This window comes from Alternaria incomplexa (assembly GCF_024043165.1).
Source record: "Alternaria incomplexa strain BMP 0042 chromosome Unknown scaffold_3, whole genome shotgun sequence".
NCBI lineage: Eukaryota > Fungi > Ascomycota > Dothideomycetes > Pleosporales > Pleosporaceae > Alternaria > Alternaria incomplexa.
Genome location: NW_026249852.1, coordinates 2,167,172 through 2,227,248, shown reverse-complemented (window position 1 = coordinate 2,227,248; position 60,077 = coordinate 2,167,172). Strand labels below are relative to the sequence as shown.

Sequence of the window (60,077 nt, the reverse complement as noted above, 5' to 3'; positions counted from 1 at the left end):
TCTACTTCTAGAAGTCTCTATAGATTCTTAGTAGTTAGCTAGAAATATCTTACTCTCTTTAGCTTTTAGATAAAGTCTTTAAAAGTATTCTAGTCTAATAGTTTAATTACTATAGTATAGAGTTAATTATAAAGATTTTTTCACGCTTCTCTTAGATTATATAGCTTAATCTTATATAAAAATTTGAGAATAGTTTTTAGTGCCTTTATTAAGTACTTTAAGTAAACTTTAGCTTTACTTGTATAAAAACGCTTCTTATTTAAGTACTAATCTTCTATTATAACTACTTAATAAAGCTTTATATCTTAATCTATTATTATTAGATACTTTATATTTTGCTAAGTAACTATTAGAGTTAGAGAGTAGTTATAATTATCTTATTATAGATATCTAATTACTTAGCTTTTAAGTATACAGCTAGAATCTTTTTTTAACTTTATTTTTTAGTAAATAATTAAGATATACTTAATTATCTCTTTAGCTTTAATAGTTATATGCCTAGTACTTTAGTTATAAAACTAATTTCTACTTTATCTTAAAGCTTACTAGAAGATGCATTAATTCTAAATATCTTTTACTTAGACTTCTCTAACATTGTTTAGTTAAAACTTATATATAATTATAAACTTATAAGTTACTTTTTTATTATTTTCTTTATATCTATATTTATCTTATATCTTAATTGTTATAATTATAACACTAAATCTGTTAATCTAAGCTGAAGTAACATAGCTATTATAGCTATAAGTATACTTTTTTCCAAGAAATTAGATTAATCTACTAAGTTTACTCTTTCTTTCTAAGTAGTACTATAGTAAGTAAGAAATTAGATTAATCTACTAAGTTTACTCTTTCTTTCTAAGTAGTACTATAGTAAGTAAGAAATTTAAAGGAAAACTAATCTTAATCTTTTATATATTATAAGAATTGATTCTTGTAAGTTTATAGTTTAGAAGACTCTTAGTTTAGAGTCTAAGAAGTTAACTAATTACACTAAATATATAAGTAATAAATATAAAAGAAGTTCTTCTTAAGATATTTATAAGTATTAAGCTTTTATATAAAATTATACGTATAAGGTTAATAGTATTACTATTTTAATAGCGTAAGAGAACTATAAAACTAAATAGTAAGTTAGATTAGTTATTAAGATTAATAACTCTAAGAACTAAATAATATATACTATAACGCCTAAAGTACTTATTAGTTACAATAGTAAGTAATAAAAAGAGATAAGTTTAGTTTTTATTAAGACGTTGAAGATACACTTATATCTACTAATAGAACTATATAGTATATAGTTATATAAAGAGTTATACTTAGTTTGAATATATATATAGATAATTTACTAGAAAGTAGTTTGATAACTAATTAATAGTATACTTAGAAGTAAACATGATTTCGCTTTTATAAGTAAAAAAGCTACTTAGAAATACTAACTCTTTTATAGAAGTTGAAAAGTTTAATTTACGTTAGCTTACTAGTAGTAATATAACTGATTATTTACTTTCGCTCTAAGAAACAGTAAATATAGCTTTACTAGTTTTAGTTAAAGTTTAAGTATTACTATTACAAAGATAATTATTACTTCTTAACAAAGGATAAGTAATATAGTTTTAAATACTATTCAAAGTAAAACTTATACTTGTACTAAATTAAGTAATAAGTAGTTAAGCTTATGTTAAAAATGTTAGTTTTGTAAACTTAGTACTAATTTTAAAGAAAACTTAATTATTTACTACTAATTATAAACTATAATTACTAGATCTAAATAGCAAAGTATTTTATTTATAAACCTTTCTACTTAAAATAAGTAAATAATCTAGAAATACTATTAGAAACTAAAGTAGAGTAGCTTACATAAAAGAGTTAAGTAATCAGACTAAAAAGTAAGTATACTAGCTAAGTATACAAGTAATATAGTTTTAATAGTAAGTTACTCTAAAGATCAAATCACTAAGTGAAACTACGTATCTTTAGTACTAGCTTTAAGCTTTATAAACTTTAAGCTAGTGTAATTCTTAATAATAAAGCTATAGCCTATTTATCTTATAATAATACTTTTATTTAGCTTAAATTTCCGATTAAAACTAATAAAAAAACAATAATAATAACTAGTAGCTAAATGTATCTAGTAATCGATATTAGTAATTATAAAGTTTATATCTTTTAAAGTACTTTTTAAGAACTTAAACAAGTTAATCTTAAGCTTACTAGTATAAACATTGTCTCTTAATTTATTATAACAATAATTTTAATAGAAATTATAGAAAATAGTAGTATCTAGTATAAAAATTATTCTAATTAGAGTTTTATTAATCCCTCTAGTTGCAAATAATAAGTAGAAGGTATTTAGATAATATGTTTAACTTAGAACTACTATACAGAGTTACTAACTACGTTTTATAACTCTACTTTGTGTGAACACTTTACTATAAAAAATAATTTCTGTTTTATTAGAATAAGTATACTAAAGGTCTTTATTACTCTTATAGCTTTTAAGTATAGGATTTACGTTATGTTTATTTAATATAGTACTTTTATTAATCTTCTTAATTTAATCATTCTAAGTACTATTATATACTTATGAGTTTTATAGTTACGTATAAGTAGCGCTAGTTCTTTAGTATTTTAGTATTTAAGAATATACTAATAAGATAAGTAAGCTTCTATAAATTTTTTTTAAGCTAATTAAATTTAAAGATTACTAGTATAGACTATAGTAAGTATAATAACAATACTACTACTTAAGATATATTAGGTAATCTTTTATTAAGTTTAGTAGCTGTTACTATAACTATTCTTTAAGATGTTGTAAAATAAATTCTACTTGTCTATAAGATATGTAGTTACTAATATACTAGAATTATTTAAGAAGCTTATCTTAATAAGCTATATAATTATTACTTAAAGAATAAGTTACTAGATACTATACTAAAGTTAATTGTAAGCTTTATAGTAGTAGCTAAGTACTTCTATTAGTAGAAGATTCAAAAGTTTATAAAAAAAGTAATACTGTAATACTACTTTACAAAAAAGAACTTAAGAGAGATAAAATAGACTAGAAACAACATATTTATAATTATAATATTTCTACTTTATACTTATAAGCTTAATAGTTTAGTAGAAAGAGGTAGCAAAAGGCTTATTTCTAACTTAAGTTAAATATATATAAGAACTAATCTACTAGCTTAAGCTTAGCTAGTAATGAAAATTATAGTAGCTTAACTTTATATATTAGGTTTATTATAGCCTAAAAGCTATTAGTCTTCTAACAATTTCTTATATAAGTAGTCTAGAAAGTATGCTTAATATTATTAGCTATCTAAAATTAAGTACTAAGCTTTTTATTCGTATCTAATCTATAGTAAGATTTAAACTTATAGCTATTATATATATCTACTTATTAGTAATTATGTAGCTAGAATGTACTATTACAATAATTAACTAAAGTCTTAAGCTATATTGAATGTTTTGTAAGCTATTAAGCTTCTAATATATCTTATATGTTAGTACTAGTAGTTAGCTTAGTAATAGTAACTTATAATATATTCAATAGAAGAAAAAATTCTTATAAAAATAAGTATTATATAAAGCTAACTAGATAGTAAGTGATTAAATAGATTAGAAACTAAATAATAATAAGCTTAGTAGTTTTATAGAAAAGATAAATATTGTACTTATTATTTAACTAGTAAGTATAGTAAAGCTTTTAACTACTAAGTAGAGTTTCGAAAGTATTATAAGCTGTAATCTAATGAATCTATTATTCTATCTACTAAAAATAAGTAAGACTCTATTAAGATAATGAAGTAAAAGTATAAAGCTAGTATTAAATTAGAAACATCTAATAACTAGCTACTTCTTTCTAAGCTTACTACTTCAAAACTTACGCTAAAGCAATAAACTTAAAAAATAAGTTATTTAAGTAATTTTAAAGCTACTAGTAGTTACAAAGTAGTATATATTCTGTAGAAAGCTATTTAAGTAGAGTTTAGAAGTAATAAGCTTTTTATATATAGACTAAATAATCTAACTTTCTCTTTTAAGTTTACTATAATAAACTTTAGTTTTATAAGAATAGATAAAAGACCTAGTAAGCCAAAGTAAGCACTAAAGAGAATAGAAAGCCTATTCAAAGCTATTTTTTTAAATAAGCAAAATAGCTTTAATATTAGCTAATAGCTGGATTTCTTAGTATACATTATAGTAGAAATGTTATAGAAGAAGTATGTTTCTATTAATTCTCTATAATATACTATTAAGTATTAAGATTGTATAAAAGTAAAAGTAAAAAGCTTATATAGTTTAAGAATTAACTAAGAAAAGATTATATAAAAAGCATAAGTTATAAATAAGCCTAAATAAACATTAATAAGATATATCTTCTTAGGTTTTAAGAAAATTAAAATAGATAGGCTAGCTTTAAAACTAATAGTTTAATTATCATAGCTACTATACTTGCTAAGTATAAGCTAAAAGCTACTTAATAATACTATATTGCTTTTTTAAAGCTTTATGGGTTACAAAGGTAACTACTTTAGTATATAATATATATACTCCTTAAAATTATTCTTAAAAGAAAGATTAGTTAGCTAAGCAAGAAAAAAATTTCTATTAAGACTAATAAGTTAGAAGTGTAAGATTAGCTAATTTAATTAAAACTGATTTAGACTAAAAAGTATAATTAGAATAGTTATATTTCTAGATACAAAGCTTTAGTAATAGTTTATAGTAATCTTTACAAATAGCACTTGTTTAAATTTACTTATATAGTAATACTTACTATAAAGTCTAACTCTACTAGAATACTAATTACTATTAAAAATAGTTTTAAGATTAACAAGTATTTCTTAATATAAAGATTGTAGTAAAAAATCTAGTAATTAATAACATACTAAATAGCTTTATAAAGCTAGATATATATCTATAGCTAAAGTCTCTACTATATAGGTTAAGAGACTTACTACTAATTTAGTATTAAGAGTTCTTAAAATTACTAAAAGGTATTAGTATAATAGCTTTTCCTCTCTCTTAATAAAGTATAAAAAATAATCTTTTACTTTTTATATTAATAATATCTGATTCCTTAATTCTAAAAATCGAAAGTGGAAAGTATTAGCTATAGAAAGAACAGTTTCCTAGAAGTATAAGATCTAAGATTAAGAATTTATAAAGTAGTTTCCTTGTATTAATATTATTAAAATCTAATAGCTACAAGTAGTTCTACTTGTTTTTAATATATAAAAATAAATTTAATTCTAATAAAGTTTAAGCTTTTAAATAAAGTTCTTTCTTTACACTTTTACTAATAAATGAGCTAATTTAGAGTACTTAAAAAGTGACTTAACATTTAATTAATAAATCTAGAAAACGATTAGCTTTCTATATTATTGAGTTATAATACCTTAAATATATACAGTATATATTATTCTAAAGCTTTTATACTCTCTTATAAGTACAAGTAAATAATATAAACAAACTATAAAGCGAGTAAATATATATTTTTATTATACTTACTTTGATACAAATTAGTATAGTACCTGCAATAAGCTTGTTATAATAGTTACTAGTAACACTATTTTAATCAGTAAATTAAAGACTTACTACTTAATTTATATGTATATTACTATACTATATTAAAGTGTATTTTTTAAAACGGTATAAAGTTAAGTATAGTAACTATATTTACTATAAAAGTAAAGTTACTTACTTTTAAGTATACTAGTAAAAAGGCTTTAGTACTTATATAATTTTTTAGGAAGCTAGCACTTAATTTTTGAAAACTTTAGATAATTTAGTATAATAGTTAGTAAACTATTAGGCTACTTATTAAAAAGATTAATTAAATAAATCTCTAGCTTAAGTATATTAATATCTAAGATGCTAGCATAAAGTAGAAATATACTAAAAACTTATTTAAAGTTAAGTATTTAAAACCTATAACTATATCTATAGAAAGATTAACTAAATTATTTATCTAGTAATTAATTAGAAAGTCTAATAAGCTACTTAACTTATAAAACTTATAATACTTAATATATCTTAAAAGTTAATAGAGAGAACAGATTTTCTTTAAACTACTAATCTAAGAGCTAATTCTTTCTAAGCTAGATTCTAGTTACTTATAATAGTAGATGCTTATAAGAAAGTAATTATTTAATTAATCTTAGTATAAGTAGACAGATTACTAAGCTTTTTACTTTATTAAATTTATAAAACTTTAAACTTACTACCTATACTTACTACTATAATTATTACTACTTTTAAAACTATCTTCGAAACTCTTAAGCTAAGGATATAAAGAAGGTTTTTAATAGTATAACCTAATATATAAGCTATTAAACATAAGGTAATTATACTTAATTTTAAGTCTCTAATACTACTATTAAGTTTTAGTAATTTGATGCTATATATTATAATAAGATTTGCTGCTTTTAATACTAGATACTAAGCTATTAGACTAATACTAGTTTTACTAAGATAATTAAAACAAAAAATAACGCTACTAAAACTTATAGTTATACTATTAAAAGTAATAGTTATACTACTAAAATTAAGAGTTATACTACTATAACTAGCACTTATTTTGTAAAATATAAAGATAATACTAAAGTATCTAAAACTTAAGTTAAGGTAGTAGCTACTATAAAAGCTAAGCTAGAAGCTAGTTTATATTTTACTATTAAGAATAATAAGCTAAGCGTTTACTATACTAAGTAGAGAAATATCTTAGTAGTATAAACTTATAATTATATATATTAATGTCTATTTTACTTTGAATTTGTAATTAAGTATAAGAGCTAGATAAATTAGACTTACTTAGAGTTATACGTAAATTAATTTATAAGCTTTTCTTAGTTAAAGACTTAGACGTCTTTCTTAGTATCTTATCTATTTTTTTAATAAAGCTTAATATTCTTTTTTGAATTATAGTTTAGAGTCTTTTAATAAAGCTCTTATTATAAATTATAGTACTTTTTTGTACGTGAATTTGAATATTAAAGTAGTAGAGAATTGAATTTTTTTTTGAAAAGATTATGAAATTAACTTAAGTACTAAACTATAATACTAAACTTCAGAACCACTAATATAGGCTTTGATAAGGTATATTATAGTTCTAAAATTTACTAAATATATAATACTAAACTCTATAAAACTAACTGTAGTACTCTTCTTTAAGAATAGTATTCTTAAGCTAGTTATTAATATACTAATTAGAAATAAGCTTATATAAGCTATTATTATTAGGTATAGCTCTAACTTACTTATACTAATAACTCTAAAGCTTTAAAGCTCTACATTAAAGCTTTCTATATATATAATCTTAACTTTAACTTTAATTTACACTAAAAAACATTTAGATTTATTACTTTTAGACTTCTTACCTCGAGACTTACTAAGATTACTAGAGATATAATTTTATATACTTTAGATTATTGTTAGATATAATAATACTACTTATTTCACTTCTTGTTAGTCAGTAAATACTATAACTATTATTAAGAACTAAATCTTTATACTAAGAACGTTTATAGCCTAAATAAGAGCTATAGTAGTCTAATCTTACTTATTTATAATACTAATTTAATAACTAATCTAAGTTACTACTATACTTAAGTACTAAGCTAAGTATATTTAATAGTCTACTAGAAGTAAGTAAGTTATAGCTAAAAATATTTAGTAAAGATACTATATAAGTTAAGAGTTACTTATATCTATTAGCTACTACTTTATGCTAATTATATAAAAAAAAGCTAAGTACGCTTACTACTATTATGAATGTTACTACTATTGTTATTAAAAATATAAGAAGCGCTACTATAGTAAAAGCTAAATAATTAATATTTATAATTATTAGTAGAGTTAGAAGTTAGACTTTGTAACTATATTAAGATAGTTAGATATTAACTTAGGTATATCAGTAAAAACTTACTATTGTAATAAAAGAAATAAAAAGATTAGTAGAGTAAAGTTATAAGTAAAGTAAATATTTAAGTATTAAAATCTGAAAGTCTAGAAAATTTAAAAGTAGTCATATTTAAAGTAGATAAAAGATCTAATAAGTAGATTTAAAGCTATTAAAGTAGCTTATTAGCTTAAAAGCTATAAGTGTCTTAATTGTATCAATAGAAATTATTATAGCAAAAAAGCGAAGAATTAAAACCTTATATCTATTAGAATAGTTTTACTTCTAGTCTAAGCGCGTACTTACGTAAGTAGCTAGTATAGCCTATTAAGCTATTACTAATACTATAAACTTTACCTTAGAAAAGTAAATAGTTTAGATTTTACTTATAGAATCATCTCTTACTAGTTAAGTACCTAGATTCTTATAGCTATTAGCTATATTTTTATTTATTATTAATGTATTTCTGATCTAATTAAATGAATTTGCAGCTACTAGACTATACTTAAATATTATTTAGCTTATTAGTATTAGTACAAAGTATAATTAAGTACTTATTATAAGCTATAATCTACTACTATACTCTAAATTCTTAAACTAAGACTTTAGTAAAGTATACTCATTATAGTAGACTTAAGAATTCTTTTTTAGTAAAGTAGATTAATACCTTTACTAATTTAAAAAGTATATTAAAGTTAGAAAGTAGTTATTAATATCTAATTATTAATTTATAATTACTTGGCTCTTAGGTTTATAGCTAGAGATTTTATTTTAACTTTCTTAAGTAGTAATTTATTACAATATACTTGATAATCTCTAATTTTTAATTATCTCTCTAGCTATAGTAGGTTTTGAGTTTATTAGTAGTTTTTATTATACTAGTGCATAAGGTGTTCTCGTATAAATTGGATCTATAATAACCTAAGAATAATCTACAAGAAGAACATCTTTGAATAAAAGCTGTCTAGAATTATATTATTATTTACTATCTTATCTTTTACTTATACTTTTTAATATTATATTCTTATATAGTACTTTAGATAATAGAATCTTTTTATAATAAAACTTTTTTCTACTAAACTAATAGCTGTATACCTTTTTATCTATACTAACTACTCTACGTTTTTTATAGTAATATATCTTTAAACTCTCTTATATCTATATTAATAGTAAAGTTTTTATAGATATATTCTACTATATAGTATAAGAAATTGTATATAGTAATAATAACTATTAAAAATAATATAAGTATAGACTTAGATTTTTTCTTTAAATAAGCTAGAACTATAATAGTACTTATATTTAGGCTAACTATATTCTTACTACTAAGTAATATTAGATGAGATAATTACGTAGATAATGTAACTATTTAGAAATACTAAAAAATAATAATTTAACTAATAATTAGAATAGTAATATAAGAGGTATAATAAAATGCTAGGCTAACTAGAGTAGTATAATACTATAATAGTATATTTAGAGCGTATACTGGTGCAGAACTATAGTTTAATAGAACTAATAACTTAATAAAGTACTATAGTATGTAAAGCGCTAAGCTATACTTACTATAAGAGTATTTAGAAAATATTTTCTACTATTAGATAAAGAATATTAAACACTATTAAGTATTAGGTTTTATTACTATTTTAATTCTATAATCTATATAGTATAATACCTATTTAGTATTTAGTATATTAAGTAAAGAAGTATTCGCTTCTTTATAAGTTATTTAGAACTATATTAAATACTAAAAGAATTAAAGCAGAAGTATAAAACGTTAAGAGATTTATTAATTCTTTTACTTAAGTATTAATCTACTACTTTTTCTACTACTTTAATACTAAAGATACTAACTCTACAAACTATCTATAAAACAAAAAGTATATCATTACTTATCATAATTACTAATAGTATAGTTTTTATAGTTTACCTAAAGTACGCTATTCTAGTCTTTACTAGTAAGAACGTTCTAAATTTTTTCAAAGACTTTAACTAATAAGCTAATAACAGAGGTCTCTTTTATAGAATAAAAGTTTTTATTCTTCTAGATTATATTAGTAATAAGGATTACTCTATTACTTATATTATTAAGCTTTTTGCTAGTTCTAAGAAGAAGAACTAAACTAAGCTTAAAGTAAATATAAAGAAATACTACGCTAATAAAGATACTATATTTAAGACAGATAAATGCTTATACTTATAGTCCTTTGTTTATAAGTATATTAATAATTTATTTAGTCCTACTAAGTATTATATCTATTTCTACGTAATAGCTAGGGCTTATATTGCTAATAAGTAGATTTCCTAAAAGAAACTTAGCTTTCTCTTCTACTAAAAACTTCTAAAGTACAATAAGTAGATAGTTTCTTTTATAATACTTAATGCTTCTAAAAAGAATAACTAGACTAAGTATAATATAGGTAAGATTTATACCTTTCTTAAGAAATACTATAAGAAGGTAGATACTATTAATAATATCAATACTATAAAAAGAAATATTATACTTACTAATAAGTATACTATCTTTAATCTAGAGAAAGTATGTACAGAATAGAGAGGTAACAGAAACTATTCTCTAATAATAGAATATAGCTTTGTTAAAACAAAATAGTTAATAATATATAATAAATATATTATAACTAATTAAGATTGCAGAGTAACTGCAAGATAATAGGTAAAAGATAATAATATTATTGCTTAGTAAAGAATAACTATAAAGAATTGCTATTTCTTTTATAGAAAATAGCTACTAGAATAACTACGTAGATATCTAACTATTTCCGCCTAAAGATAAAGATTAATAATTAAATCTACTTAATTCTTAGATTTAAAAATCTAAGTCCGCTAAATCCTTCTTATATCCTAGATTTATAATCTAGACTAGTACTAATTATATTAGTGTATGCGTTATATTACATAGACTAATAATTAGTTTATTACAAGATCTTTCGGCAATTGCAGAAAGAGAGATATAAAAGATAAGAGTTGTTATCTTACGTAATAACTCTAATAATAGCTAAGCTAAGACAGATAGAGGTGTTTTAGAATCTTCTAGTGTAGTAGACTAAAACTAGGTACTAAAAGTTTTATTACGTAAGCAATAAGACTTAATAGAGATTTTTCTAATTTGTTTAGAAACAATAATAAGTGCAATCTTAACAAAGCTTAATAATACAAAAATAATAATAACTAAGTTATTATAATCTTTACAAAAACTCCTTAAGAATTATCAGCTATATACTATAGTAATTATAAATAATCTTACTTATAGAAGTTCTAAGATAGACTATAGTAGTAAAATAGCTATATCTAGTATTTTTTACTAGATTTATAAATATATTCTCTAACTTAACTATATCTTTATAAAAATTAAGTATATAGAAGATATAGTCTTTAGTAAGAAGTTCTACTTTCTTATAAAGCGCCTAGAGATTATTAATTATAAGATTAGCTCTAAGAAGCGTTATTTTAATAGTAAGAAAGTTTAGAAGCTTCTAGACTAGCTATCTTACTACAATATATATAATATTTACTTAATTTATAGACTATATATCTACTACTATATTTAAATAAAAGAATTTACTATAATTATAAGACTACTCTTCTGTCTTCTTTATAAATATATAAAGTATAAGTAAAGTCTAGAGTAGATTTAAGTAATATATATACTTAAATATATAATATACTTAGCGCTAGTATTAGTAAGTCTTAACTACTCTAATATATAAAAGTATAATGTCTTCTTTATAACTAGTACTAATTAAAATAAAGAAAAGACTTATATTATGTAAATATAAGTAGATAGTAGACGCTACTCTATTTAATTTAATAGTATACTCTAATTAGTAAGAAAATACTTCTAGTATTCTAATAAGTTATAATATAAGGTAGTACCTTAGACTTTAAAGAAGTTTCATATTTATTCATATAGTATTTTACTTACTATTAGAACTAATACTATAATACTTATTACTTAGCTTAACTACTCTTCTACTAATAATCTAGAGTTAATTATTAAATTAGTAGATCTCTACTAATCTACTTTAGAACTTTAATATTATCTATATCTCTAAAATAAATAATATCATTCTAAATACTCTTTTTTACTATTCTAAGCTAAAGAATTAGATACTACTAGAAGAATGTAAAAATAATCTTAAAAAGTTTATTAACTATATTACTAGAAGTATAAGAGAAGAGCTACTACTTATTAGATTATTCTAAGTACTTAAGTATAAGTACTCTAATTAGTCTAAGTAGATTATTTAGTTTCTTATTAATCTTAAGATTCTTAAGAATATAATACTAAAAGAGCTTTATATATAGAAGAAAAGAGCTTTAAACTTCTTTCTACGTATTTATACGCTCTTCTATAAGATTTAAAGAAATATTACTATACACTATATTATTAATAATACTAATATCTACTTATAAACTATATAGTTAATATATAAGATAATAAGCTATTAAGAAACTAATACTATATACTCTATACTTATATAACGTTAGTAGTAGTCTAGTATATATAAAGAGATTTAAAAAAAGCTTTAGCGTTATTTTAAGTGCTAACTTTACTCTTCTAAAAGAAGACTTAATATATCAACTAATATATATAGCTTTATAATCTAGAAATTAGTTATAATTAGTATAGTTTATATATCTTACTACTAAGGTAGAAAGTATTTTAATATTACTAGAGAATACTAAAGTAGATAGCTAGAGGCTAGAGCGCTTTCTAATATTAAGTCTAGTACTATAACTAAGTTTATTCAAAAAGATATTATCTAAGTAATAAAGTATAATATATAAGCCCTTAGTTAATAGTAGACTAGATTTTACTAAAGTAGTAAAGTATCTAATAGCTAATTATAAGATGGACTATGTTTAGTTATTCTTATATAACCTATAAGCTATAGGTAAGATTAAGAGTAGATAAAAACTTATTATTAATACTCTTACTTAGCTATTAGGCCTATAGATAAATAACTTATCTACTATTCTTTTAGTACACTATATTTCTATATAGTTGTAAATAGACTATTTACTATACTATTTAATTACTATTAAAAACCTAGTTCTACTATTAAAATTAGAACTTTTAATATAGTAGACTCTTTTATTTAGGAAGTAAAACATTATATATAACTTCTAGTAATATACGTAATATAACTAGATCTTTAGAACTAGTTTACTAAGAATACTATTACTTATACTAATTAACTACGTTAAGCTAAGAGAAAATATCAAAAAAATACTAAGAAAATACGCTATAAGAAGCTTTATTTTAGTAATCTAGTTCTTCTTTGAAACTCTTTTTAAGAGATTAATATATCTAGAGATAGAAAGCTTAATAATAGATAGATAGACTTCTATTAAATTTAAGGCCTATAGCTAGAGTAGAATACTTATTAGATTAAGAATCTTAATATAATACTACTTCTGTACACTATCTTTAGCAAGAGACTAAAGCTATTCTACTAGTAAATATTTAAAGATATTACTAAGTAGAATTTTAGCTAAATAAAACTTTAGAACCTAAATAACTAAAAGAATACTAATACTTCTACTGATATACTAGCTAGCTCTATTAATAATAATAAAGACAATAACTAAGATACCTCTTTCTAACTATAACTTAAGAAAGAATAAGTAAGTAATACTTTAAGGCTTATTAGTTAGCTAAATGTAATTTTTACTAAGCGCTATACTAAAGAAGAATAAAGAGTATCTAGACTAGACTTTATTTCTTTCTCTAAATCTAATTTATTATTAGCGTTAGATAGAGAAAGAGCTTAGACTATAAAATAGCTTTTACTTAAGAAAAAGTAAAAAAAGATTATAGTAGACTATTTTATCTAAAAGCTTCTTTGATAATATTTACTCTACTACTACTAAGTATCTAAAGTATACTTCTTTATTCTTTTTTTCTTTTTTTCTTTTTTTCTTTCTTATTATTTAAATAGTCTTATAAAGAAGTATTGTATAAGTTATAATAAAACTAAAGAGATAGTATTCTCTATACTTTTAACTCTAATCTGTCTTAGCTTCTTTTCTACTATACTTATATCTTTATAGTAATAATAGGTTTTTACTTATTATACCCTCTTTCTAGCTTCTATTAACTCTAGCTATTATTATTATTAAGATATTTTTACCTTTTACATATTTTACACGCTTAAAGAAAGTAATATTTAATAGTATAATATACTGCTCTATTCTAAGATAACTATAGTTAGATATATAAACTTTAGGATAAAAGCCAGAACTATCGTCTAGATATTATAGCCTTTAATAATAAAGAAAATAGTCTAATACTATTACTTCTCTTTTTAAAGCTAAGAGCAATAGCACTAAGCGTATTACTTTTATATTATTAGAAAAATAGTATTAAAGTAAAATTTCTTACTAGTATAGTAAAGAGTCTAAAAAACTAAGCTTAACTAGTACTCTTATTAGAAGTCTAAAAAAGTGATATATTTCTAAATAACTGAAGTAAAAATCTAACTACATATAGTATTCTTTTCTAATTTAAATACTTTTTTTTAAAAAAATATCTTAGATAAATACAAATCTAGAATATATAATACTTATAATATTTAATATATAATTAACTTATATAAAACTAATTACCTCTTTTTTCCTCTTTCTCTTACTAGAAAACTTTCTTCTTTACTTGTTTTACTACTACTAGTAAGAAAAGTTTCTAACTTCTTTATAGTTATAAACTATACTAGATAAATATATTAAAAACGATAAAATAAGTACTAATAAAGATAGTGTAGCGCTTATAGTAGTGTTTAGCTAGAAGCTACTACTAAAGTTCAAAGTAAACGCTACTCTAAGTACTTTTTACTACTTTTAACTTCTTTACTACTATATTAATATAAAATAATATAGATAAAGAATTTACTAAATATATTAATACTCTATCTACTAGTAGTAAGTAGTATATATTTAGATACTCTTAGTAGAGTATAAGTACTATAAACTCTAAGATAAAGTAGAGAAGATAGCTACTACTCTTACTACTTTTCTATATTCTATCTTAGATTAAAGTTTTTTACTATTAGTTAACTAGACTATAGAGTTACGTAAGTACTAAGATATTACTACTATTTAGTAATCATTACTTAGCTATAGTTAGTTATATAGCTAGTCTCTAGTATCTATACTATTTTTAGCTACTTAAATTAAAGCTTAAAATAGTAATTTCTAGTTATATTAATCTACTTAAAGTTAGGTCTTTAGAAGATAACTACTACTAGATAAGTAAAAATATGTCTATTCTACTACTATCTTAACACTTAGAATATTCAAGAAATATAGTAGCTATAATTCTATATATAATAACTAGCTATAACTTTATAAGTAACTATCTAGAAACTACTACTATAACTATAACTACTTTACCTTTAGTAACTATCTATCTATTATCTCTATACGCCTATAAAGGTAATAAAAGAAAAAGTTATAAGTATTATCTTTACTAGTAAGCTAGACAGAAGAGTAAAGAGACTAATATATATATAGATATAACTTTAATATTAGAAATACTAGTACTAATTATAATACATAATATCTATTTAACTATTCTATTTAGCTTTAAACTTTCTTTAAACTAGTTTTTATACTTATTATAGTTATAGATTGTAAGAATTCTAATATATAGATTTTAAGTAATTAAAATTTGTATCTAAAATCTAGTTATAACTACTATAATAATATAATACTATGTATTTACTAATACTATTATATATATAAGAATACTACTATGTAAAATAGTTAATTATGTAATTAATTATCTTACTTTTACTATAATTTTACTTTCTAACTTTACTTATTAGTATTATAATATTATAATATTTTAATAAATAGATGTCTCTCTTAGTAGGGTATATTTATACTTTCTCTTATTTTTACTATTTCTTTTCTTATATAACTTTCTTAATCTTTTCTCTTTACTTCTATATACTATAGTTACTTCTTAGAAGTAGACTATATTTTCTTTTTCTCTTTAGTTAGCTAATCTTCTATACTTTCTATTTTAATAATTATAGCTATAACTACAATTACTATACTTAGTGTAGAGTAATATAATAAGTATATAAGCTATCTAAACGTTCTCTATAAGTTTTAGTTACTACTAACTCTATATATAAAAGCGCGCGCTTAGTCTACTATCTTTATAACTAATTCTATAAATAAGTATATAAGCGTAACTATATATATATATATAAGCTTAATACTATTAGTTCTATACTATAAGCTAGTTTAGTAAGAGTTTCTCTATAAAAGCTAGTCTAGAATTACTAAAAAAGATACCTACGCTGCTAGAGGCTTAGTAGAAGATAGTAGATAATAAAAGCAAAAGTATAGTTAAGGATATAGAGATTAGATAGTTAACTTTCTTTTATAGCTAGAGTTTCTTTTTATTAAATACTTCTTTTTAAAAAAGCTTTCTACTTTAGCTTTATACTTTTAGACTATCTAAGAATTTTACTACTTTAGATATCTAAGGTTAAACCTCTAGAAGAAATACTAGCTTCTTTACTACTACTTCTTTTAGTTTATATCTAAAGAAAAAAACTTTATAAATCTTTAGGCTCTATATATAGTAGCTAAAACGCTTATTCTTTTTTTAGCTTAAAACTAAAAGTTTTAAAATCTAAATACTAATAGCTAAGTATTAAAATTTATTACTAGTTTTAAACGTAAAACTTTAAAGTAATAATAGATTATCTTTAATAGTTCTATAACTAACGCAAGTAAGCTATTTAATTAGATTACTAACTTTATTCTTAAAGAATTTAATATAGTAAGAGCGCTACTAGAGCTTATAAAAAATTATATTAGTATTAAAGTATTTAATAACTACTAATTTATCTTAAGCTAAGTTAAGAATACTAAGGATAAGCATATAATAGAGCTAGCTAGAGCTACTAAATATATTAATAAATTAGAGCCTAGTCTTCTAGACTATATCTTCTACTTTTTAAGTAAGATTCTATATAACTACTAGACTATAACTAATATATAGTTCTATCTTAGACGCCTAAATATTAATAATATAGCTCTATTCTTAGTTTAAGTAGTAGCTTTTTATATTACTACTTTATATAAAAGCGCTAAGACTAATATTATTATATAGAACTAGGCTTCTTTAAATACGGTTATTAGAAAAATTATCAAGTTTACTACTAAAAACATAAGTTCTAAGACTTTATGTCTTTGTAAGTAAACTATTAGAGTATTAAAAAAGAACTATAAGAAGTATAGTATTATACTAGTAATATTTAACCTTAGCTTTAATAATATTATAGTTTTGTTTACTTATAAGTATTAGATTAATTAAGTTACTCTTAATAAAAAATATAAGTTTTAGTAATATATCTCTTTATATCTAGCTAATATTTATCTTAATAAAGACTTATTTATTATCTATACTCTTTATAGTAGTAATAAAATAGTAATTACTAGTATAGTTAGAGATTATAAGATAAAGCTTTACTCTAACTACTAATTAGCTATCTCTATTATAATAGAACTTAGGTTATTACCTATTAAGTTAAAAGCTATTAATAATAGTAGTAATAATATTAAAGCTAACTTGAAGAAACTTAGAGTAATATAACTTAGTAGAGCTAGATTAGTTACTTTTTTAGTATCTTTAAAAGTATAAGAAAACTAAAAGTATTAAGCTAGTTTTAAAGTTATTAAAAAGAGAATAAAAGTAGCTAAAATATAGTTGAAGAGGCTTTATAGTTTTTAATATACGTAAAAATAAGTTAAACTTTTTTAACTACTACTACTCTCTAGCGCTAGTACTTTAAATTCTACCTTAGTTTATAAATTCTTATTTAAGAAGATATACACTATACTTAATAAAAAGAACTTAGAAGATACAGACTAAGATACTAATAAGCTTAGAGTTTACTATAGCTAAGAGCTATTATAATCTAGACTAAACTTTAATTTTTTTTAATCTAATACTTAAAGGCTATTCTAAGTATACTAAGCTTAATAATTATAAGCGTATTAAAGTTATCTAAGTATAGTATAAAGAAGTCTATATTAGTTACTACAATAATAATACTATAATTAATAGTGCTTATATTTATTAGACTTATATATAAGTAATAGCTACTTATATAGATTTTTCTAAGTAAGCTATAAATTCTTAGACTATAAATAATTTATTTTTTCTTTTATATCTTTTTTTAATACTAGTAGTATAAACTCTAAACCTATCTTATTAGATATATCGTTTATATTTAGTAGATAAAGCTTAGTAAATAAAACTCGAACTTTCTTAGCTACTACTTTTACTTTTAGCTAGCCTAAGATCTATACTTAATTTCTTCTTAAAAAGTAAATAGTGAGAAAATAGACTAGAATAAGTAAGTAGAAGACTTAAATAATACTAGTAATATTACTAAAGAGAACTTTAAGTAGTTATTTCTTAAAGATAATAAACTTAAATAGATTATAAATAAATTCTTTAAGATATACTACTACTACCTCTAATATATTAATAGTAATAAAAACCTTAGCTAGCTTTATATTATGTACTATTCTCTTATTCAGTAAGCTATTTACACTAATCTTTATTACTAGTTACTCTATATAGTACTTTATAAGAAGTATACTATAGTTTTCTATCTCTACTATACTAAGTAAATAGTAGCTAGAAATGAAAATATCTTTTACTATATTAATTCTAATTTATTAGTTACTTATATAACAGAGTCAAGTACTTATATAATCTAAGAATTAGTTTTAGTTAATAAAGAGAACTCTAAGAACTATATAGAAATACTAGAAGGCTTTTATTATTATACAGAACTATACTTAAGATAGCGTAAAACTACTAAGTATAATTCTAATAGTCTTATTAAAGAATAAAAAATATTATTAGTTAAAATAAAAAAGTATAAGTAATAGCGCTAAGTATAAAGTAGATCAAGTCTATTTATATAGAAAGAGATATTTAGATTACTTATTTAATAATCCTCTATAGGTTTGTAGAACTAGTAACTAAGACTTTTTAAATCATTTCTTAATAGTATATTATAGTACGTAATAGTGTTATAAAGAATTCAGCTATAGAAATATATATTAAGATTTTAAAAGCTTATTATAACTTTATAGCTTCTTTTATACTACAATCTAACTATTAAAATAAGTATAGTAGTATTAAGTAGAAATTGTTAGTAGATATATATATTAACTTTAACTTCTAGATCTAGAGAGCTATTCCTACGCAAGTCTTCTAGAATAATTCTCGTGTATATAAAAGAATTTATAACTTACTTAGTAAGAATATAGATAGTATTATACACTAGATTAGAGAACAATATAAATATATTATTAAATAAATTAAGAAGCTATAGCTAGTATTTAAGAAAATAAAAAAAGCTACCTTTACTACTAGTTTTAATAGTAAATACCTAGATATTTTCTTCTTTACTAATAATAGCGTATCTTCTACTTATAAAGAAAACTAGTAGATTTAGCATTATACTAATAGTATAGAAAACGCTATAAAGTATTTTATTAATAAGATTAATATAGAACTAGATATCAATTAGTACTTCTATAATATTACTAACGTTACTACTATACCTACTTCTTTCTCTGTATTTAAAACCCTCTATACTTATTTTAGTAGTCTAATATTAAGTCTAATATTAATAAGTAGCTTAGTACACTTACTAGTAATATTACTACTACTAGTTCTACTAGTTTCTTTTAAGCTTAATATACTAGCATAAGCTCTAATGTTTTCTTTAGCTAGTCTATTAGAACTTTATTATAGTAAATAGAATGTAAAGTAGACTAGATATATTAGTAATATTATTAGTATTTAGATTTTAAGTAAGCTTTTTATTTTACCTTAAATCTAACTATTATCTATACTATAGTAGCATACTACTAACATCTTTACTTAATTATGTATTTTACTTCTTATCTTCTTATTTATATTATTTCTTTATCTTTTCTTTATATATTACGATCTAACCTAAGAGGCACCTAGAGGTTAGCGTTATTACTATAAAGAATTGTGCAGCATAGTTATAGAAGTATAGTATAGAGACTACGCTGTAGTTACGTAACCGCTTATCTATAAGTAGAATAGCGCTAGTTCTATATAAGCGCTTGTCTATAAGCATAAGTAGTTAGACTAATAACTAGTAAGATACATTACTACTTATCTATAATTACTTACACGCTTGTCTATAAGCGCAATACTTATTAAGTATATAGCTAAGATACTAGACCTCTATAGTTTAGTGTGTTTAACTTTATATAAGACTCTAGTATTTAATCTAAGAATTATACTTCTTTCTGAACCTCTTATAATATTATATTATTCTAGTAAACGTGCTATTACACTTTTATACTATTACATTAATTTACTAATTATGCTAGTACACTAACCTGTTCTCTTCTACTTACTTACTCTATAAGAACTAACTCTTAGGTTATCTTAGAACAACCTTGACATTATATTATAAGTAAGTAATATATTCTAGATAGTATAATAAAACTATACTACTAGAAAGAGAAAGTTTATACTAGTATAAACTGTATTTTTATATAAATTAGATTTCTAATAACCTAAGAATTATTAAGAAAAAAAACGTCTTTTAATAAAAGCTCTTTAGAATTATTCTATTATGTACTATTTTATTTTTTACTAACACTTTTTAATATTATATACTTATATAGTACTTTAGATAATAGAATTTCATTATAATAGAACTCTTTTCTACTAAACTGTCGTTTATATACCTTCTTATCTATACTAACTACTTTATATTCTTTAAGTAATATATCTTTATACTCTCTAATATCTATATATTATTAGCTTTATTATATATTTTTTTTAGCGCAAAATTAAATTTCTATAAATATACTTACTTAAATTACTGTAAAAAGCTTAGATATCTATTAAAGCTTATATAATATAGTAGTAATTTTAGATGTATAAAATATCTTAAGTATATATTTATTAAAAATAATAATAGAATAACTATTTCTTTATAGCTTAAGACTAGATAGATATAATATTACTTTATACTACTACTATCTTATAAAAGGTCTTACACTATATTAGATATACTATAAATATAATACCTTCTCATAATTTCTACTTAAACTAATTTTGTAGAATATTATAAATAAAGTACTTCTTTACTTTACTATAGTAACTATAGAAGCTAGAAAATATAAATAAACTTAATATCTATTTTACTATATGTAATAAGCTAAATAAAATTATAGCTTAAGAAAGTAAATATATTCTAGATAGAATATAAGTAAGATAGTTCTTTTATTACTCTATTAGTAAATGATATTTACTATATAATATATATCTCTTACTTCTAAGCTTTCAAAGCATAAAGCTAGAAATCAAATATTAGAAGTCTTTTACTAGTTTTAATAATAATAAAATTCTTAAATATAGTCTATAGATAATAGGTATAATAATAGATTTAGTAAATAGCTTTAGACTAGTAAAGTCGCTTTTTAAAGTGCTTAGATTAGCTTTAAACATAGTATAGATATAATAATTTATAGAAGTTTTTTTAAAAGCTTCTAAAAATAAATTTTCGAACACCTTTATAGAATATTTTTAATTTAAAGAAGTGATAATTAAAAAATAGTTTAAATTTCTTTAGCTTTACATATTAGAGTAAAGAAAGAATTATAGAAATAAATTTAAACTTTCTTATAGCAAAAGAATATATAAAACTTATATAATAGATAATTTCTAGTTTTACATAATTTTTAGTTAAATTTAAGATACTCTTTACTCGATTTAAATACTAAGTGTTAAATTTGTTTATATCAAGGTAGAGTATTAATATAGAGTACAGGAATAAAATATAGTTAGTAACTCTATATAGGAGATTTACTATAGATATATTTTTTAAATTTTTTTTACTTACTATATATAGCTATAAGTATTATTAAAACCTTCTTTATAATATTTACTATAGATATAGTACTTTAATAATAATAATAATAAAAATAATATACTTATAAAGAGTAATAGTGATATAGCTTCTTTAGTAGACTTAAAGATAAACTTAGAAATAGTAATACATAGACTAAAGAGCTTTAAAAATAATAAACTGTTTTTAAAAGTTAATATAAAAGCTTTTTAAGAAAAAGCTCTTAGTACCTAAGTAGAAATCTTAGTAAAAAGAGTAGAAGTTAGAGTAGAAGTTAAAGTATAGTATAATATAGTCTTTCTCTTAGCTATTAAACTAGATTAATATAAGCCTAGATAAGTATAAGTAAACTCTATATCTAGAGTAATACTAGCTTATAATACTTTACTACTATAGAATATAAGTATTATTTACGCAAGTAAACTATAGTATAAAGAATACTAGTTTAAAGAGAATTATGAAATACTTTATATAAAAAGAATACTTTTCTTTTCCTTCTTTTTTCTGTATCTATCTTAAAAAACTTAATACTAACTAATATCTTTAAAGATATCTAACTCTAACTATATTACTAATACAAAGACTACTATTATAGCTACTACTAAAATAGCTACTTTTAGTATACTTTTTAAGAATTATCTAATAATCTAGAATATTAAATTTACTATATTAAACAAACTAAGAAATACCTATTACTATAACTAGAGCGTAATACTAAATAATATAGTAATATATTATATAAAATAAGTATTATATACTACTAAGTATATAGATTTATTACTAAGTAGAATTTTAATATTTAAAAGTAAACTAATATTAAATAAGATATCTTTTAAGACATTGTTAGTAATTACAATTTTTATAATAATAGACTATTTATAGTTATAAGTTTAAACTTATTCACTACTAAAAAGACTATTATAATATAGTAGTATAAGTAGATAAAAGCTTTAAAAGTTTAAATTACTAAAAGTTTAATACTAATAATAAAAGAATAGAACTTTATTAATCTTACTCTAGAGTAGTAGTATAATATGTAAAAATTAAAAGTTTTTTATATTTTCTAGAAAGTATATAACTATAAAACTACTAAAAAACAAATAGTAAAGTATAAAAAAATACTAGTAAGAGCAAGAAACTTATTAGTATAGATAAAAACGAAGTAGATAAATAATAGTAAATATAAATAGTAAGTATAGTATAATAAAATACAGCTTATATAGCTAAGCTTATAGATAATTATATATTTAATATTAATTACTAGTATTTATATAAGTATTAGATAAGCGTTATATAAATATTTTAGATTAAGTTAGACTTTATACTAGTGGTAGACTTACTAAATTATCTTCTTAAGTTACGTAATTATATAGAGTAAATATTAGTACTACTAGTTAGTAGTCTAGATAGCTACTAGTAATATATAATAAATATAAAGTAGTTAGTCTATTATAATTATAAACGTATTAATTATTATATTAGTAGTAAAAATAGTATAAGTATAAGTATTATAAGTTTTAAATCTAAACTTATATTAGAGATTTCAAAAAGTTAACTTCTAGAGTCTAATATAGTAATATATTATTATCTTATTACATAACTATGTAATTACGAAATAACTTAGTTCAAAAAAAGTATACTATAGATCTTATCTCTTAGATCTAGAGAGAGAGTAGTATACCTATAAAAGTAAATAGAAAATATTTTAAAGCTTATTTAAGCTTTATATTTTAGAAAGATCTAAAATAATTATAATTAGTATAGCTAAAAAGTAAAGTAGCTGTCTTTATCTATTATTACTATAAATTTAGTCTTCTTATTACTCTACTTATAGAGGTCTTAAGATTATTATAGATATAATAAAAGTATATATATTAATTAGTCTAACTAGAAAGATTAGTAATTAGCTATATCTACTTACTATAATTATAGAGGTTAGTATTTAGAGAAGGTCTAGCGAGCTACTATAGTAAGTTAACATAAGATCTATATTAAGTTATAACTCTAAGTTCTAGTAAGAAATATTAAAACTTTATATAAAAGTAATATATATATATATATATATATAGTGTAATACTTAAGATAGAAATAGATATAATATTATAGAAGCTTTACGCACTCGCTAGTATAGAATTCTAGAGTCTACGTAGCTTTATACTTAAAACTATATAGTTACTATCTTTAGTATTAGCTAGAAGTAAAGTAGATTAACTTTATATAAGCTACTTTAGATTTTTAGTAGATTAGAAGTAACGTTTTTATTAGCTATATTTATAATTACTATAAGTAAGTTAAAGGTATAGTAGTAAGTTAATATAATTTCTTTACTTATAGAGCTTTTAAGATAATTTATAATAAAATAAAAGTATTAGTAGTAATAAGTCTAACTAGAAGTAGCTATAATTAGCTATATATAGTAATTATAGTAATTATAAAAATTAGTATTTCAGAGCTATAGTAGTAAGTTAATATAGTATATTATATCTACTTAATACTATAAGTAAGTAAGTCTTAGTAAGAGATATTAAAACTTTAAATAGAATATCTATCTATATAGTAGTAAGTAATTATAATATATTATATTAACTTACTATATAGTACTCTACTAGGTTACTTCTAGTAACTATCTACTTGTTAAGCTAATAAGTAAAGAAGCTTAGCTTTATCTAAAGCTATATTAGATTTTTTATAGTATAAAGTATAATATAATATATTATTTTAGTACTCTAACTAGAGGTAAGATAATTAGGTAAAACTAAAGTAAAGTAGCTACTATAGACTCTAATGTCTATATAGCTTAATACTTTAAAAAATTTAGTTAGTACTTTTTAGTAAAGTCTAGAAAATAAATTCTCTTATTATCTATCTAAAATTACTTTAGATTTTATACTTATAATAGACTTTACTTTTTTACACGAGTGTTTTCTATTACAGAATTATTAATTTGCTAGTAAATAGATATTCTTTCTAGCTACCTATGCACACTGTGTACTACGCGCAGCGCGCTACGGATGTGTTTTCCTTAAGTTTTTATCTTCTCCGTGAACCAACTAGCAAGATGGCAAACAGTTGGATGACTCCAGAACAGGGTGGGCGGCACCTTGACTTTCAAGGCACTTTGTAATCGATGACGCAGCGTCGCTGTTATGACGCTATCGACGCCCAAGTCCGCCATGGCAGCGCGCGGGTCCACGTCGTTAGCACCTTCCAACATCAGTACCCCAGCGACGATGTCTCTGATCTTCTGTTCTAACCATGGCTTCAGGTCAAGGCCGTTCGTAGGCATCTCGCCTCCGGCTGCGGTGTCGCTATCGATGTCTCCCTCTGCAGCACCTGACGAAGGCGTCTTTGTTCTTATTGCGATGTCGTCCAAAATGTGCGCGGGCAACGGCTCGCCTTCAGCCACGGGTAAGGTCCGCAGCACAGCACCCTGAGCTAGGTTGTATTTGCCAAAATGCTCCCAAGCTCGGAAAGCCTCCTCAGGCGTGATGTCGGTAATTCCCTTGCTGTGCAACTCGGCGTTGATAGACTCGGTACTCGCTGCCATGCCCAGGCCACGCCAACTAGTCCACTGAAAGGCCACAGTATTGTCTCCCTGCGCGCGTCTATGTGTAGCTAATGCGTCAAGGAACGCATTCCCGCTGGCATAACTGCCTTGGCCTGGGAAGCCGAAGAGCTGGCCGCACGAACTGAACAGAACAAGCCAGTCGAGCGTTTGCGGAGGAAAAGCAGTGTGCAATGCCAGCGCCCCAGCAACCTTGGGCTGTAGCACGCGCGAGAAAGCCCTGGGTGACGCATTCAAAATGAGCTGGTCTTCGAGAGTGCCCGCCGCGTGGACTACACCCAGCACCGGTGGTAGCCCTAGCCCGTCTAATTCGGTCTGCAGCCTTGCCGCTGCGTCTGCTGCACTCATGTCGACCGCGAGTGTGTATACCGTTGCCCCGCAAGCCTCGACTTCCAGAATCTTGTCGACAGCAGGCTTGAGGCCGCTGGATGTGGATGCTTCGAGCTTGTCCCAATCACACCTCGCAGGCAGTGTTCGTCGAGATACCAGCACCAACCGCCGCGCGCCCTTCTCCACGAGCCAGCCCGCCACCTCAAGCCCGAGCGAACCCAGTCCGCCCGTCACTAGATATGTGCCTGCTGGCTTAGGCAACAAGGAGGGAGTTGAAGGGGAAGAAGAAGAGGCAGAGGTATCATACAATCTCTCATGCGGCAGCGGCTGGAGACGAGCAACGCGGGGGAGACCGTCCTCCATACAAATAACATCCTGATCATGAACGTACGCCATTGCGAGCATGGGAAAGGTCTCATCGTCGCTAAGATCCTCGACATCTATTAATGCCCCCCATTGGTCAGGGTGCTCAGATGCAATGATACGTGCGAGGCCGTGGAGCGGAGCATGAGACAGCGCCGTGGGTGTGTCCGCAGTTGACACTGCCGTGGTAATGGCGAAGACTTTGCTTCCACTTCCGCTTCCGCTTGCGGAGATAGAGGTGCTGCCAACGGCGTACTTGGTCAAGAGCAGCAGCTCCGAGAGAAACGTCTCGGCTTTGGATGGTACATCAGCGAGAACCGATACCGGCCCTGGACAGTATACGATGGCCGTATTGGGGGCCAGTGATCTAGCAACCACTTCTGCTGCCGACTGTACGCGGGTGACAGTCACGTTTCTGGCTTTACGCTCTTTTTGCAGCTGTTTCCAGCGCCAGTCAAGCGTAGCTGGGTTCTCTGATACTAGGATGAAGCTTTCCCAAGAAGCTGCCTTGCGCGAGAATGGTGCGGGCACCCAAGCGACGGTATGGACGAGGCTCTCGACACTACCGCTGACGCCCGGGGTGCCCTCGATTTCGGAGAAGCGCATCGACTTAAACCTCACCAACACTCTACCCTCTTCGTTACATACATTGACATGAACTGCGGGAGCTCGACGTTCGCCAGCCGCCTCGACGTAGAGATAGCAGGTCTTGGGCGGCGACACCCCATACTCTGTGAAGAACTGTACCGTCTCAATTTGTGCCGGCATCCGTAATTCTGGGCTGTCAAAGAAGATCGTAGACCCCACAGATGTTGCAGCGTCGAGAACAGGGGCCCATGAAGAGCCATGCCAGGGCAGCTTGGCGCCGTCCGCGACATCTGGCGCAACGTCGACGCGAGCGAGAATTTCCTTAAGGTCGCCAAAGTGCTCTGTGACAGCCCAAGGGAATCCCATAGCTGAAACGCCGACCTTGTCCAAGTAGTCGATGGAGAAGTTGGAGGGCAGGACAGTACCAATTCGCCGCTTGATAGCTTCAACATCGATGTAAGGCATCACGCTGGTATCCAATTGAGATGCGCCCCAACGACCGACAGTATGGGTAACCCAAGATTGGTCATTAGAGGCACTGCTTTGGCGCAGCCGTGAGGTTATCTTGATGCTGTCATCCACCAATACTACCTGGACGTCTCTTACATCGCTAATGACTATTGGGACGCGCAGATCAATGTTGGACAAAGTGGAAGCCCCTGTCGCGTGATAGAAAGTGTTGATAAGCACGGCAGCGGGCATAATCTCAGTCCCATGGAGTGGGTGATTGCCTGGGAATGGCTTGGTGTCATTATCCAATCTGGTGGTGTACAAGGTCGTCTTGGTTGCAGTCCCGGAAACGGGGATCAGCTGGCCTAGCAGAGTGTGCTTGTCAACATCATGCGTGGGGCTGTCAACACCTAGCGAGCTGTCACTATGCACCTTTCTCCAGATTGGCTTGTGCACCCACTGCGTACCAGGCACTCCCGGTGCCCATCGACGGCCAAGAGACCTGTTGAAGTCGATGGTTGCGTCTTTGGTGTATAACGTGCCGATAGCTTGCGCCACACACATCTCCGGAGACTTGCGACGGCGAACCGTTGGGATGACTACGAACTCTTCGTCCTCAATTCCATCATCTATGATGGTTTCGTTGATTGAATGGGACACGATTGGATGACTGGACACCTCGAGAAACAGTCGAAACCCGTCTGAAGTAGATGCCTTGACGGCGGACGTGAGTAGAACAGGGCTGATCATGTTTTGAACCCAATATTCGGCGTCTCTTGGGCTGTCTGAGCGTGGGTCAGGGTCGGAGGTCGAGTAGAGAGGGATCGTTGCTGGCCGAGGCTGAATGTCCTTCGCTAATATATCCCTCACTGGTTGCGCCAGCGGACTCAGCATTCCTGCAGAATGGAACGCAATGTCGGTCGCCACCCTCATTGCCTCGATGCCTCGTTCTTTGAGTTTTTCAACATACATCTCAACGGCTTTGACCCTTCCGCTAATGACGCAAGCTGAGGGCGACGAATGAATTGCTGCCACAACACCTTGCTCATTGTAGAGCTCCATTTTGACTTGGTCAAAAGGAAGATGCACAAGGAACATAGCTCCAAGACCTTTAGCTTTGGCGTACTGTCCAGCTCTTCTGGCGACAACCAAGGCACCTTCTTCTGGGGTAAGGCAGCCTGCTGTCACCGAGGCGGCAATTTCTCCCACTGAATGCCCAATGACGGCACCAGGACTGACTCCTTCTGACCTAAGCAAAGCAACGAGTCCGATTTGAAAGACATATGTCAAGATTTGCACCCGATCGGACTCGTCGTAGTCGCTGCCACTCTTCCCGAACGCCTCGATAGGGGAGAACCCAGCCTCTGCTTGCACGATGCGGTCTAAGGGCTCAACAGCGCCGTGGAAGACGGGATTGGCAACCAGCTGCCTCGCCATTTCGTTCCACTGTGCGCCATGACCTGAGAAAACCCAAACAACATCTTTCTTTGTGTTCGTCGCGAGCGCGTTGCCCTGAGAACTCCACTCGCCGTTGTTACCACCTTCGGCAAATACTTTGAGCATTTCCGCTGCCTGCTCTACACTGGTAACAGCAAATGCTGCTCGGTACTCATCATGAGCGCGGCGGAGAGCAAGGGTGTTTGCAATTGACCTCAAATCTTCTCTCTTCCCTGGACCCATCAACCACCTCGCCAGCGAGTCCGCCTGTCCAGCAAGTCGTTTTCGTTGTGGGGCCGAGATCGCAAGCGTGACTGGGGCGTGAGCGCATCCGCTGTTCTGTTGGTTCATCGTAGCAAGGCGAAACGAAGACTGCTCGATGATAGCGTGAGCAACGGTGCCCCCATATCCATATGAACATATAGCCGCCCGACGTGGATGCGCCTCCACGTCCAGCCAGTCGGAAACCTCTTGCACTACTTCTGTACCCGAATTCTTCCAGTCGACCTTAGAGTTGAGCTTGGTGAGGTTGGCCTGCGGCGGAAATTGCGCCTTGTTCAGGGCCAGAACAGCCTTGATAAACCCTATTGCTCCCGCACCTGCTTCGAGGTGGCCGACATTTGGCTTCACTGATCCTACGTTCACCGGCTTCGATCTGGATACACCGTAAACCGCCGATATTGCGCTGACCTCGGTCGGATCCCCCAAAGGCGTCGATGTCGCATGAGCCTCAACGTACTCTACAGTCGCAGGGTTGACGTTTGCTCGTTTAAGGGCTTGTCGGGCAACAAGTTCCTGTGCTTTCGCGTTCGGGGCCATAATACCGTTCGTCTTGCCGTCCTGAGCGACTGCAGAACCCTTGAGGATAGCAATGACGTTATCTCCATCTCTTATCGCATCCCGAAAGCGCTTCAACACTACGATTGCGGCACCTTCCCCCCTTCCATAACCATGTGCATTGTCATCGAATGACAGACACGAGCCATCGGGCGATATAGCACCAGCTTTATCTAACACCCGCGTCAACCCAGGCCCACAAATTGCATTTACGCCACCAGTAATAGCCATTTTCGACTCGCCCAACAGGATTGCCTGGCGTCCATGGTGAATCGCAACTAGTGAACTTGCGCATGCCGCATCAACCGCCGTGCTCGGGCCCATGAGGTCTAGGTGGTAGGATATCCGATTCGGTATACCGCAATATGCGGTCCCGATACCTGTCCGGGGGGTTAGAACGGGAACATGCAGATCGCACAAAGCGTCAGTAGACTAATAGTCGTAAAAGATCTTACCTAACCAAGGCTCGATGTTGGGAAGATCTTCTAAAAGCAACTTTCCGTAGTCATCAGAGTTTACTCCCATAAACACGGCAGTGTCAGTTCCGGAGAGCTTCTTGGGATCTATGCCTGCAGATTCCAGCGCCTCCCACGCTACTTCGAGAGAGATTCGCTGCTGCGGGTCCATCTGCTCAGCCTCTTTAGGCGAAATTCCAAAGAAGCTGGGGTCGAAGTCCTCCAGGGCGTCCAGATAGTATCCACGCGACGTCGCTTCATCGAGCGCTTTGATGTTGCGGACGTCACGGTGGCGGTAGGGCTCCCATCGCATAGCTGGGATCTCGGACGAAGCGTCTCGTTTCGCCAGGATAGATTCCCATAGCTGTTCCGGGCTGTGGTTTCCACCGGCCACACGGCAGGCCATGCCAATGACGGCTACGTCGTTACATTCTCCCTTAGATCTGTCAACTTGCGATTCTTCATTTGTAAGTTTTGACACCTACAAGTTCTCCAAGCTCTGCTTCTGTTACTGAGCTATGCACCGGCACTGGGCTAAAGGAACTAGATGAGTATTGATCTGAGTCGGGAGTTTCCATCGTGGCGTTAGTCCTCATGTCCGATAAGAGTTACCGACGAAGGATAGCAGACTTGTCAACAACCGGTTTAAACCCTCACTTTCAGATTCAATGAAGATTCCCAAAAGAGTTGAATGATTCAAGTAGGGTACTGATGTGTCATGCGATCTTGAATGTTGACGAATTGATGGCGTTGCGTGCTCCCAGTAGATCATATGGGTATCTTTTTCGAAGTCCAACTTAAAACTGGATGATGATAATACATATTGACTACAATAGTCGCTCGCGGACTTCCCAGACAGCGGGCATTTCGGCTTTGAAAGTTATCCGGGGTATTTGGGACGGGCCCCGGGAGATTCTCCCGACAACGAGAGTTTCAGTATTTAAACTTTTCCGGGTCATTTCACGAGGAGCTCTCTTCTATAGTCACAGCGCCGGATAGAAGTATACCATAGCTATCTCGAGTTTATTCGTCAGAAACCGAAACGGGCATGTACGGGATTTCGCAAGACCTAACTCTTAGCTCAGTCAGAAATTTTCTATATGGGTAACGTGGGGAGCATAATCCGCAGGTATCAAATGTCTTTAGTGGCGTCTCTCTTCTTGGAGATGCAATCGAAGTAGAAGTGTCGCAGCATCGAAGGCGCGAAGGATCCAGATGCCTGCTTTCTTGGCTGTACGCCGCACTCCAAATCTTCCCCACAATCCAACGATCGAATAACATTGCAGAGAAACCACTCCAGCCCCCCCGGGATCTCTAAGAAGGGAATTGCGGGTGTCGGCATGCGGGATTGTCGCGGGGAATCAGGATCGTGGAGTTACCTGCCTGTTCTAGCGCGCGATCAATCGGAGATTGATGTCTTTGGCCTGACACAGTTTGGCAGACAAATCCTACGCATTGCGTTTGCCCTCACGCTCTCGACTTCACGGCATTCCGAGTTTGCGCTTCGGTATTCTTCCAAGAAGTCATTCGGATCTTCGCGCGCAATTTCAGATGTCTCCATGTTGTCGTTCACTTTGGGTCAAGCATCGCTAATCGCAATTCCATACATGCAAGGGGCTTGCCGATTCGGACGATGATCAGGTTGCCGGTAGCCACAATGAGGCATCCCTAGGTATACATTCGGCCCGGTGAGGGGTGTCTTCGGCCACGTCAGGGATCTATTCTGCCTGGCGATACGATCCGAGCGAATAGTTCCGCGACAAGGCCGAATGGTACGCACGCCCCTAAACGATGCGATAGACTTTCTTGGACCCCCCAGGTCATGCCTGGTAACGATTCATACTGCCACACTCCTTTGCGTAACACATTCGTTAACTTTGTTTTCTGTCATTCATTATTACCATGCATCTTCAAAAGCACTCGCTTCTTAGCGTACTTCTGACTGCCTCGCTCGGCCTTCCACACACCCATGCCGCGCCGATACTGGACTCACTGTTGAACCCTTTTCTGGACTCATTAGGTTCGATACTGAGTGGCAAAGGGCTAGTGCAAGGTTTACTTGGTTCCATCGAAGGCGCTATTGGCGTGGAGAAGACGTACGACTACGTTGTCGTAGGTGGTGGCACCGCCGGCAATGCGATCGGTGTCCGCCTCGCTGAAGCGGGCTACTCGGTCGCCATCATTGAGGCTGGACTTTACTACCAAATCGGAAAGCCTGTTTTAGGCTCCACACCTGCCGGTGGCATCGTAGGAATCGGTGCCAATCCTCTAGACTCTGATCCTATTGTTGATTGGGTGTTGACCACGGAGCCTCAAGCGGGCGCGGATAATAGACGCGTGCACTATGCGCAGGGAAAATGCTTGGGTGGCTCGTAAGGACCTCCTATAACACAACGCTTATTACAATACTAACAAGATCTTTAATGCAGTTCTGCGCTCAACTTCCTAATTCACCATAGGTAAGAAGAGCCGTCTCTGCATCCGATTTCAGTGTACTAATCCTTTTCCAGAGGTACGGAGGGCTCATATCAAACCTGGGCCGACGCTGTGGGCGACGACAGTTACACGTTTGCCAACTTTGAACCCTACTTCAAGAAGGCTGTCACCTTCACCAAGCCGAACGACGCCATACGTGGCGACAATGTGACTACGCAATACGACGAGAGTGCCTTCCAAACACCGGGAGGACCTATCCAGATCGGTTACTCCAACTATGTCTCTCCATTCTCGACCTGGATGGAGAAGGCTCTTCATGCAGTCGGCTTGAAAAGGACCAGCGAATTCGATAGCGGCAAACTCATGGGAACACACTACACCCAAACTTTCATCGACGCGAAGGAGCAGACCCGCAGTGCATCGGACGAATACATCAAAACAGCGCTCGATAACGACAAGCTCGCCGTGTACGCAAACACCCAGGCCCAGAAGATCCTCTTTGATGGCAACAAGACCGCGACCGGCGTAAGGGTTCAGTCCACGGCCATTACCTACGACATTCATGCTTCCAAGGAGGTCATCGTTTCCGCAGGCGCTTTCCACAGCCCCCAGCTTCTCATGGTATCGGGCGTGGGTCCAAAGGAGACTTTGGAGAAGTTCAACATCGACGTGGTTGCCGATCGCCCTGGCGTAGGCCAGAACATGTGGGATCACATTATGTTCGGACCGGCTTACGAAGTTAGCTTCAACACACTGGATAACACCCTCCACAACCCCGTCGCGCTTGCTGATGCACTGGCCGACTACACCCTCAAAGGCGAGGGCGTACTTTCTTCCAACGTAGTCGAGTTCCTCGGCTGGGAAAAGCTACCCCAAGAGTTCCGCCAAAACTTCTCCCAGTCCACCGTCGATGCCTTGAACCAATTCACCGATGACTGGCCAGAAGCTGAGGTAAGCCCCTAGTTTTTGATGATGACAATGCAGGATAGACGCTAATCACAAACTTTGAACAGCTTATCAGCGGAAACGGCTACATCGGCGACTTCTCCCTCCCTGTCCTCCAACAACCCCTAGATGGCAAGCAGTACGCCACGATCCTCGGAGGCATCGTAGCACCCACATCCCGCGGCAACGTTACCCTGCAATCGGCATCCATGAGCAGCTCACCTCTGATTAATCCCAACTGGCTCACCTCGCCTGCGGACCAAGAACTCGCCGTCGCGCTCTACCGTCGCATGCGCCAGATCTGGAACTCGGAAACCATGCAGCAAGTTGTGATTGGTGACGAATACTGGCCAGGCAAGGAGAAGGACAGCGACGAGGAGATCTTGGCTGTAGTGAGAGACAGTTTGATGACTATCTGGCATGCGTCTTGCACGTGTAAGATGGGAAAGAAGGATGATAACATGGCGGTGGTGGACACCGAAGCTAAGGTTTATGGCGTCAAGGGCTTGAGGGTTGTAGATGCGAGTGCATTGCCTATCCTGCCGCCGGGTCACCCCACCAGTACGATTTGTAAGTTTCCCATGCGAGCTCAAGTGTTGTGCGGACGTCTGCTAACATTCGCGTAGATGCGCTCGCGGAGAAGATTGCCGCTGGCATTGTGGAGGCCAATCGGCGATAAGAGCCACGCGACAGTGAAAGATTTGTCGTGAAATGAAGCGGAAGAAAAATAGATCGAAGACCTTTTACTACGCGTTGGAAAATGACCTGGGGTTGGAGCCTCGGGTAGGATGTCGACTTTGAGAGCGCGTGTTGTTACTTTCTGTTCCCTTTCTTAATGTGTATATTTAATGTAGCGAAGCAATCCATGAGTCAACCGTGCGACAGCTTAACTCACAATGAAGAGTGCCTGAATGGAAACAAAATACCAAAAAGTGAAAACCAAAAGCGTATCAGATGTTCTTGTCGCAAACTCATAATATACTCATGTGCTCGGCCTGAGGACGTCGGACCCCAAAAGCAGGAAGCGATTCACGTAGCAAAAGATTGAACCAAGACGAAACAATCGGCACATAGGTCCTTGCTCTTCTTCATGCATCTCTACAAAGCGAGCTTGATCGTCTTGCCCACACTAGGCGTGCCGTTGGCGTCGATCGCGAACAAAAGCCAGTATCCAGGCAACGCGACTCCTGGGTCGCCCGGAATAGCCACCGTATAGCTCGTACCGCTACCCGACATCGTTAATGCGATCCTTCTTTGATCGGTGTTAACGGTATGAGTGGCGGTGCCAAACCTCACCAGCGAGAACTTGGTAACAGCCGCAGTCGTGGTGATGCTCAAATTCGCGCCGAGTCTGGCAGTAGTGGCTACGGTGCTTATGACAGGACGTGCGCGTCTTGTACCGTCAGCGTTCAGAAGGTAGGGCGGTACAAAGATCTCGGCGTCGAAGTGATTGTTGGCACCGCAAGAACCGCACAAGCCGCCACCGCCGACGAAGACGGTCGCATCCGGCATGAGGATTGCTACGGAGTGGTATGTCCTGGGAATTTGCATGGGGTTCAACTGTGTCCATCTTCCAGTAGTGGGGTCCCACAGCTCCGGAGTCAGCTGCGCCGTGTCGTCGTTGAACGGGTGCAGACGCGATTGTCCACCAGCAACGAAGACTGTTCCGTCAGGAAGCGCGACACCATTCGCGAAACCACGCGGATAGGTCATAGACTGGGTTTTGGCGACGGTTGGGTTAGTCTTTGGTGCACCTATCGTGACGACATAGGCACTTGTGCGTCCGTCACTAAAAGACAACGAAGTCAGCATTGCTGCGTGAGTGATGCGAAAGTCGGTTCATACCTGTTTTCGTAGTTTGCAGCACCTCCTGCAGTGAGTATCTTTCCGGCTGTGGCGTCGAACATGACCGCATTGCCACACATGGCATCCCCGTCATCCAAGCGGTTACCAGCACCTGTGGTACTTCCAGATCCGACAGTATCGTACCAGTTCATGGCGATCGAAGGGCCGGCTTGAAATACCGTCTGGTTCTTCCATCTGTAGTTGGTCAGCAATAAGTTCAATGATTATCAGGCGCTGGACTTACCCAAAGAGCCAGGCATGGTTATCCGAACGATATACGCCCGCAGTATCAGCTGTAAGCATAGGGCTGACGAGCGCATTCTGTACCAGAGCCCAAGTATTTGCAGTAGCGCTATAGATCTCTCCGTTCTTGCCACCCCTGTTGCCGCTCCATGATCCGCCGATATTGAAGATGCGCCCGTCGGAGCAAGTAGCGGTAGATTGGTACCCCCGAGCGATCCGCATGTCGCTTCCTGGGGTCCAAGCGTCACTAGAAGGGTCATAGATGCTGGTCTTTGCAGCGTCGCTGCCCCCCGAAACGATAACACGGCCGTTGAAGTCCAGGGAGATACCTGGGCAGAACATGTCGTGCTGTGTATTGGAGACCTGAAGCTGGCTCGACTCGCCCGTAGCAGGATCATAAATGCCTGTTTGGGTGAAGCCTCTGGATCCGCCAAAGTTGTCCTTCGCGAAGGCCGACCACATCAGTACCTTTCCGTTCGGGAGTAATGAGACAGCTGCCGGTACAAGCGGGAAATCCACAGTCTTCTCCCACAAGCCTTTGCCTGCCGCTGGCGGAGCGTATGCTGTATCCTGGAAGATGTTGATCTCAGCGACGGTGGTCCATTGGTTGACGGCGCTTTGAGCTTCTGAGGTAGCTGTGATCCTAACATATCGTGCCGGTTTCGCGACGAAGGAAGTCTTCTTGGTCGTGGCATCGTTGTTGTATGTGCCGACAGCGACGACCTTCCAGCTCGAGTTGTCGGTACTAATCTCGATCCTGTGTCCTCCAATCCTGCCATTGGCGTTGTCGCTTGGGCGTGGCTGGAGACTGACGGCGTTGATGTTATAGGATGCTTTCATGTCCACGATGATCCAGTTTGGTAGAGTGTCGGCTGGCGCGGGATCATATTTTGAGTGCCAGAACGATGTCGCATTTCCATCGAGCGCTTTAAAAGGCTCATTACCAGCTTGGAAACTGTCCGACGTTGCGGTCCATCCTGAACGGCTGATAGTGACAGAGGCAGAGTCGACTGAACCCGCTAGGATGAGTACGGCGATATAGATCGCTGATAGACTGGACCTGAAGCTCATGTCGAAGATTGAGAAGTGGAGGCAGCGGCTTTGTTGCTGATATGAGTCTCAATGCAAGGAAAGCTTCGAATTTATAGTTCTTTGATAAGGTTTTGGCGGCATGTCAGCTTACAACACGCTGACCTCTGTTCCCATCGCCTCTCGACCATAATCATTCATCTCACACTCGCCAACGCCATGATGCCCGTCTAGCTTAGCTTACAATAGCACTGTCCAAGGCTGATGCGGAAGTCCAGCTCCGCAGACGCCCAAGAATAGACATGTGGAAGATATCGCCAATTTACGAGGCTGACGGACTTGACGCATCGCGCACACAGACTGATCTCCGCGTAGATAGTACCATTCATTGACTTGCACCTCAAGACGCTACCTCAGTGATGGGCTCGGATTTGCCCGCTCAAGACCGGTAGTCCGTGTTGGCTGCATGATATATCAGGCTGCATACTAGATGCGTGCTCAGAAGCCTGGAAAGGAACGCCACAGGATGTCACCGGGTACCCGGACATCGTATTGATCATGTGGATGATGATATCGCGAATTGTTACTGCCATGGGAATAAGCAGGCGCAATGCCCAATATTTGCTGCATGCAGGACTATCTTGGCTAAGCGTTGATGGTGGGGCGGGATTCGGCTCGAATCGCTGACCGGGAACATGCATGAACGCCTCCAATGAACATCTGGACCACTGCGCCCGTGCGCTAGTCGGGCATGGCGTACCCTCGCCTCGCCGGCTCAAATACTGAGGCTGTAGCCGTCCAGTCCGTCTGGTCCATTGAGAATTCATCGAGGAGGCTTTGCATGTAGTCTCTCTGCGTCCATTTCTGTGGATTGATAAGGGCATGCAAGCAGGCTGCCAGACCAAGTGACTGTTGGTCGAGAAGGCTTCGCTTCTAGTCTTTATTCGTCCGATCCTGCGTCGAAATTGTGTTCCCCTGTGTCACGTACAGGATATACCTGAGGTCCAGAATGCTCTACGTAGTCTCACTATCAGTCGTTTCCTCTTCGCTGTCGGTCGTAGGATACACCCGAGGTCCAGAATGCTCTTTGTAGTCTCCACTATCAGTCGTTTCCTCTGCGCTGTCAGTCGTTTCCTCGTCCTTGATGCGATGCTCTTCCTCATAGGAGTCTATCAAGTTGTACCTAGTTCCTTGGATCTGACAGAAGACATACGTCTGAATTTGGAGACTCAATGACAGCTTCGGCCAGATCGCGTCTACGTACTCTGTGAAGAACGATGCAGATGAGCCAACTTCGTCGCGACACGTCAATGTGATCCTCCGCAAAGCCGAGGGCAGCTTGGCTTGAATGGCTAAGGCCCTATTGTATTGATACTCTGGGAGTTCGAAGCGCTCTACCCAGTCTTCTATATCTGTTTGAGGATAAAGGATCTCCAACGTCTCGAGCTTTGGTGGCAAATCTCTCGGCTGGCAGCAGTCTTCCAGCCAATCTGCCGGCTCCGCATTGAAAATGAACAACTGTGGAATGGTGAGATGCTTGAGGTTGGTGAAGTGTTTAAACGATCTCTTCTGGTTCGTCAGCAATTCCAGCAGCCATTCCAAATCCGAGTCGTCATCGGTAATCTCATGCGTGATTGCAAGCGTTTCTAGACTGTCTCGCATGCTATCAAGTTGATCTATGAGATAACCTGCATCAAGCTGGGTATCCCGATCGTCAGTGAGATGATAGCTGTCGTTGATACTGCGCGAGTGAATGTTAGCAGGGGCAACGTAGATGATGCACTAACAAACTCACAACTGCATTTTGAGACTTCGTAGCCGACTGCAGTCGAGAGCTTCAAAAAGGTCACTGAGTTGGATTTCCGCCTTCTCAACGAGGGGACGATCTGCAAATTGTATCGAGACACTCAAGGCTAGATCATCAAGGTTCTCGGCGCCCTGTAGACACCCAGGACCGTTGAGACGCAGGATGGTACCAATGGAAATCGTTTTTAGATCGAGGCTTTTAAGATTCTCATAGTGAATGCCGGACTTCAGCAAGTGTGTGTCGCTCGTAGTCAAATGTCGAAGCGTGCTCCAACCGTGAATAATGCCAGCAGGGGCGAACATCCCCCCGAAAAGCCCGGAGATGCACTCGCCTGAAGGCGGACCGCGAGGATGATCTTTCACCCAGACTTCAAGGTGGGTGAGGTTGGGAAGCAGTGCGAGCAGCAGTCCAGCAAATCCCGACTCTATCGAATTCCGAATGGTCCGATGCCAAGGATGCGATGCAGAATTTCCCATTTGTTCCAGCTTTGCCAAGCTTCGCATGCGTAGAGACGCGAGGTCGAATTCCTGCTGTTCGCAAAGCTTCGCGACATTCTTGCGAATTGTCCCAACGCGCAGGGTTCTGATCTTTGTAGCAAGGTCTGCGCGGTCCAAGAGAGTACGCAGCAGCTGCAGAAGGGAGCTCACCTTGGGGTGACTCCCACATGACATGGACAGTTTTACTGTGGTGTAAAGGGCATCTTGGGCGACAGAGCGAAATCTGCGGGACGTGAGACTCAGGTCCTTGAGGGTCGTGGGTGCAGCTGCGTCGGGAAGATAAGAGGCGACGTGCAGGAGTAACTCTTCCGGCAGCTGGTAGATAGGCGGGTCATCGTGAGGCGTCATAATGGACCTCATGCTTAGAGTATTGGGCGGTAGCATAGCAGACTAAGGGATGTTGATGCTCTGCTTACTCTGTAGTGGATTGCGCGGTTTTCGATTTCGCGAATAAGCTCGCTCTCGGTTGACTGTACCAAAGACCCTGACGGTATCATCCGGTGCGTATCATCCGCCACTCGACGTTGAATTCCCTGGATTCCTCAGGACGGCGCGAGTCGGGTAAATGTCATTGATCAAAGCACCGTCGTATCTTGATGCTGAAATGCGGCGCTGACGTGCCGGATGGGTGACCGCGATGAACAAGAAATTGCGATCGCGGGATGGTGCGACACGATGACGTAATCACTCAGAGATGGCAGGCACACGCACAAAGCTGCGGAACTGCACGCCAAAGAAAGTCCGTAATGTTTAATCTAGATTGAATACTAAGACTGCAAACTCAGATCTTGTTCTGTGCCCTCTTCTCTCTCAACCACATCTTGAGCAGGAACAGCAAGCTCGTCACCACACCCATGCCGCTCAGTCCGACGCTAACGTACATGGCGCCACGATAACCGTGCAGTTCATCCTTCGCCGTTCTTCCGCCATTGTTGACGTGCACCTCCACTGTTCCTGCGATACCAACCCCGATACTGATACTGTAGTTCACGATCGTGTTGACCAAACTCGCTGCCATGCCTTGGTGCTTCTTAGCGACAGCATTACTCATGATCAGCGTGCCGGCGGGAAAACTCATGTCCATGCCCCATGGGATGATGAGCGTGGTAACAAAGGTTTGCGCCCAGTAGATCTGGTTGACGGGGAGTGTAGCGACGAGAATGTTGCCTGTCAAAAACGCTAGCATGCTGATAAGCATGACCCATCCTGGGCCGATGCGCGAGATGACACGGCCAGTAGTGACCGCAGCGATGAAGCCGGAGATCACGACAGGACAGAGATGAGCCATTGTGAGAAGTGGGGACTCGCCACGCAGCTGCTGGAGCATTTGGATGAAGTAATAAACCCAAATACCTGCAACTGTGGTTAGTCATGCGCTCAAAGGTATCTGGAAAGGCGACTCTTACCGAAAGCGGCCCAGCCACAGGCTATGCAAGTCAACACGAACGAGACATCCGTGCTGAGAGCATCAAATGGGATGAGAGGCTTCTTGGCGACTTTAATCTCGATCCAAAAGAAAAGCGGAAAGAGAAGAAGGCCGACTATTAGCAGGACGTAGATGTAGGGGTGTCCCCATCCAAAACCAGGCGCTTGGTTCCAGGCGAAGTTGAACAGGATCATGGCGGTAATGCCCACACTTGCGCCGAGTAGGTCAAGCTCACGAACTCGTTCCCTGTGCGAGAGATTACGAACTTCCGGATCGAGCGGTACTGAGGGGAGGATGAAGATCGACAAAATGGCAAGGCAGAACAGCGCAATACCGAACGTCCAGAATGCCCATGGCCACCACAAGAGCGCCCAGAGACCAGCGAACGCGCCGCCAGCTATACCACCACCTATATGACGTTAGGCAATATCCATAAGACAATGGGCAAATACATACCGGGTGCGCATGCTCCAAATAGCGAGAACACCATATCCTTCCTCTTTCCCTCGTTGTACGTTGCGCCTAGTAGACCAAGCGCATTGGGCAGTAGTATTGCCGGTCCAATACCTCCCAGCACGCGCGAGAAGATGAAAAGCACCTGACCACCATTTCCCTCAATGTAGACGCTGCAACCGGCTACTATCATCCAGACGCCAAACCAGATATAGCCGATGATCAACATGTTCTTGTATCCGAAGAGATCTCCGCAACGGCCAGATAGCAGGATGAAGGTACCGACTGTCAACGAATAACCCGCTATCAGCCACGACAGGACACCGGGGTCGGTGATACCAAGATCGGATCCGATGATATGCAAGATATTGAGAGTGCCGAGCAGACCTGCTTGTGTGACGAACTGAGCAGAGCAGAGCAAACCGACAAAGAAAGCTTCGCGGAGTGGAGACATGGTCTCTGCGATTGACTTCGTTTTTGCGAGTTCCAGGTCCTGCTGCTTGGAAGCTTGCGCAGAGTGGCGAGAGTCGCGGTGGTCCATGTCTTCGTGGGAGTCGCTGTCGTCAAAGTCCTGGTCGGAGGTAGACGAGAACTTCTCGCCTGTTGGCTCTAAAGAGCCTCTTGGTTCCTCCATTTCGAGATGGTTCGACGGCGTGACCGAGGAAAGCGCCTGCTGGAATGTGTCTTCTCGAGACTATCGTGAAACGCTCGTGTTATCGCGAAAGAGCGTGAATGTAAACTTGTGCTGAATGGACTTCAATTTCTGCGCCTATGTCGTTTTGGCTGTGAGTTCCGAGATGGTACCGCGATGACGACAGTGCTCGTCGATTCTCAACGACGCGTCTCGAGGCGGAGGCAGGCGATGTCTGTGTAAAAATGACTACCGCGACTCGAAGAGCGTGTAGAAGTATGTGTGCAAAGGTGACCACAGCGCGATGCGCGTCCTAGTTTGGCGCCCATCGCTCCTGACATTTTTCTGAGCAATCTTCAACGTTCTTTACGTGAGCGCGGAATTGCGTCTGTCAGGCAAAGAAAAGCGGGTCCGCCGAACTTCGACCGCTGTCAAAGTCAGGATCTGATAACGCGCAGAGCCCTTTTTCTTCGGAAAAAAGCGGGCTTCGACTCAGCAGCCAAAGATCTAGATTCGGGCAGCGGATTTATGAGCGCTTGTGATGCTAAGTAAGCCATGAAATAAGCATGTGTAACAAGACTGCGGAAGGCGGCCGTTTGTAACTTGTGCAAAGGCCGCTAAAACATTCATCCGCAGGCGCGAATGTGCAGGTTTCGCTGTACCATCTTCACCGCAGTCTGAGTCAAAGGCGCACTCTATTCTTTCTGTACGATGTCCACGCAAGATCATGCGACTATCTACCGCCTCTTATCCTCATAAACCCTCACTCCAAGAACCTTCCAGACAGCCCAACTGTGCCCCCCAACCCATATCGGCCCACCCCTCCAAAGCGGCAACACATCGTCTCTCCCCCGTCGCCTCTTAACAACAGGCTCCTCCCACTCCCCTTGCTGAAACCTCTCGATATCATCCCTCCTAACAGTATGCGTCCTTGCACTCGCAGCCATACTCCAGAATCCCACCACATGCCCCTGATCAATCTTGTGTTTCAACCAGCCCTTGCCCTGATTCTCCTCGGCGCTGTTATTGAGAAGAGATAGCAGCTCGGTGCAAGTATAGTCGGCTTTTCCCTTTGGTAGAGTGACGGAGCTCAATTGTGTGCGATGTGCTGACGCTGGGATCTTATCGACGATGATGGGGGACCAGAGGAAGGGGAAGGGCGCGTACATGAGCCGGAGGGATAGGCTCAGGAGGACTGCGACGGGGAAGTCTAGGCCGATTGATACGCCTGCGCGGAGGGCGGATCCGAAGGTAAGTCTGGGTGGAGATGTGGGCGTTGAGAAGAAGAGTAGATGTCTCTGGAACGCGGAGTACATGGGACGAGACATGGTCATGGGTTCACGTCTGCTTGGAGAGCTTGCGAAGCGTCGAGGTCGTTGAGAATGTGCATATCTGCGAGACAAAGGTACGGTTTCGCGTGTTGAAGTCATGACGTCACGCGCATCCAATGCACCAGTGCATAATGTGATGATGTGGAACAGGCCAGTATCTATGTATTGCTTGCCTGGAGCACATGTAAGTACTACAGATATCATGGTTATCGTATGAGCATGATTGCGATTCTCATATCGTCGCGACTATTATGCTATTGTTTAAAGCATCACCAAACTTCCTACAACCGCAGCAATCATCGCACTGCCCAAAACGCTCGCAGAGAGACCACCGGATGCAGCCGCGGTGTAAGTGGGCATTGGCATGCCCGTGCCAGAAGGTGTACTGCCGTTACTCGATGTGCCGTTACCAGCTAGATCTGGGAACAGATAGCTAGTGTTGGCATCAACAACGATCCAGTTCCGCACCAGGGCCGTTCCGTTCATGACCGACTCCCACTGCTCCGCTGTGCATTGACCGGGATCAAGAACGTAACATTGCGTGCCTTCATCGACAATTGGTTCATTGGTGATGTTGTACACGTCACTTGGTCCTTCGCTGGCGTAGTCGGGGGTCTCGGTCGTAGAGATGTTGCCGGTGCTGATGTCGCGGTTGAAGAGAGCGCGTGTAAAGATTTTGTACGCGGTTTCGGGCTGGTAGGCTGGTACCTCGTGGCCAGCTTCATATACTCGAGTGAAAGACAGATTGCCGTATTGACGCACTTGGCCACCTATGTAAGTATCGTTCACGACAACAGGCGCGTATCCGGCATCCGCGAACGAAGTGGCATTGTCGTAAGGAATGGCGAGGGAGAGCAGTTCACCACCGTACCCTAAGCGGTGCAAAGTGTCAGTTCATGTCTCAAACGCAGCCTTCTTGGGGCAATACTGACAATTGCAGGCATAGTCTCGGTCACCATACACCAGTGTGACCTTGATACCCTCTTCGAGAAGATACGCTAGATCTTCCTTCCAGCCAGGACGTGGGTAGTCGCCAATACCTCGGAATGCTCGCGATACTGCCGAATTCGACTGAGTCCAGTTGAGAGGGACACCAAGTCCTTGCTGCACATGCGGCTGATTGAGCCAGCCTTGATACCATGGCGGCGGGAAGGCAGCTGCACCTGGGGCGGAGATGTCGTAGTAGTTGAGGTCGGTGTCAAAGTAAGGATCACGGATCGTTTCGGAACAGAATGTCTCTGCAGCCTCGCACACCTCGTTGACGGTCTCGTTGTAGCCTTGGTTTGTAGGGTCGTATACAAGACTTATGTTACGACATTCTTCAATTTGATCGAGACAGCCTCCTTCCTTGTAAAGGTTGTCGAGCACTTCCTCATAGCGCGACTCGTTCACAGCTTTGATATCATACGTGTTGTTGTACTGCATCCTTGGGTAAGCGGGCCATTGGACATAACGATCAATGCAGCCATTGATGATCAGTAGCGTGTCGAGGTGCAGAAGATGGGTCTGTCCAGCTTCGCTCCACGTCCCGTTCTCGATTTTCTCGTTCTGTTCCTGGAAGTAAGCTGCGAACGCTGGTCCATAACGACCCCCGTAAGATTCAGTCGCAATAGAGATCCTGTCATCATTTGGCTTGTGTTCGGGAAACTCCTGGAACCAGACTTGGGCGAAGTTCCAGAGCGCTCGTGCAGAGTTCTCAGTACCGCGTGTAGTGAGGTTGGAGTTTTCGCTGGGGTAGGTGCCGACATAGAAGCTGTTGTTTTGGGGAGGAACAGGGCCATTACCGAAGTCTACTACCTCAAGGTCGCCAGTGTCTAGATTGGTAGTGATGTTGACCAGGCTGTCATAGCTCATGCCAACCTGAACGGGCTGGTCGAGGTAAAGCATGTTGACTGTGTTCGTTAGCCGTGATACTCAACAGACGAACTGCTGCACTTGGGACTGGCGCACCCTCGTTATTCCATGACCATTCGTTCAGGTAGGTACTGTTGGAGTCTGCACCGATGAAACATGGTCCGTTTTCACGCAAGAGTCCAACAAAGGAACTGGAGCCAGGTCCACCTGATGGTGTCAGTCAACATGGCGATATGTCTTCTCCAAGCTGCTTACCATTCATCCAAATTGAGAGAGGCGCATTGGCAGGATCTTTCCTCGATTCAAAGAACCAAAAGTAGGTGTTGATCTCGTAGGTTTGGTTCTCGACACCGAGATCGGCAAGTGCTCCAGCTGGGAGGTGAACATAGCCGGAGAAGCTTCGGACTCCTTCTGTGGTTTCACAGAGGTCGGTCTGGGGTCATTAGTATATGGATCAAGCACTGTGAGGAGGATGGCCTACCTCCTTGTATGAGATCGTGACTCCCTCATCAAGTTGCGATTCAAGAACGGTCACGCCCTCTGGTGTCGGAGGAAACTGGGCATTGATAACCCCACTCAGAAGCCCAGCTGCTCCAAGAAGCGACAGCCTGAATGCAACCATGATCGCTGTGGTAGAAGGAGATCGAGTTCTCCAATCTGCTGCGGGCATAGGCTACGGAAGTACCAGAAGTGCCAACTTTATAGATGGTTCTTGACATTGGGGTACCTTGACTCGTCTGCCTGGCGACCATGTACAAGCCTGCATGTGCCTGCATGTCAGACATTGAGCTTCCTGGTTGAGCTATAGCGTGTGCATCGCCGCAGCGGCACCGACCTGAGGCAGCCAGTTCATGACGTCGAATGGCATTCTAGCGACGTGATACGGGCGGGGACAATGCATGGCCAAGGCTGCCAAGGAGGCTTTGCGTCACTTGTTTATTCGGTAATGTCTTAGTTGGTCGGCTACCGGTTGCGGAGGAGGGTTGGATCTTTGCTGCGATGCGTATGTGGAAGGTGATGAGGGTTGCCGGCGATAAGAAGCCAACGTTCCGGAAATGGCGGGGGAGCTTTCCTCGGCGGCGTTCCGCGCTCCTCCAGCTTGTCGAGCCTTTCGCACGCGGCGAAGACGATGATAGCCAAGCCCTCGTCGACGTACAAGAAACTCAAGCAAGAAACGGCGGACGACTGCCAATGCCACTAACTATACCGGTAGTCAGCGTCTGATTGGAGTCGTTGCCCAGATGATTCACGCCGTTCAGGTCGAAGTCAAGAAACGGGAGACGTGGAATTTCTGTTCCATTTGATCATCCAAAATACTGATATACAGGGATGTAGTTGTAACTCGATAGTCGGTATGCTGCACATATATGAACAATAATCAATAACAATCCTGGAGACAAGCCTCATGCGAGTAACCTCTGCGCCACGAAACGCCAATCGCAACTGTTTCCCAAAAGCAGCCTCTCTGGTATGCGCACAAATTCCAGATCGCAACGATACGCCCCATTTCCTCCAAACTCGGTACCAACAGAAGTGAAGATTGGGTATCTGCCAAAACAACTGTGCCAACTCAAACCGGCGCACCCCAAGCTGCTCGCAGACGACGCGCGAGTTGGATGTCCTTTTGCTGTATGGTAACGCGCTTGGCGTGAATGGCGCAGAGGTTGGCGTCGTGGAAGAGGTTGACGAGGAAGGCTTCGGTGGCTTCTTGGAGGGCGACGATGGCTTGACTCTGCCATCTGTTGGGGCCGTCTTCGGTTGTGACTGTTTGCGCGATCTCGCGGACCTGGAGGCACGTTAGCTGCTTGTCATAAGGGTGTATGGGTGTGGGTCCCTACCAGGCGCTGGAATGGGAGCTTCAGGAGGAGCAGGTCGGTCGACTTTTGGTAGCGCTTGATCTCACGGAGAGCAACGGTGCCAGGCTTGTAGCGCTTCTTTGCGCGATCGGGAGCGGGTCCTGCTTGTCCAACTGCGCAATGGTCAGCTGGGATGCGCAGGCTTGATTATTCGGCGCACTACGTACGTCTCTTGCCCGACTCCCTCCTGCCTCCGACACTCGCTCGTCCACCTCGCGACGGTCGCGCCTTGTTCTTTCTGGTGGGAGATTTGGGAGACATGTTGGTTTTGGTGTGTAAGGATATCGCGCGATGTGTCGGGGTCCAGGTGGATCAATTGGAGCGTGGGATTGGCGACGAGGGAGGGATCACGGTTCGTGCACGGCGCGAAAAGTCGCGAAACTCAAGCGCGTCAAGATCAACAAGACGAACGGTCGGCACGTCGTCGTCAGGTATATCGATGAGATGGCGTACGAGGGTCGCGGTAGTGAATGGGGCACGGGCGCATCGTCCTTCGCGATCTTGACCGTCTGCCGACGCGACTGGGACGAGGGGCTGGTGCTGTGGCTGGTTCGCATTCACCCAGGGCAGGAGCTTGGACCCGACCCCCGGTGTGCGGAAGGTGCGATCGCGTGCTGTTAGTCCTAGCGCCTTGGCGGGCCATCGGACAAGTTACGTAGCCACATGGGCTCCATCGTTCACACGCTCGGAAAGCGGCTGCGTTTGCTGAGCGACACTTGGCCTTTCGCTGCTTACTTGGGTATCTGAGTGCAGGCGCTGCAACTTGCCTCTCTTTCTCATTCTTCATCCTGTGTTATCCCTAGAGCGCTCAACCCAGCATGGCGAATGTTCTGCAAGGCGGGGACGGCATGATGGGAGGGGCCGGAGGCTTTCCGCTCGAGCAGTGGTTCTACGAAATGCCCGTGTGCACGCGCTGGTGGATGACGGCGGCGCTGAGTGCCAGTGTGCTGGTGCAGTGCCATATCATCTCGCCCTTCCAGCTCTTCTACAGCGTGCGCACCGTCTTCTTCAAGAGCCAGGTACTACCACTACTACCACTGCGTTATTCCAGCCCGTACTGACCTGCATAGTACTGGCGACTGCTCACCACCTTCTTCTACTTCGGCCCACTCAGCCTCGACCTCCTCTACCACATCTTCTTCCTCCAGCGATACGCGCGCCTGCTCGAGGAATCGTCCGGCCGCTCTACGGCACACTTCGCATGGCTCCTCACATTCGCTTCGACGCTGCTCCTCTGCATCGCGCCCATGTTCTCCATGGCCTTTCTCGGCTCGGCTCTGTCCAGCACCCTCATCTACATCTGGAGCAGGAAGAACCCGGACACCATGCTCAGTTTCCTTGGCCTGCTGGTCTTCAAGGCGCCCTACCTGCCCTGGGTGCTCTTGGCCTTTTCGCTCATCATGCATGGGACGGTGCCCAAGGATGAGATGTGCGGCATCGTTGTCGGCCATAGTACGTCTGCGCTCCCAGCTCTTGAGGACAACAACTAACCTTCTCCAGTCTGGTACTATTTCAACGACATCTACCCGCCGCTGCACAACAACCACAGCCCTCTCGATCCTCCCGCGTGGTGGCTCCGCCTGATCGAAGGGCCGCCTGCTCCGCCAGAAGAGACTGCCGAAGACCAGGCGCCAAACAATATGGACGCAGGCGGCGAGGACAATGCCGCAGAGGCGGAGCGATAGACGCAATCGTGACAACGTGCATTTACATCTGGCGTTTGGCGAAGACTCACGGATTTGAGATACCCTAGCTGTCTTCGGAGCATTGTTAGCTGCATTGGTTTTGTAGGTACATACATTAGACACCCACCCGTACAACGTGCTACCCTACCCACGGGATCTTCAGATGTTCATCTCCGGCTGTGTTTTCGTGGTTATCCAATCAGAACAGACAACGTGCTCTCTGACAGAGGCTCAAGTTGAGGTCGGCTACCCAGCTCCTGCCTATCGTGGCGTAGCACCTTCCTTTCTGGGCTAGCATCCCTATGGACCTGCATATCGTCGCTCACGCTCTACAGGGTCTCGATCAAGCATCGTGGCGACGAAACGGCCATGGCCGATACCGCCAGAACTATTGGTCGACATCGGTGCCGTTCCCAGCTGCTTATAACATCGCATGTCCTCTCCGTGAGCATAACAACAAGCTCCTTTTCTGCTTCACTTCGACCAGCCCGATAACTTCAACGTCCAAGATGGCACCATCGAAGTCGCTTCTACCTCTCCTTGCGGCAGTTCCCTATGCCTCCGCGTGGGGTTCCCTCGGCCACACCGCAGTGGCATACATGGCACAGAACCTCGTCTCCCACAAGACGGCCAAGTTTGCGCAGACCCTCTTGAACGACACCTCATCCGCATATCTCGCCAATGTGGCTACCTGGGCTGATAGCTTCCGCTCTGAACCGGAGGGGAAGTTCAGTTCAGTGCTCCACTACATCGATGCGCTCGACAATCCGCCTGAGAGCTGCAATATCGACTACGAGCGTGACTGTCCTGAGGAGGGTTGCATCGTTTCCGCCATCGCCAACTACTCCAGCCGCGCTTTCCAGAAGTCAGTTGGCATCGTCGAACAGCAAAGAGCCCTGAAATGGGTCATCCACTTCGTCGGCGATGTTCACCAGCCACTCCACGTGGAGAATATCGCCGTAGGTGGTAACCTCATCAACGTCACTTTCAATGGCGCGCGAACGAACCTGCACTCCATCTGGGACACAGCAATCCCACAAAAGGCCTATGGCAACTTCTCCCAAGCCAATGCATTAGCTCTGGCCAACAACCTTACCGCAGAAGTGAAGCATGGCAAGTTCAAGAAGGAGAGCAAGACGTGGCTCAAGGGACTGAAGGCGAAGGATGCAGTCAGCAGCTCCATGACTTGGGCGCGCGACGCCAACAAGTTCGTGTGCTCCACTGTCATTCCCAACGGCCCTGATGCAGTGTTCGCGCAAGAGTTGTCAGGAGCCTACTGGGACACTGCTATTCCTGTCGTTACGAAGCAACTCGCAAAGGCGGGGTACAGACTTGCCGCGTGGCTGGATGCTCTCGTCGAACTCAACGAGAAGAAGGGTCATGGAAAGTGGGAACGGGAGACGAAGCGGGCGGTCACCCTACAGCCATGGCAGGAGGAAGCGAGACAGGCCCGACGCGAATTTGGGCCTGACTGCGGTTGCGGCGAGGATCATGCACACTAGAGGGAAATGGTAGACGATTTGGATGGACTTGTACAGTGGAAGGATGTAGACTATGAAGAGTGGACGACGAGACGAGATGATGAGATGATGAGTACGAGATAAATCGGTTAGACAGTGAAAGCTCATACAAGAATAAAACTGAACAGGTCTAGAGCCTACATCGCCGCCAGGTCACCTATCTTGTGTGCTTCCATTTTGATGTAGGATGTAGGCCTGTTCAGTTTTTTTCTTGGTTGACATGGTGATTACCACCGCATTGATCATGTTGCAGGAGCGAGCGGTCGACATTGCAGACAGTCAAATACAGCAGTGTTGAAGACATCTCGCAGAATATAAGACGTTGCAGTGCGACGCCGAAGTTGCAAGTGGTAGAATGTGCGATATCGAAGTATGCTCATATAAGTACAAAAAAAGGACATTTACACAGCTTTCAAGCACTCATCGATGATAGCAGACACCTGCAGGCATTCTTCATCGCGCATCTTGTTCGTGAAGACCTGGATGGCAGTCGGTGCACCATCCACGAGCTTGGGATTATCTGCATTGAATACATTAGCTTGCGTCTAAAACCCGTACAAAGAGTCAAGACGGCGACTTACAACTCGGGCCTACTTGGCCAGGGCCCATGACAAAGGGCTCAGCATCCAGAGCGCTTGAGGCTTTACCAAAGGGAAGTACGCATGCGGGATACTGGCTTGACGTTAACAATGCTCTCTACAGCCACTTCGAGATGGGTAAGCATGACTTACATCCAATACGTTCAACAGTAGCGTATACGGCGGTAACCCGTATGTATCGTGCGCGACCGCAGTGTGCTGCGCAGCCGGACCGATTACGCCGTCCAATTTCTGCTCCTTCCAAATCTTCCTCCACTCATCTTGGATAGCATCCCGCTTGACATTGAGCGCAGCTAATTTCTTGATGCCCTCCAGGCCCTTGCAGTCGTCCAGGAAGTCACACTTGAAGGAATGGAAAACCTCCATGGACTGGATAACTGAAGGAACAACAGGCTCACCGCTAGCGGCTACATGCGTCGGGGGAGTGTCGTCAAGCATAAAGAAGGCAAACGCGAGGGCTAGCGCATTGGCGACCTGAGCGCGCGCCGGCGCGATAGGAACCACCTCGTGGCCCTTTGCTTCGAGCGCGCTGACAGCTTGTGCTAGCGCTCTTTTAACCGGCGGATGCAAGGGGAAGGCTGAGTCCTCGGCCAAAAGACCCAGTCTTAGCTTCGGTGCGCTCGGTGGTACTTCTAGGCTTCTCCAAGGAACGTCGAGAGCAGAGGCGTCGTACAAGGCCGGTCTCACTGATAGGAGTGACCGACATAGGATGCCCAGAGCGTGTATGTCGTTTGCTAGGGGACCAGCGGACGGGTTGAAGAAGTTGTTGCCAGCGGAAACGGGCGATATTTGTCCGCCGTCTGGAATGCGCGCTGTAGAGGGCTTGAAGCCGTAGGTGCCACAGCAGAGAGCGGGTATGCGGATTGATCCTAGTGTAGATCAGCAAGTCTGATCACTACAACTTCAACGACATGTACTGACCTGCAATGTCTGTTCCAACACCGAGTGGAGATCCTCGAAATCCAACAAGGGCACCTTCGCCTCCGCTCGACCCTCCCGCAGTGAGAGCAGTATTGTGAGGGTTCAAAGTACGCCCGAAGATGTTGTTTTGTGAGTCAGCCGTCTATATCTTGTCAGCTCATGGTCCATATCAATGTCAAGGCGGGATGATGCACTCACCATCATTGTCTGAGGGATGTTGGTCTTGACATATACGACAGCGCCTAGCTCGAGCAGGATATCCACAAGCGGCGAGTTCTCTTTCGAAGCCGCATGATCCAGGAACGAAACGAATCCGATAGTGGCCGCTGAGCCAGCGACTTGGAAAGCATCCTTGAGACTGATGGGTAGACCGTGCAGAGGGCCTACGATACGACCGCTAGCTCTTTCACTGTCGAGGAAGCGTGCTCGCTCTTGTGCTTCAGGGAAGTATGTCTCCGTGAGACAAGACAGCTACAACGCTACTTTAGTGGGTTGACCCTCATTCGAAGTAAGATATAACGTACCAACTGCTGTGCCATAGCTGCTCTCTTCGAGAACGCTATGGTAACCTCCAGTGATGATAGGGTACCATCCTTCAGCCGCTTCAATAGCTCTTCAACGGTATACTTCTCGGTGATCTCCAGTTCCTTCTCGCTCAACAGTCCCGACTTTCGTGCAATGCCCATCTTCATCAAGCGATTTGGATGTTCTGAAAGCGGCATCTGGAGCATGTCCGTGACTGATGTTGGAAGAAGCCATTCTTTTGGTATCTTCTCGCGACTGGACTGCTGCTTTGCAGCAACCTTACTCTCCCATGAAGTGGAAGCCATAGTCGATGAACGAAGGGGATTGCTAAGTCTCGGAAGGATTCGAGCTGGAAGAATACGGGCTGGACGCGTAATATTGGTAATGGCCAGCATCCGGAGATGCTAAGATATGTATATCATTGGAATACTCAGATGCCGTAGTATCTATCCGTAGCTGAATAATGCGGGGTCCAGATCTCGTCCGCATGATCGCGAGGCAAAGTGTTGATATCTGGCCGTGTCGGAGCAACATTTCGTTTCGTGTCTGAGCGGCAGACGTTAGCGCGACACTACCCCACAGCCGCCAGCGCCAAGCCGGTGGGTTATTTAATTCGCAATTCGCCCAATTCGCCCCGTTCGCCTGCGGAAACACGCAATCCGGGGTTCGAGATAGGGATGCGCAGATAACGTACAGAACACAGCTGACACTGCCTCAGCGGTCGCTATGGTATATATACGCACGAAAGCTCTGGATAACAGTGGGGAAGATATCCACGCAACAAGCTCCATGCCTGTGATAGACAACCTCTTCAACGCGATTATTTTTGTTTCGTACCCTCCTGAGAGCGATGGCCGACAGCAATGGCTCCAGACCGGATGATGGCACTTTTTGGGCTCCGGGAACGCTACGACTAGAGGATTGTAAGACTCGCATTTGCCGCTGTAAAGACCGCACACTGACTGTCCCGCTGTAGTGACGGGACCCGCAACGGACGTCATCCTCCACCCAGTGCCTAGCACCGAACCAGATGACCCCTTGAACTGGAGCAAATTGCGCAAGACCATCAACTTCGGCTTGACCGGCTTCTTTGTCCTTTGGACATTTGTACAGCTCCAGAGCGGCACGACATCATGGGGTCAAATTGCGCCTGAACTGGGCTTCAGCAACGATCAGCTGAACAATGGAGGCGCTATGAGCTGTGCTGGGCTTGCAGTCGGCTGCATGCTCTTCATGCCGTTCGTACACAAGTACGGACGACGACCTCTGTACCTGCTCAGCTCTGCGCTCCAGTTGAGTGGAGTGTTGTGGCAGACCCAGATGGCGAACTATGGTGACTATTTGGGCAGCAACTTCCTTGCTGGACTGGGCGGTGCTATCAGCGAGGCCGTCATCCAGATCACCATTGCCGATTTGTTCTTCGTCCATCAACATGGAACGATGAACGCATGGTACCTCGTCTTCACGTCCGTGGGTGCCTCCCTCGGCCCGGTAGCCGCCGGCTTCGTTGTGGAGTCGCAGGGCTGGAGATGGATCTGGTGGTGGTGCACAATCTTCCTCGGTCTAAACTTCGTCCTCGTCATGTTCTTTTTCGAAGAGTCCAAGTACGTCCCTTTTCTCAATGGTCAGAGTGTGCCACATACGGCTGGCACTTCTGGCTCGGATGGACTCGAGGACGGCCGTCCCGACTCAGGGCTGCAAAAGGCCACAGACGGCAAAGGCGACGCAAAGCACACCGCCATGGAGCGCATACAATCCCGAATTGACACCTCCTTACCACGAAAGACTTATCGTCAGCGCATGGCCATCGTCACCCCTTCCAATCAACGCATCGGCCACCACTTCTACCAGCCAATCGTTGTCTTGTTCACTTTCCCTGCCGTGGCCTTTGCTGCACTCACTTATGGGACCCTACTGGCGTGCATGGCATTGATGAGCTCATTACAGGCCGTCTACCTGTTGCAACCACCATACAACTTTGGAGCTTCTGGCGTTGGACTCATGAACATTGCTCCGTTCGTTGGCACGTTCTTTGGATTCTTCGCGGGTGGTTTCCTGAACGACAGATCGATCATGTACTTCGCCAGGCGGAATGGAGGCATTTACGAACCAGAGATGCGCCTGTGGATCACTCTTATCTCAGCAATCCTGCTCCCGGGCGGTATCCTGATGTTTGGGCTAGCCTTAGCCAGGGTATGTTGGTAACACCTGGCTGTAATGATGGTTCACTAATAGCTTCTTCAGGGTCTGCACTGGATGATATTGGCCGTAGGATTCGGGCTGTTCGGTTTCACATTTGTCCTAGCTAGTGGTGTCGCGCTATCATACGTGACAGATTGCTATCAAGAGGCGAGTCGACAGCTCCCAGTCTATTCGAAGCGGAGTTCCCACTGACATGACAACCTTCAGATCCTCGGAGATGCTATGATAGGCATCGTCTTTGTCCGGAACCTATTCGCCGTGGTCATCCTCTTCGCACTCACGCCGTGGACGAACAATATGGGTATACAGAACGTCTCCATCATCACGGCGGCTGTATGCTTTGCGATCTTGCTAATCCCCATCCCCTTGCTATTGTGGGGCAAGAAGATTAGGGTTGCGACGGCGACGAAATACAAGCGCATGGCAATGCGACAGCCAGCCCATAGAACACTTGAGTAGTGTGCACGATGGGTATCGCATCGCTACGCTGTTCCTGGAAGAAGTGGAGCGGTCGGAGTGCTTGTTCCCGTGCAAACGACTTCGTATAGTCGTCCCATCTCACCCAGATGCTTCCAACTAAAGACTTTCGTTCTTTGAGCTGTGTATCGTTCATAGTCGATAGTGTCATTGAGGAAGCCATGAAACGATCTCGCTCCAATGTACTTGAGCCATACTATCTTTGATGACCCAGAATGCCATGAGTTGCTTCTTGACCTTTGTTCGCAATTCTTTCGAAAACTCAATGACGACGTCGATCTTGTCGAGCGCCATTTCGCGCTGAGCAGAATCGACCAGCTCGAAGCAAGCAAATACATATGGGATAATGGCGCCTGGAACCGAGCGCTTGGTGATTTGGAGTATCATCCGCAGCTCTTCGAAGATAGCATTTGAAATGACAATGCCTCTCGCTGACGCTGTGCCATATGGATGTCGCAGTCGATGTACAATAAGCAGCACCGACCAGCGATATAGTTTGGCTTGAGACATGATGCTAGCCACCTCTTCCTGTAAAAAACGGCTGATTTGCTCAACGGGCAGGATTGGCGTCCAGGCCTCGACGGCGACTTCGATGTCGTTCAGGGCTTGCGCAACCTCGGATAGATCGAGGTTAGGATTCTGGCGTAGCGAGTCCGTGATCTTGCAAACATCGTAGAGGTACGGTAGCATAGGCCAGGCAATTCCCATATATCGATCAACAGTGTCATCGTCCTCGTGGACCTCGAGCCGCAGGGTTGGAGCCTCGCCCCGTATGATGCACTCTTCGGTCTCCGCTTGAATGAGGCAGATGACGAAAGCCTGACAGTCCGGACCGAGCTCCACTGTCGATTCGTACATGGGCTTGATAATGTCGAGAGTGTGTCGACAGATCTCCAATGAGCTCCCGGATATGTGCAGGGCAAATGTGATGGCGCTCACTGCAAGCATCAACACAGTCTGAACGTCTCCAGGGTCAACGGCTTTGACAGATCGCAATGTGGAAACGGCAGCGGCAGCCCGCCTGTGGCCAATGACTCGGTTCTCATGGTTCGGGCCAGGCTCGTACTCGCAAGCTAGGAGGGCTGCGGTGGCTATCAATGAATCTTGCACCCACGACGTTGCGTTGTGGAGTTGACGCGCGAAGGCTTTGTGGTGGCAGATGCGGAAGCTCGGCGCGATGAGGAACTGGTCGATGCGCGTTTGGCCTTGGGATACGCCCTTGACGAGGTGCATCTCCCGCTCACTCAGATCTGCGAACGGGGATGGAGCCCTGGGCAGCGCGACTATGTCCCAATCCGGCATCGCTGGGCTCGCGGCCGAGGCTGGGCATCTGGGTGACGAAGAAGCAACAGAAAGGCTGTCGCTCCGAGCCGTGTGTAGCGGGCTGCGTGTCGTATCCTCGGTGCGCTGATACCGAGGTTTGCGGCCAGCAGTGCCAACTGGTCGTAGGGTCTGGCATGAGTTGCGGAGGCGTTGGCATCGCTCGCAGGCATCCTGGCCGGGGACGCGCCTGCATCTCTCTTTCACGGCATGGCACCTGTCGCATGCTCGTCTTGCTGGCGGTCTGGCCATCGCGGACGCTCTCCGGTGGGTCGCAGTGGATACATGCTCAGTGAAGGGTGGTGTCTGGAGAGCAGGCAAGGTAGCTGAAACACCGGCGGGTGCTGAGTAACAAAACACGTGCCGTCCGGCAATCCCCGCGTCGCTGGCTTCGATCAACCGAGAAAGACATCGACCTGGGATCTTGTTGTATACACTGGGATATGCATTTGTGAGTTGATGATACGATCATGATGCAAGTGTTTATTGTGCTCGTCTTCGTCGCGTGTCGAATCTCGGTAAGTTAGTGAGAGATTCATGGAAGGAACGCCCCGCAGACTGGAGCTTCATGGGCGTTCACGGAAAGCACGCGTCTCTATGACGCGGCTGCCATGGAGAGAAAGCACGACAGTCATCAACATCGCGACTGGGTAAAACTTCCAAGGCTTGCGAGGCCCAATATTGACGTTCTGCTCATCCACCATCCCTCATCACTCATCTCTTATCTCATTCCTCATTCTCATTCCTCCTCTCTTATCTCTCATCAATACCCCGCAACAGAAGAAACAACAGAAGAAACCAAAACCGTCTGCAGCGGCGTTGGAGACAAGGCTTCAGACTGCATATACCAACTCCACTGAACGAGCCCCGGTAACTCTGAAGCCAATCGAAGTACCTATCGACCTCGGTTCCCTGGCAGAATGGGTGACTCTGCTCAACACGCCGACTGAGTTTGGGCTCCCGCTAAGTTCGCAGAGGACCGAACAGACCCGGGCCAAATTCGACACCGCCATGGACCTCACCCATCGGGGTGTCGTATACCTTGAGAACGGTATGCCTGCACTAGTCAAGGCGAACATGGCGATGAAAGAAAGGCTCAGATCAGCTGCTAGCGAATACATGATGCCCGATAGCTTTGCACCGCCTCCGCGTCGGTCTACAGCAGACGATGGCCTGCACCCTTGCACATCGTCGCTCCACTTCAACGACTGCAGCGGCACAGCAGATGAATTCGCCTCTGCGCCTGACAGAACGACTAGCGAGACAGCAATGATCGACGCTCCGCCTCTGTCTCCGGAGGAAGCTGTGTGCGAGCAGGGTGCGGGTGGTCCAAGACAATTTGGCGAGTACGAAGAGTAAGTCGTGCAGTTATACAACAACACAGCTGCTTACCGTAAACAGCGGCCTCATGATCGAACGCTGAGCAGCATCTGCCTTTGCCCGAAGACTGGATGTGCACACCAGATGAAGACCTGGCGCACAGCGTCATGGACGAGCAAGCCGACGACGACACAACCTTCCAGCAGCCAGCCGAGGCGTCGGGGGAAGGCACGGCACCCCGACCCCCTCGCCCTCGGCTGGTGATGCCAAACAAGCCGGCCCTTGAGCCACGACAGCTGGGCGAGACGGATCTACCAGTGGTCCTACGCATTCCGCGGAGCGATGATCCCAACAGCCGCCATGGTGACGTTGATTACAACAGCATTTCAGATGAGACAACAATTGCGAAAGCCAGCGCAATGGCTACTGAACTACTTGATACACAGGGCACGCGGAGGTTGCAATGGGCGACAGCAAGCCGGAATCCAGGTACCTGGTTATGTTAGCGCTACACTTTGCGTCCAGCCGGACCTGACTGAATGGGTGTGTTGTGGATTCCGGACGTCGTGAGTGACTTATCTGTTCCGCGTCACTGCGATACCATGGGACGAAGTGGGTGACACAAACTCAACTAGGATATCACATTGTATACAAATTGCATGTTGCAAGCGTGGTCCAACTTCACATCGCGCAACTGGGCCCATTCTAGACATGATCATTGCCAGCATTCTCAAGGGACAATACCTTAGTCCACGTACACAATCGCCGCATGCAGGAAGCATCGCCGTCCTCTCCAGGGTATGACAGAAGGCACTTCACCGCGGCGTGTGTCCAAGTTCCCACTCCATTGAGTGCGACCATCGTCGTCCCTAGCCAAACGGTATGTCGCGTTTATCCTGCATAGCCCGTTGGAACGCGTTCACATTCTCGCGGCGTCGCTGACACCTTCCAGCCGCTGAACGTGTTACCACACTTGGCTGATCTCATGCCTGAGGTTTTCGATCGTCTGCCGCTCAGAGCGCAGGCTGCTGTCTAGCTCGTCTTCGCTGCGTCTCCCTAATCCCAACATTCTGCGTGTGTGCCATGCAAGTGGTTTGTAGGCCGCGTGATATCATGCATACGCTCATCCGAGTTCGTTGGTCGTGAAAGAAGGTGGTGCTAGATACGCTTTGCTGTAGAGTAGCAGTACATGCCGCGGTGGTCATTGCTGTAGTGGGGTTGTCGGTTCGTCCTCAGGTGAATCTACAGACGGCTGGTACGGGTATGGTTGAGGCGTCCACAACCATGCTGGTTCCTGGTATCTGGATGGTGGGGTAATCACACTAGCAGTTTCTCCAGGCACAGTTGGCTTCTGTTTCTTTGCAGGAGGAGCCTGACTAGTAGTGGCGGGAGAGTCATCGGACTTGGCGGTGATGACATCCATGAATGGTATGAGGCGCTCGAGGCAGGCGAGCTTTTCCTCGAGGGCAGCTCGAACCCGCTGTTGGCAGATGAGCGCACGGATGGGCAACTCCACTCCCTCTACCAGCACCTCTTGCACCATCCCTTGTAAGTACAGGTCTCTGGGCCGCTCGTCCTTCAAGTAATCCACGAGCTCGCTGAGACCTTTGTCGTACGTGAGGCCGGGTACGGCGGCGGCTTTGAACCGGGTGCTATCCACCCTCAGAAACCCAGGCCTGCAAACGGTACATTCCAAGTGACAAGTCTTTTGTCGGTACTAGTAAAAATGTGTGACTAGTTCTTTGTCGGTAACAGTAAAAATGTCAAGCCAGATCCTGGCTGTCTTGACTTCTCCCATGTGACTGAATGCGGTGGTAAGCATCTGCGTGTGCAGAGCGGAAAGGTCGCTATACTTCCGTCCATCTGCAAGCTCTCAAATCGTTCTTGTTCTGTCGGTATCGGCTTCACGCAGCCGGGCTTGGAGGATATCGACCGTAACCGTCAGATCAGTCACTTCTCCCTTAGAGCCAAGTAGGTCACTGCCGGTTGTCTTGAGGCATTCCTTGTACTGTATAGCCGATACTGTGAGCGGTTAGAAATAGGCTTGCAGTATATGTGGAGGTTGTGCGTACTACGTGCCGCTAAATGCGGTCAGCATCTCCTCGTCGGTCTGCAGCTTCCTCTAAACCCTGCTTGCTTTGGGTGGGTCGGCGAAAGTTCAGCTTCAATGCTTGCTCCTCGCGTGTATTGCCGATTAGGCTGGAGCTGTGATGTGTCTTCAAAACGACGAGCATAGGCCGCAGTGAGTATGGTATGTGTTGTCTCGGCGCGATGACAACAGACTGTGGTGTGAGCGCCACATTGTAGGTGTGTAGAGTTAGAAGCGCCGGTCGTGCGAAGGGTGTTAGAGTGAAGGTGCGTGGCTTCCCGATGGTTGCACTTGCTGCCTAAAGGTGTTCGACATCAACGCTGGAAGCCCCACTCACCTGTTGAGGTGAGAGCAAACGACGCTAGACCCTTCTCATCCGAGCTTTGCGAGATAGTAGGAAACAGCGAACATGGCGTCCAAGACCTTCGAAGGCTGGGTTTGTCTGCGGGAAGCTTCGCCTTTACCTTCGCAGTCGTGCCTACCGTACTCACAACAAGCCCCACCCAAACATTCGAGTACAGCAACAGCGAACGGCATCCGATCGAGATGCGTATCATGCACCTAAGTGCAGTCAGTGCATACCTGGCACATGTGTTCCGTGAGTCATCCACTTTCCAAAAGCTCGATATGACATGTTTCATTACAAGACGTATTAGTGAGCTATCCCCAAAAAAGACCACGCCTTCTGATCAGACAACGATCTCGCATCACTCTCAATCGTAACCGTAACCGTATTCGTCGTCAAAATCTGATCCTCCTCATACACCGTCCCCCGTCGACTCCTCCCCACCTCTTCATCCTCCAAAATTCCCCTTTGGCTCCAATCATCTCCCTGATCCTCGATCACCGTCCAGCGCCCTTCCTTGCCTTTGCCCATCGCATGTACGGTAGTCGTGGTGGTAGAGTGTTGGCTTTGGTTCAATCGAGACAGCGGGACGCTTTGGTTGGTTTTGGTATGCGAGCGCGAGTACGAGGATATGGTTTCCTTGAAGAAAACGCGGAGAACGGGGATGGAAGCGGCGATGATGGCGGTTGCGGTTTCGACGCCGGTCCAGATGGTGAGTTCTTTGCCGTTGTAGGAGAAGTCTTTTTGGCCGAGTTGGATTACGTAGACGCCTTTTACGATGGCGCAGACACCGGATCTGGGGGGAAGTCGTGTTAGCATTGCTGCTTA

General features: G+C 40.2%; 12 protein-coding genes across 12 annotated transcripts; 4 read left to right on the top strand and 8 right to left on the bottom strand.

The window, feature by feature from the left end:
- Positions 1–24,889: 24,889 nt before the first annotated feature.
- On the bottom strand, positions 24,890–30,298 carry J4E90_003113 (Type I Iterative PKS; the record flags this gene model as incomplete). Its single annotated transcript, XM_051432686.1, has 2 exons — positions 24,890–29,766; positions 29,893–30,298. The coding sequence occupies 2 exons, from the start codon at positions 30,296–30,298 to the stop codon at positions 24,890–24,892; spliced, it is 5,283 nt and encodes a 1,760-aa protein (XP_051294108.1).
- Positions 30,299–32,249: 1,951 nt separating this feature from the next.
- J4E90_003112 (uncharacterized protein) lies at positions 32,250–33,291 on the top strand (the record flags this gene model as incomplete). Its single annotated transcript, XM_051432685.1, has 2 exons — positions 32,250–32,257; positions 32,403–33,291. 2 exons carry the CDS (start codon positions 32,250–32,252, stop codon positions 33,289–33,291), a joined length of 897 nt encoding a protein of 298 aa, XP_051294107.1.
- A 1,080-nt stretch (positions 33,292–34,371) lies between these two features.
- J4E90_003111 (uncharacterized protein) lies at positions 34,372–36,432 on the bottom strand (the record flags this gene model as incomplete). Its single annotated transcript, XM_051432684.1, has 3 exons — positions 34,372–35,062; positions 35,119–35,313; positions 35,363–36,432. 3 exons carry the CDS (start codon positions 36,430–36,432, stop codon positions 34,372–34,374), a joined length of 1,956 nt encoding a protein of 651 aa, XP_051294106.1.
- Positions 36,433–37,404: 972 nt separating this feature from the next.
- J4E90_003110 (uncharacterized protein) lies at positions 37,405–38,193 on the bottom strand (the record flags this gene model as incomplete). The annotated part of the gene is made up of 2 exons (XM_051432683.1): positions 37,405–38,131; positions 38,186–38,193. The coding sequence occupies 2 exons, from the start codon at positions 38,191–38,193 to the stop codon at positions 37,405–37,407; spliced, it is 735 nt and encodes a 244-aa protein (XP_051294105.1).
- A 1,282-nt stretch (positions 38,194–39,475) lies between these two features.
- On the bottom strand, positions 39,476–41,207 carry J4E90_003109 (uncharacterized protein; the record flags this gene model as incomplete). The annotated part of the gene is made up of 3 exons (XM_051432682.1): positions 39,476–40,047; positions 40,101–40,529; positions 40,577–41,207. The coding sequence occupies 3 exons, from the start codon at positions 41,205–41,207 to the stop codon at positions 39,476–39,478; spliced, it is 1,632 nt and encodes a 543-aa protein (XP_051294104.1).
- Positions 41,208–42,796: 1,589 nt separating this feature from the next.
- On the bottom strand, positions 42,797–44,651 carry J4E90_003108 (uncharacterized protein; the record flags this gene model as incomplete). The annotated part of the gene is made up of 3 exons (XM_051432681.1): positions 42,797–43,407; positions 43,468–44,427; positions 44,645–44,651. The coding sequence occupies 3 exons, from the start codon at positions 44,649–44,651 to the stop codon at positions 42,797–42,799; spliced, it is 1,578 nt and encodes a 525-aa protein (XP_051294103.1).
- Positions 44,652–45,959: 1,308 nt separating this feature from the next.
- HH3V (histone H3-like centromeric protein hH3v) lies at positions 45,960–46,506 on the bottom strand (the record flags this gene model as incomplete). The annotated part of the gene is made up of 3 exons (XM_051432680.1): positions 45,960–46,175; positions 46,228–46,358; positions 46,413–46,506. 3 exons carry the CDS (start codon positions 46,504–46,506, stop codon positions 45,960–45,962), a joined length of 441 nt encoding a protein of 146 aa, XP_051294102.1.
- Positions 46,507–47,063: 557 nt separating this feature from the next.
- On the top strand, positions 47,064–47,735 carry J4E90_003106 (uncharacterized protein; the record flags this gene model as incomplete). The annotated part of the gene is made up of 2 exons (XM_051432679.1): positions 47,064–47,264; positions 47,316–47,735. 2 exons carry the CDS (start codon positions 47,064–47,066, stop codon positions 47,733–47,735), a joined length of 621 nt encoding a protein of 206 aa, XP_051294101.1.
- A 1,096-nt stretch (positions 47,736–48,831) lies between these two features.
- Positions 48,832–49,432, top strand: J4E90_003105 (uncharacterized protein; the record flags this gene model as incomplete). The annotated part of the gene is made up of 2 exons (XM_051432678.1): positions 48,832–48,835; positions 48,894–49,432. The coding sequence occupies 2 exons, from the start codon at positions 48,832–48,834 to the stop codon at positions 49,430–49,432; spliced, it is 543 nt and encodes a 180-aa protein (XP_051294100.1).
- Positions 49,433–50,133: 701 nt separating this feature from the next.
- On the bottom strand, positions 50,134–51,171 carry J4E90_003104 (uncharacterized protein; the record flags this gene model as incomplete). Its single annotated transcript, XM_051432677.1, has 2 exons — positions 50,134–50,918; positions 51,165–51,171. 2 exons carry the CDS (start codon positions 51,169–51,171, stop codon positions 50,134–50,136), a joined length of 792 nt encoding a protein of 263 aa, XP_051294099.1.
- A 1,557-nt stretch (positions 51,172–52,728) lies between these two features.
- Positions 52,729–53,700, top strand: J4E90_003103 (uncharacterized protein; the record flags this gene model as incomplete). The annotated part of the gene is made up of 2 exons (XM_051432676.1): positions 52,729–52,733; positions 52,776–53,700. 2 exons carry the CDS (start codon positions 52,729–52,731, stop codon positions 53,698–53,700), a joined length of 930 nt encoding a protein of 309 aa, XP_051294098.1.
- A 621-nt stretch (positions 53,701–54,321) lies between these two features.
- J4E90_003102 (uncharacterized protein) lies at positions 54,322–55,476 on the bottom strand (the record flags this gene model as incomplete). The annotated part of the gene is made up of 1 exon (XM_051432675.1): positions 54,322–55,476. One exon carries the CDS (start codon positions 55,474–55,476, stop codon positions 54,322–54,324), a length of 1,155 nt encoding a protein of 384 aa, XP_051294097.1.
- Positions 55,477–60,077: the final 4,601 nt, after the last annotated feature.